Source organism: Ictidomys tridecemlineatus, chromosome 3, assembly GCF_052094955.1.
Source record: "Ictidomys tridecemlineatus isolate mIctTri1 chromosome 3, mIctTri1.hap1, whole genome shotgun sequence".
Taxonomy (NCBI): Eukaryota; Metazoa; Chordata; class Mammalia; order Rodentia; family Sciuridae; genus Ictidomys; species Ictidomys tridecemlineatus.
Genome location: NC_135479.1, coordinates 103,386,056 through 103,450,009, shown reverse-complemented (window position 1 = coordinate 103,450,009; position 63,954 = coordinate 103,386,056). Strand labels below are relative to the sequence as shown.

The window sequence follows — 63,954 nt, the reverse complement described above, 5'->3', positions numbered from 1 at the left end:
GGCTTCTACTGTCTAATAAGAAGTTAGCACTTCCAACAAGGGAAAAATCTCACCTCAAGCAAAGAGGTGTGAACTGGGAAAGGTGAGACAGGTGTTCTTGAATCCTTGAAGAGGGTGTGGATATACAACTGGAGAAGCAAGCAAGTGTCAGCTCCTGAAGAAGGCCTTTATCTCAGAACTAGCAAATAATTGTGGACAGATAAGTGACATGATGAGGGCTGCATTTTAGAATAATTTAGCAGGTGAAACATTGCCATGGATGGTAACATTGGACCACATGCTTAATGGGGTCAATGCCTGAATTCTTGGGACAGACCAATGTAACAGCAGTTTCTTAAGAGAAGAAAAGCAATGATTCCTGACTGATTTGTTTTTATCTATGTCCTGACTTTTTAGAACAGAGCCTGGTACATAATAGTTTTTACTTTAAAAAAAAAGAATGTATTTTCCACATGTAAATATTCATCATAACACGTCCAGACATTCTATTTTTAAACTGTCTTAGAGAATCACAAAGCTGGGGCTTGGCTTCCCACCAGCTTGAGAGAAAGGCCTAACTCTTTTTCCTATGGTACAGATACAGTGAGTCTCCAAAGGTCACCCCTGGCAAAGGTCAATGCCACATCCATTATCTATGCTTCTCTCACTGCCCAGGCACCAGGAAGACCCTACTTGTGACAGAGGTGGATTGTGGATCTGAACCAGGCTTCAGAAAGTGACAGCTGTGTCACACGTTAACCCTCTCTGAACCTTTAGGCTACACCATCTACACAGCAGGCACCAGGATAAGTCTCTGTAAACATGCCAGAACAATGGCCACTCCTAGAAAATAAAAATCTCTAAGCCATCATTCCACAGAACCTCTCCAAGAAATCCCATGGAATCCTAAACTAACTAATACACATAAATTTCACAGCATGCTGTGAGACAGAGAGACTGAGGAAGGCTGGGACACCCTCCATTGCCTCATCTGTAACTGGGGAAACTGAAGCCCCAATGAAACAGCCTCATGTCACATCTTGGGGCTATGGGCACCCAAGGGCCTGGTTCCTTGCTGGGCCCACACTGAAGGCATTTCCAGAGCATATGCATCTCTCTGGCTCCATTCTCCTGCTGCAGATGCACCCACCATGACCTCCACTCCCAAGTTTGGCTCCTGGTTCTCACACTGAACTTACCTGAAGAGCCCTGGGTGGAGCCAGCCCCCCACATGCTTCTACTAGCCCTCCTCTGCCAACAGCTGCTATGGGTTGCACTTGACTAGCTCCACTGGGTTCCTACCAGATAGCTCTGCCCCTTAACTGGGCTCCACTCAGCCCAGCTTGGCTCTGGACTACCAACTCTGCTAATTCCCTCTTATCCACTCAGCTCCTCTTGGCTCCACCCTGCCAACTATGCCCATTTGTGGGTTCTGCTGGAGTCACTCTGCTTATCCCTTTGGCTCCACTTGCTATCATAAGCTTTGTCCTACAATTGGACTCCCCTTTTTGTCCTCTGCAGTACCATACCCATGTCACCCACTTGCTCGATGGAATTCTGCCCACTTGTCTTGTCCTCTTCTGTCATATTTAACATATTTGCATGGCATGTTTTCCCCTCTAAACCTGGAACATTTTGAGGTCCACCTTGTCTGAATTCCATTGACATCAGCAACATCCCAAATAGCTCTCTTCTTCTTGACCAGCCTTGCTCTTCAGTCAAGGTCACTCCTAGACCTGCCACCCCCAAACCCACTTGAAAGCTCCACTGCTTCTTCAGAGCATCCTCAGAAATTAATAAAGGGGTTTATTGCAGAGTTGCCCATGGTACCTGACACCCTATCCCTCAGGCTGTGGGACAATTGGACTTGGAGGTCTGTTCTCCTTGGGCCCAACATCACCAATTGATGTCCTTGGACTACACTTCTCAACTCTGAGTCACAATGTTTCTGTTTACAGTTCAGCTGGTGATTATACTTTATTATCATACATAAGAGCATGTTTTGAATGCCTTATGTGTGTCAGATACAGTATAGAAGAAGAGGAGACACTTGTGATCAAAGATAGCAAGGTCTATGATCTGCTTGTGGAGGAACTCAGCCAGGATTAAAGAAGAGCTTGTGTGCACAGGAGCTGACCCTCTGGTTTTCTCCAGCTTTGTGGCCTTCAAAACCTTCTCTTAGCCTTCAAGCACAGAATGGGCACAGCTTCTGTGCAAAGAAGAGGCATCTGTTCTCTCCTCACCAACCAGCCCTGGACTGCTCAGAATGAGGCAGCACCAGTGTCTGACCATGCTCCATCTTTCTAAAGTTTGGGTCTTAGGAGGAGAGACTCTTCATCATAACCTCTGTGTAACTATCCTTCATTCTGAAAGTCTGAATCAATGCTGGCAAGACAGGGCAGCAGCTGGGAACCTGGGTTGCAAGCTGCATAATATGAACTGGGTGATTTAAATAAAAACAATTTGTTAGAGGACATTGGCGATATCAAGGGAACCTGATAGCAAAGTTCAGTAAATGAGGAGCTGATCTGTGCCAGTTGTTGTCAGTGCCCCATCTCCTGCACAGTCTTCCATGAACATTTCTCTGTGCTGCTATGTGAGCACACTGTAAGACTTTCTGCTATCTCTTCATCACTGCTCAGATTTTATATCTCCAAAGAAAAGTTCTAATTGGCTGGGTGTAGGTATTGGGAATTCTTCACATTCAAGTAGGCATTGAAGGATGAGTAGAAATTTGCTAAAGGGCAAGGAAAGGACATTCCAGGTAAGAACAACCTGTATGGCCCCACAAAGAAATTGGAGGTCTCTTAGAATCATGTGGCCATACTATGTCAGGTGCATTCCTCATTTCAAAGCCCCCATATCTTTCAAAACTAGTGCTAATTTTTTGGAAAACTCATGATGTTGTCTTATAAAAATGCTAAAGACTCTTATATAAAATTCAAAGTATATAGCAGAATACTAAAACACTAGGCAGAGGGTGGGCATTATGAAAACCTACTGTCACAAACACCAGAATCAGCTTTAGGCCACATTATCCCAGATGCCTTTCTACTCATATAAGTGAGAAGAAGTGAGGGGGAATGGGAGAGGAAGGACAGGTAGAAAGAAGTAAAAAAAAATGATTAAAATGAAATCAAATGTATATGACAATTTTAAAATAAAACATTTTCACTTTAATTTAAGAATAGAAACCCAAATTCAGGAGAAAAAGAAGCATTTGCTAACTTTTAAGGTAGAGGGAAGTGATGGGAAGGGAGGGGAGGGAATGTAGGGATAGGGCATAGGAAAGATAGTAAAATAAAACAGACATTATTACTGTATTACTGTATGTATATATGTGACTACATGACTGATATGATTCTGTAACATGTACATTTTTTTTTTTTGGTGAGGAAAATACCTATTGATATGAGATCACAGCAGGGCAGTGATTAAAAAAATTCTCTCTCTAATTTTAAAAGAAAATATTTTTTTAAAAGGGAGTGATGTGTCTCAGTAGTTAAGCCCTGCTAGTTTCAATCCCTGATGCAGAATATAAACTAGGTGATTTAAATATATATTTGTATATATATTTGTGGATCTTTTTCATAAATTACATATTTCAATTTTAGTACTTACATTTCTCTGTTGTGACAAATGAGAAAAATAAGTATTTCATATATTCTTTCATGCCCACACCCAATAATTTGCTGCCAGGATATTGTTTTATGTGAAGTTTTCTAATTTATCTGCTACCTTCCTTCCCTTCAATTCTGGGACCCTGAATTTTTCCTTTCTGTGTTCATTTAAATTCATGTTTTAGGTGGAACAAACTCACTATAAGATGGGAGAAACAAGGCTTTATTTTTTATGTCACTTTCTCCATGGCTAATCAGAGAAGGAATTGGGATTCAGACCTTTGTTTGCCAATTGTGGAGAGCCACAGGGGTCCTGAGATTTTGGACTTGAGTGTTCACATCAAGAGTAAAGTGACTTACTCTCTGAGCATTCTAGGAAGAGTGAAGTATCCTGAGCAGGACTCACAGCTAACTCTGTCCAAAGGGCTCACATTAGGGACTGGACAGATTTACTGTGGTGTTTCCATTCCATTCCCACCTCCAGAGATCTGAGAAAGGAATTGGCAACAAAGGTTGCTCGTCCTCTTGGACTAGATTTTTCTCAAATCTGAGGACTATGAACAGAAAGTAGAATGAGGAGGAAATGCAATACATCTGTTTTTTTCTCTACTAGAAAAATACACCTGAAAAATACTGATTTTTTTTTCCTTTCACTTGAATAGAAGAAAGCCCAGAAGGGGGTAGTTTGGGCTTCTATGGCTACCTAATCATGCCATAAGGTTCCAGGACCCTTCATGTTTTTCATTCTACCACTTTTCTCAGGACCAATATCAGGGGAATGGGGAAAAACAAAGGAAAAACCAAGAGCTAGAGGCCCAGTGCTTTCCATCGACACCTCATTGGCCAGCGTATAATCATAGCTATTCCTATATTCAAAGGATGTTGGGGAATTAACTTGTTTTTGGCTTTTGGTCATTGGTTCTGTTTGGCTTTTGGTTCTGGGGAAATTATCCGGGAAAGACTAAACACTGAGTCACGTCCCCAGCCCTTTTTATCTTTTAGAGATGATCTCTCTAAGTTGCTTTGGGCCTCAATAAGTTGTTGAGGCTGTTGTTAAACTTGTGATCCTCCTGCCTCAGCTTTCAGAGCCTGTGGAATTACAGGAATGTGCCACCATGCCTGGCTATTTTATTTATTTATTTTATTTATTTAGATGCTAGTATGGGAACTGAAAGTCATGCACATGTTAAACACTTGTTCTACCACTGAGCAACACTGAACAACACTTACATGATCCTAAACCTGTTATTTTGTAGTGCTAGCAATATAATTATTAAAAAAGAGTCAAATAGAACAAATGAGGATTGTCTTGAGTTACCCCTGTGGTAATCATTGTTTACTACAACTTAGCTGCTGTTATTAACTTTCCATTTTTATGCTTTTGCTTGTTATTTCTAGAATTACATGGCAGTGGAATATATTTTTATTTATTGTATATTCATTGAATATAACTTTGGATTATTGTTGCTGTACATATTGTGAAGTTTCAGTGGTTGTATATTCATATATGAACATAGGAAAGTGGTGTCCCATTCATTTTATTGTCTTTTATATTCCCATTCCATCTCTCTTCCCATCATCTCCCAATCTCTAATCCAATGGACATCTCCTCACCCCTGTTATTGACTTTAAAAATTGTTGCTATTGCTATACACTTGTCAATTTCAACAAGCCTAGAGGTGAAGTATCTCTTCATAGCATCAAGTAAGCTGTGAAGCTTCAAAAGCCAAAGAGATCAGGGAGTTCAAAGCACAAGAGTAGAGCTTCAGACCTAAGGAGAACCACCCTGGATGCCCAAGGCTCTGCAAGGAAGACAAAGGACCTCACCAAAGGGTGGGGAGTAGTGTTTTTTGTGTACTTTCAGGTGTCCATGGGTTGCTAAAAGCTTTCTTTAGGTCTCTTGCTGTGGCAGCCAGAACTCTGATAGTTCCTGTTAGTTATATTTTATTCACGGATCTTAAGGGCTTTAGAGAGAATTTTTGATTATCCTCAGCAAGTGATGTCACCAAGAAAGGAAGCAGACATGGATCAGGCATCATTATAGTTTAACTTAATGAAATTTTTCTGTTAAATGTAAATCAATATTTTAAGACAAAGTAGGGTGGGTTTGCATGTGTGTGTGTTTCAAATATAGTTTTGGTAAGTTTTCCTGGGCTCAGTGATTCTTCCACCTCAGCCTCCTGAGAAACTGGGACTACAGCTGTGTGCCATTATACCTGCCTAACCAAAAGCATAATTAACAAGTGAATAAAGACTAAATAAGTCCTATTAGTTTCAAGTCACTATAACAAATAGGTTTCTTTTGGTTCACAAGTTTAGAAGTTTCAATTCATCATTGGTTGATCATGTTGTCTTGAGTTTATAGAGAGGGAGCACATTATGATAGGGGCTATAGTGGAAGATTTCAAAGAATTATAGAGAGGAGGGGCCTGGGGTTCCATGATCTCACTAGGTTATGCTCCCAATAACCTACTGTGTTCCATTTACCTATCTCTTTATCTATCTCTCCTTCAATTGAGATGAAAACCAAGGCCTTGCACATACTAGAGAATAACACCAAAGAGGGAACACAAACACCCAAAATCCAGACCACTCACACAGGAAAGCCAATGAGGGCTCTGCCACATGTTGAGGAATTTCATGAAATAAATTGGGTAATACCTGCAAACATAGGAGAATATTTGGTGGTTTCCAGTAGAATGTCTATGCAACAGAACCATGCAAGAGAGGAAAAACAGAGTATAAATATACAAATAATATGAAATTATGGAATTTACAGAGCTGCTTTGAAAATTAAAAATATAAATTCCAAAGACATTTTTTTTTCAACAAGAAGAAAAGTTTATCACAAACATCTTTTTAGTTTTATGTAAGTTAAAAAGAGACAAAGAAACAAACACTTGGCTGTAGTGCAGAATTAGCTTGTCAGTGGCAGGGCAAACGGCCACATATGGCCTTTAGGTGATGTCATCATTTGGGACTAGGTATCTGAAGAGCTGACATCATGTTTCTCTTTGCTGTTTATTATGGTAATAGACTGGCAGAATTAACTTGGACATATATTCTCCATGGAAGTATGGCAGCTGCCATTCTTTGTGATCTTTGTGTCCCTGTCAGCTCCATACTACAGCTTCAGACTGCTTGACAACAGCTAATAGATAATGTAAGATAATTATGAATATAATCATGTGGTGATGCAATTTATAGTGGCAATTTCAAGCATCTTGATTGTGACTTATTAATATGTCAAATACTTTTCCATTCCCATTGGTAATCAGATAAAAATGACTTTCCATTATATAACAGGGTCTGTAATTACTTTGACCATCTTGCCCTAGTGCTATAACCATTCTCTTCCTCTCTATAATGATAATGTCTTCAATATACTGGCAATCTTGGTATAGCATTTGACATCTGACAGAACCTGTCCTGCAGTAGGCAGAGAGGGAGTCTCAAGTGGAAAAGAGAAAAAAAATTCATTTCATTCTCAGACAATAACAAACAAGCACCATCTGAATCAAAACTTTTTGATTATACCTCTCATTGTCCAAGAAAAGTGACTCTGAGTTTTCAAATAGGTATCAATCTTAAAAAGCCAATTGATGGTCTCATGTACATGTATTGCAAATGGTAGGACTTATCATAAAATAAAGTGTAATAAGAAAGATATTTAATGTTTTTGAATATATATATATATATATATACATTTAGAAGATATATGTCTGAGGTCTGTCTACTGAAATTAGGTCAAATTAATGCCAAACATCATCAATTCATGTAGCTCACAGTGAGCTTTGAGTTCTAAATGCCTTGATTGTGAGAAGAAAATATGGACACCAAACTGGAAAATATAGGCCTGGTATAATAGGAAGGAAGGGACTGCATAAGATTAGGAGAAAATACAGATGGAGGAAAAAAAAATAAGAAGGAAAGGAGAAGTTTATGACTAATGGTATTACTGTAATTGGACATTGACCCAAGATTAAAGAGGCCTCCTTCTTGAGTAAGCCAGTTTTCTCTGCATTGAGGTGATTGTAACTTCCCTCAGTAACTATGGGTCCTCAGTTAAACTCCCATTTTAGTCAATTTCTTCACTTCTCTCATTCAAGTCATGCTTCAATTTGCAGATCTGTTCTCATTATTGAATACCAACTCCCAAGGAAGGTACATGGGCCATGGCTCTTCTTGGAGGTAATTTCTGAGGCTTCTGTAGATTGTATCTTAGCCAAAAGCAGGTGCTGTAAGAACCATGGATGTCAATACCTAAATACTCTCTTCTTCCCACTTTAGTATCTGCAGAACAGAACATCTTTGCTGTAAACTTTGGCTAAGCAATGTAGGCTATGCTCATGACTAGCCATTATAGTGTCTTCCTATTATGAGGATACAGAGGAACTGAGCTGGCTAGAATTGATTCACAGGTCCTGATCCCTGCTTCTGGTTGGTAGTGTCAGTCTCCACCAAAGTCTAGAAAAAAATCACTCACAAGAGAAAGATTATGTTATTAGAAATATAGAAAAACAATATGGGGCTTCCTCAAATGGCAAATATGATTATTCTCTAATCAACAATTCTGTGTTTTTAATAACATCAGCCACAATTTAATTGTTTTTTAAATGTGCATCAGCACACCTCTTTATGTAAATTATCTCACTGAATTTTCATGTAAGCTCTTTCAGGTGTACAAAAGTATAGTATTCTTATTTTATATGTTACATGGTAGTAGTGAGAAGGACTTTAAAAAATAAAAACATTCCATGTAATTTTCTCTTTAGCATGAGTGTAATAAAGTGATTTTTTAAAAAAATCTACCTCAGTAAGGAAGGACTATCAGTATTACAGGGAGCTAACTCACTACTCATGTTTGAGTAAAATTTGACTTTGAGTATGTAAGTTACTGGTTTTCTCCATAGAGTCATTTGTTTACTCTTCTGAATAAAGTGAGTGAAAATTTTAAACATAGACTTGATTGGCCTTGTGTGTATTCCAAATGAGTTAGGAATATATTACCAAAAATTCAAAGAGAAGACAGGGTTGTTGTGCATCATTAATTCTCAGCACAAAAGCATATATGTTCAGTAGGTAAGGCTAGCAAACCTCTGAGAATGTTCTGTCTGTTCTAATTAACTCACTTTTTAATTAGGGCAGTTTTATATTTATGGAAAAATTGAGCATATAGTCTAAGCTCTCATATGCATTTCACTGCCCCCTTTCCCTCTTTTTTTTATTAGTACTTAGACACAATACCTTTTTAAATTATTTTTATGTGGTGCTGAGGATTAAATCCAGGTCCTTGCATGTGCCAGGAATGTGCTCTACTGATAAGCCACAAACCCAATCCTCCCTTGTTTATGTTTTGCATTACTGTGATACAGATGTCACTCTTCCCAAACTAATATGTTATAAATATTGAAATATCAGTTATAGTTACTTGCTGTGCAGTCATATATGTATAAAGAAATTCAGAGTTGTGAGTATTCACATTAGAGTAGCTGACAGAATAGACTGGGAATCTGAAGGACCCATAATCAAACTCTTTACCCTCTCCCATATTCCCTGAATCACTGACAGCAATTAATTATTTTTGTTGTATCTTGTTTTGCCTTTTTCAGAAGGTCATATTGTTGTCTCACAAAAATTTTGCAGTTCAGACCAGTTGTTACCCTAGCAACATAAGTTTATGTCTTTTCATGTTCCCCTATTTTTTTTTTTTTTTGTATTTCTGAGTGACACTCCACTGTTTGGATTTGTCACAGGCTTTTAAATTTAATAATACATGATAGCTTCTGGAGGATATCTTGGTTTCTTTTTGTTCTTAGCAATCATAAATAAAGCAATTTAAACATTTGGGTGCAGGTTTTTAAAATTTCAACTCCAGTGGATTATTAGCTAGGAATGTGATGGCAGAATCATATGGAAGACTAATTTTCACTTTGTAACAATCTGCCAAACTCTCTTCAGGGTGGCTGTGAAATTTTGTGATCCCATCACAAGTGTAGGAGACATTGAATTTCTCCTCATACTGGTCAGCCATTGTGGTGAGCCGTTCCTGCAGACTGTGGTCGCCATTACATGATGGCGCTGGCTCCGTTGTGGTCTGTGAAGGACAACTCCATATCAAAGAGAGTTGGCGTGTTCCCAGCTCCTTATCAGAGAAAGTTGGCGTGTCATTTTCTAGCACCCTGTGAGAAGGGTACACGTGGCAGCTTCGCATTGTGGTTCGCGGTGCTTTATTAAGGCTGGGAGGGGCATCCGAGGTTTAGTAGAAGTAGAAGTAGTAGTAGAAGAATTATTAGAAGAATATCAAGGGCCTGAATAAACTGCTGAAAGAAGATTCCTGAGTCGCGTCTTCCTTGCGGGCAAGGGGGGTCGCGACAAGCCATTGGTGATTTCAGGTTTGGGACTTTGTCCATTATTATAGTTGTGTTTAATTTACTATTTTGTAATGATGTATGAAGTTCAGCATCTTATGCTTATTTGCCATCCAAATGTATTCTTAGTAGAAGTGTGTTCAGTCTTTCTTATAAAAAGAACTTTATTCAGGTAAAAAATGATTTGCAATGAACTACATATATTTACTGAACCATTTGCTGTTTTGTGATATATACACATACATACACACACACACACACACACACACACACACACACACACACACACACACTGGTAAAACTATCACCATAATCACGATAGCAAACATTGATATGACAACCAAAAGTTTTATGATGTCCCTCACTTCTCATTCTTACTTTCAATTCAATCCAGGAATCACCATTGACTGGATTTTTATCTTTGTAGACTAAACTGTAGTTCATACTTCAGATAAATCTATACTCAGAGCCCTAGGCTGCATGGTAGGTGATCTTGGGACAGTATGTCACCCAGCCCTAGTTCTTCAACTATACAATGAGCATTTCTCCAATCAAATCTGAAGACCATGGGGAAGATTACCAATAAAGTAAATAATAACCTGGAACAGCTGCAGATACATAGTAGGCTCTCAGTTTCTGGAGTGTTACCAGTTACACTTTGGGTAGGTGGTCCGGGAGTTTGGGGGATTCTGTAGCTACACAGTGCATTCCAACCACCCTTAGCTTCTATCCCTTCAGTAGAGTATAGTTCATTGTTTTCATTGTTTAAAAGATATTTTGAGGCTAAATTTTCATAAAAGTGACCATTTCAAATGTGTAATTTAGATACATTTACAATGTGGTGTTGAAATTAACACATTTTCCTGTTTCTGATCTTATTGTTATTATTTTTTAATTTGTTCTACCTAGTTGTTACATGAAACATAATGCTTTTCAATTCATCATAAACAAAATGGAGTGCAACATTTCAATTCTCTGGTTGTACATGATATAGAGACACACTATTCATGCAATCATACATGTACTTAGGCTAATGATGTCCATCTCATTCCACCATATTTCCTACCCCTATAAAACCTCCACTTTGCCTAATCCAGAGTTTATCCATTCTTTCCATGTCCCTCTATCATAGATCAGTATCCACTTATCAGAGAAAACATTTGGCCTTTAGGTCTCTTTTTTTTTCCAAAAAAAAATTATGATTGCTTTTTCTAGATTTATGAATAATGTCATTAATATTTTAATAGGAATTGCATTAAGTCTGTATGAAAGTTTTGGTAGTATGGCCATTTTGGCAATATTAAATTTGCCTATTCAAGAGCAGAGGAGATCTTTCCATCTTCTAAGGTATCCTTCAATTTTCTTCTTTATTGTTCTTTACTTTTTATGGTAGAAGATTTTCACCTCTTTTGTTAGATTGATTAGCAAGTATTTTATGTTCTTTGAGGCTAATTTGAGTGGAATAGTTTTCTAATTTCTCTTGCAGTGGGTTCATAACTGATGTAGAGAAATGAATTCTTATTTATGGGTATTGATTTTGTATTCTTCTACTTTGCTGGATTCATTTATTAGTACTAGAAGTTTTCTTGTGGAATTATTTGGATCACTAAGGGAATAATCATGTCATCAGCAAATAGTGATAGTTTGAATTCTTATTTTCCTATGTATATCCCTTTAATTTCTGCTGTCCCACTGTTTGCTCTGGCTAGACTTTCCAGGACTATGTTGAATAGAAGTGTTGAAAAGGGGCATCTTTGTTCTATTCAGATTTGTAGAGGGAATACTTTCCATTTTTCTGCATTTAGAATGGTGTTGGCCTTGGGGTTAACATAGATAGATTTTATAATGTTGAGTTATGATCCTACTATTCCTAGTTTGTCTAGTGTTTTGAATATGAAGAGGTGCTGTATTTTATTGAATGCTTTTCAGCATCTATTGAGATAATCATTTGATGCTTTTCTTTAAGTCTATTGTTGTGATTATTATATTTATTGATTTTCATATGTTGAACAAACCTTACATCATGTCTTCTTCCCAAACTTATAATCACCACAAAAAATTCTTGTGATAATTACAAAGTCACTCACTCACATGCCCTCCCAGGTGCTGGTAGCCACCTTTCCACTTTCGGACACTAGGATTTTCAAATTATGGATATTTTATATGGATAAGGCATATAACCTGTGTTTTTTTCATGTCTGATTTTGTTTGCTTAGCTTAATAGATTTGAGATATATTCCTTTGATTATTCTATGGCAGAATAATATTCTAGAATAGATATAAATTATCTGTATTCTTACATATTTATACATGCATGTAAATACATGTGCTTATTCATACATTTATATATATGTGTGTATACATACACACACACATACACACACACAAACATGCCATGTTCATTATTTTGTTGATGTGCATTTGTGTTTTCACTTTTTAGCTTGCATGAATGGTACTGCTATGGGCATTCATGTACAAGTGATTGAGTATCTGATTTTAATTCCTATTTTTATACAGCTAGGCAAGAAATTTGTGAGTAATAAGACAATTTCCTGATTATTGTCTTAGAAAATATCAAAATCCTTTATACACTTATTCTCTCATTTATTCCCATAAATACACAGGGCCACTTTCTCTACAACATACTAATACCTGTTATTTAAATTTTCAAAAAATAATACCTTCCTAGTTTGTGTAGAGTGCTTTATATGTTTGGGTTTTTTTGCCCTAGCTATTTGTTAAAGGGAAACAAGTCAATACAAGGTCTACAATGAGCTGCAACCCCAGCCTTGATTAATATTTTTTTGTTGTTGTTGTTTCTTTTCTTTTCTTTTTTCTTTTTTTTCTTTTCTTTTCTTTTCTTTTTTCTTTTCTTTTCTTTTCTTTTCTTTTCTTTTCTTTTCTTTTGTTTTTGAGTCAGTTTCTCTGTTGCCAAGTGTGGCCTCACAGGAAAAATCCCCCTGTTTCAACCTACTAAATAGCTTTAATTACAGGTATGTGCCATAATGCCTGCTTGCTAGAATATTCCTTTAAAAAGAGTGCAGCATAGCTATTTTGGAGAAGTTCATAGACTTCTAATAGAATTTCAGTAAAATAATTTTTAAGAAATTAAAAAAATGAATAAACATTTAAGATACAAATTAAAAAGAAGCTAAAAATTTCTTCATTAATATATAGGGTAAAATTATACATAAAGTTCTTGCTTAACCATATGTATGATATTTTTCGCAGAAAAATTTGACATATTACATTACTTAATTTTTTTTGAAGAAAAATTTCTGTATCATAGAGAAATATTTTTAACAAGAGTAATAAAGTTGCCTTAGATCAGTTTTTCAGCAGCTGGCCTTTATCTCCCCATACCTTTTCAATAACTTTTATTATTTGAGTATTGGCACTGATCAGCACCAAAGAACACACTGTGCCATAGCCATTGGCCACAAGCATGTGAACACAGGTCAGGATAAGATCCATGGTCTGTGTTATGCCTATTGAAAAGGAAATGATGAAGTCTGCACAGTATAAGCTGGTACAGAAGCTAATGAGCACCAGAAAGTTCGGAGTGGCCCTTTGTTATGGGGAGTTGATTGGAAAGAACTGGGAAATGTGAAAATGCTGGAACAATTGTGTGTTTCTGTAGAAGTACTATGTACCCACTGAAAAAATCATAAGCCCTACAAAGAAGACATCATTATATGTTATCTGACTTATAAAGAAGTCCTTGTGGATATAGCTCATGGGCAGAAAGGAATAGTGGCCTGTGACTAATAGAAATCCAGTTTGTGTATTATTAGGCATGACCACAAGGCCAATAAGTTGGTACCTAGAGATGAACATAGATAAGATCCATAAGAAGAGAAATAGCCACAGAATGGGATTCATGAATTTAAATTTGAAGTTGGCCACGCAGGAGCCTCTGGCGCTAATGATGATGGCCTGAAGCACACTGCAGGTACCGCTGGTAAAGTTGGATAATCCCCTCATGACCTTGTGCAGAAAGACAAGCACTTTGCACTTGGAATGTCCTGTGCTTCCCAAATGTCTGTAGATACCAAAAGCCCCATGGTGAGAAGCATGAGGATGTAGATTAGAGCCCAGTAGATGATGGGGATGTTGGTGTGTCTGGACTTGGGACCCACAAGGACAGAAACAGTGTGGAGGCAAAACAGAAATGTATTTTCTGAGATCCTAATGCCAGCCTGAATATAGAAAACATTGATATGGAAATATAACTTAACTGTTCATCTTCATGTAATGTTGGATAAATAATGTGTTTCTGGAAAGAAAAACAGAAGTGTTTGACAGAAGCAGCATTTTCATTCAGGTCATTCAATTTCCTTTTTTAAAAACTTACCCTTTATAATATCTGGAATTATTGTCTAATTAAACGAATTATTTATAAGTAGAATAGTTTCTTATGCCATATGTAAATTTCAAGCCATGAGTGGACGTGTGTCTTAGTGGCAGAACATTTGCCTAGCATCATGAAGCTCTGATCCATCTCAGTACTGATAAAAACATCCCAGCAGCTCAGGAGGCTGAATTGGGAGGATTGTGGGTTTAAACCCAGCCTCAGCAAAAGCAAGGCACTAAGAAACATACTGAGAACCTGTCTATAAATAAAATATAAAATAGGGTTATGAATGTGGCTCCATGGTCAAGTGCCCCTGATTTTATCCCCAGTACACACACACACATGCACACAAATGAATAAAAATTTCAATTGAAGAATATCTCATTCTTCCAAGGAATAATTTTGTATATCTTCTGTTTAACTCATGGTGATTCTCATGTCTTACCCTTGTTTGTGAGCCTGTAATGCATAGGTTATTTTTCTGTATAGAATAATTCATATTATATTGTAATCATTTGCTTGTTTTTCTTTTGTCCAGATTTTTTAAGGGTAACAATCCAGTTTTATTTGGCTTTGGAATCATAGTATTCAAAATACTGCTATATACATAGAAATTGCTCACACACACAAAATAACTGTCAGTTTAAAGTTTGGGTAAGTGCAAATGAATCTTCCAGGGAGATATTCCCCTCATGCTCATTCTAACAGTTTCTTTATAGATGTGAAAAATTCTGAATGGCTTAGTAATATATGTCTGCACCCATATAGATTTATTTAATTTAGGTCACATTACCTACTATCTGGATGAGCAATGTTATATCATGTAACTACTTTTGTCTCGGTTTATATGATGACTAAAAAAGGGACATGGATAGCACTCTTCAAGCATTGTTGGAGTATCAAGTAAAGATATGCTTAAGATATATGATGCACTAGAGAATTGTTACCATTGATTAGTCATCTCAATCTAACATCCTTAGGAGAATCAATGCGGCAGATTAAGGATTTTCTGGCTTAGAGAAGAAATGCCTACCATGAGACTGATCTTCTTTGGCAACCTTCTAACCTCAAATGTTGGTACTATTCTAGCTTCTCCCCCACCCAATTTATAATTTCTCCAGGAAAATATTCAGATGTTTACACACTCACAACACATTAAAAGGAAAAAGAAAGATAATTTGTAGTGTTCCTTCTCCTTTTTTTATCTGTAGTAAGGAATACCAATGTTTATGCTTTCATTCTGTGCCAGATATTTATTGGAGAAAATAGTCCCACCATTATCATGGTGCTGGGGGACTTTCTTACATCAAATGTCTCATACTAGTTGTTCAGTCACATCTTGAAAGATGTCTAGTTGTTCTGCAGTACACATTGACATCAAATGTCCTTCAATTGGTCTTTCATTGGATCTAGAGTTCTGCATGTACATGGTAAATATTGAGTAGGAAGTCCATGGTTCCAATTTAGGACCTTTACTCCAAGTTTTAAAACCAAGTCCTTAAAATGTTTTCTTCTGACCAACACTATGAATTGGTTGTAACTTTTTCCTGAGTCTTCTATGAATAATGTTGAAGAGGCATATAATATTTAATTTTCACTTCACTCTTATAAAACTTCTCCTCTAATGGAAGTTGGTATTGTTGAGATTCCATGTCCTTGGTATAATGCTTATGAAATAAAGAACAAATCATAGAAATTGGTACAGAGAATCACAGGGGGCTCAGTGAAGCCACAGAGACTCTGTGTAGAATGTCCAAGTCCCACATGAGCAGAAGGACACTCAGTAGGCACTTTTGCATTAAAAGGGTTGATTACATGAAAGGAAAGGTGGTGCAAGCAGATTTTTTTATTTTTATTTTTTGGTATTTAGAGTTTTGAGTTCTTTATATGCCCTAGATATTAGTGTTCTATCTGATGTATGAGGAGTAAAGACTTGCTCCCAAGATATAGGCTCTCTATTCACCTCAAAGACCATCACATTTTATAAGTACTATATCATTATATATATATCTCAGGAACATCAGAAGAGTTGAGAACAGCAGAAGGCCTTTCAGACGCTGAGGAGTGAACAAGACCACAACTCCAGAGGGTTGGATGGTGCAGGTGCAGCTGTCACTCTCTGTAGCAGTAGCTGAGTCCCATGAATATTGAAAACTATAACACTTTGCACTTGGGAGAAATGACTGGCTACTGCATCTAAATTGAGCAGAGTAGAAACACTGGGATAAAAGAATAAAAAAGTCAAGATTTTAAAAAAAGAGGAAAGGGACAGAGCAACAAGGATATATTCTCCATCACTGTGAAATGAAAAATGATCTTGAGAATGTGCAACTAGTAATGCTGTTCTGGCTCACAGCTCTCCCCTGGGGGAAAAAAAAAAAACAGGAAAACCTGTTTCTTTTAATAATGGGAAACAACAACAACAACAAAAGCCAGTCAATTTCTGTTTTAATAAGAAATTAAAACAGAGATTAAGGAATAGAAAAATGTTCTTATAGAGAATGAAAACACATCAAGAAGACACACAAATTGTTTTGCAATTGTTTATTTTATTTATTTTTTTGAAATGCTGAGGATTGAACCCAGAGCTTTGCTCATGCTGGGAAAGTGCTCTACCACTGAACTATACCTAGTAACATTTTTAAATGAAGGTTATAATAGCAATGGATAAAAAACAAGTTAGAATCATGAAAATTCACAAATTAGGTGATTAGTACATGACTTAGGAGAAGAAAAACTTCCACAAAGGAGAAATGAAAGGAAAATTTATCTTGGAAATAAAGAGTCAACTAGAAGGAACACAAGAATGCATAAACATAATGGCTTCTCTTTAAATAAATCGAAGATGTGAAAACTGCAAAGTAATGAGAAAAGAATTCACATGATATTCAAGAGAACAAATAGGCCAAGAAGATCTAACACACACGTGTTTAGAGTCCCCAAAAAGGAAAACAAAATGAAGAGGATTTTTCAAACTATAATTCAAGATAACTCTCTCTTGAAAGAAATATTGAGAGTATATTCCAAAGTCACCTTTGGTACCTGGGAAATTTTACTTGGAATGGGGTAATTCTAACACTTTTGATGAAGTAGAGTCAGTGGTTTTAAAACTTAATAACATTGTGAAGAAGGGGCTTTTCTTGTCATAGCAGGTATTTTTAATATAGTAATTAGGAATATAATCATGAAGATTATTAAAACAATGATCAACCTAAGGCTTGAATGATATTACTAAATAAAAAAGTGAAGTTTTAGAAATTTGAATATATTAACTACAAATAGAGGTGCATCTTTTTACATATATCAAATTAACAATAGAATTTAAAGTTTCTAAGGTAATTCATGTGTTTTTAAATGATTTACAAAAAATACATGAGTATTTTTTATTTGTTGAAAAATAAAAAAGCTTTGTAAATCAGGTTAAAGTTCCCTTTCATGGCCACATTCTTCCAACTTTCAAGGGATCACCATGTTGCCATTTATTCCTGCAAATGATTAGCATATCTATGTGCAAACACATATATGCACATAACAAATTTATGATTTGCACAGATGTCTTAAAACACCACAGAATATTTTGATTGTTTGTTGAGTTTAAATATGGCTTTCCACTATATGTTTTGGTTTTTTTTCTACTTTTTCAGTATTACCAATAGTAGCTGACATTTTTTGAGTAAGTACCATGTGCGAGGCAGGATACTTAGTATTTTTCTTGTAATTTAGTCTCATAATCTTCATAATGACCTTCAGAGTATGTTAAATGTTGGTTTTATATGAATAAAACCCCACTTTTTATACCCTACATTTACATTAAATTACTTAATTAGTAATTTGGCATTCACACTTCATTTAGAATGATTGTTTTAATTTGGTAAGAATATAACTCTGAGTTCTGTTAATTTTGTTATTATTGTGTAGCTGGCTTTTACCAATTGCCTGGAGGCAGGTATTTTCTTGTTGTGCAGAAGGTGGGAGTGTGAGTCTGACTCCTGCTCACCTTTTAAGAAAGATAAGGTGTAGTATGTGTCATATTGACCCATTCTAAATGAGTAACAAACAACCTCAGACATTTCTTCACTTGTCAATGGTTTTAAAAGCCCATCTCTGTGTTGATCTCCTTATTTTGAGGACAGTAATATGATATAAGAACTAGTTTTAAGAAGCTTTGACTTTGAAAGATGCCTTTTGCTGTGCCTTTAGTCACAATGGTATGAGAAGATTTAGGCTTCTGAAATGGAAACACTTGAGAATTTTCATGAGAATTGGTATGAAAGGGATTCATATTGGCTGTGTTGAAAGAAAAACTGTGCCTATTATGTATAATAATCTTTGGAGTTTGGATGAGAATAATTTCAACATTACCTGACAAAGTAAAGAACTTCTAGTGAATGGAGTATCTCTCAAAAAAACTTAAGTCTCAGCTTAGCTGCTTAAGTAGTAGCAGACCTTGAAAAAGCCTCTTTATACTGTTTTAATCAAATCATGATAATAATATCTATTTATATAGTCCTGGGATTTAAATTACATAAAGTATTTTATACATTGCTAAGTACTGTACAGATGTGCCAATATTAGGCAGTATTCTTATGATTTTCAATGTCAAAAGGGTTGTTAAGGCTTATTACAATTTGCTTCTATTATTGATGCCTCTTTACCAAAGACTTAACCTGCTTGTTTCTGTCCTTTATTAACTTGAAAGACGTGAAATCTTATTAGAGTTCTGTTATTTTCAGAATAAAGAGACCCTGTTTCTGAGTAATTTAACAGATGTATATCAATCAGCATTTCTTATGGCTGAATGCCAGAAGAGATCAGTTAGAGTAACTCTCAAGGAGAGGAGAAAGTATATGTTAAAGTTTCCAATCAATAACATCTCACTATTAGCAATACATTTGTGTTCCTAGGTCCTTTTGATCTTAAATATTTTAACAAATATTAACGTATATCCACTTACTAAAAAACGTGTCAGTAAATTTTGTTTTAGATTTTGTTTGCTAAGCAGAACACTTAAAATTATCAAATTATCTTGTTTTGGTTTCTTTTTGGTTCTAATTCTTACTTTACTTTGAAATCTTGAATAGTGTTCAAGGAGGAAATGAGGTTTTTATGTTTAACAAAAGAGCACAAGTTAAAAATAGTTAAGTTTTTATTTCCAGAATATGCACTCATTTCCAGATGAAGAGACTAAGCTCCAGAAAGTTTGCATTTGTTGTACATTTTGGTCCAATTATAATGGGGAAATGGAAGCCCAATCAGAAGTCTGGCATATTTGGGTTTGGTTACTGTTTTCCTCTCTCTCATTCTGCTAATATTTTCCCAGTACAAGTGTTATAACCATTCAGAATATGTGAATGACTACCTTTAGCTTGTTATAGTCCAGAGATGATGTTCTCTTTGTCAGTACTAGAGAAATTAAACTCCAGTTAAGCCAATTGACATGCCAACAATTTAAATCTCATTTGCTGTTTTGAGGAATGTGCCATTTATTGTACATAGGGTATTCCTTGAAGAAGACTGTGTGCTTCAGAGGAAGTACATAGCTGAGAAAGTACTTGTTGTTGTTGTTGTTCCTTCTATGGATAATTTTGAAAGGTCAACCCTTTTGATATTTATTGGTGATTTGCATTGCCATTTCTGTATTAATTTTCTTCTTTTTTTATACCTACTCTTTATGGCAAATTGTCCTAAAGTTATAGTAATAGAAGAAGTTAAATCTTCTTTCAGAGTGATCTATGAAAGTCCATTCCTTATCTTAAAATTAGTCCATTTGGAAATATCACTGTATTTCTCCATTTTATCTGGTTTCCTCACCTATGAGGACTGTGTGTGTATGTGGGGGAAGGGGAGCATGCATTTTAGTTAATATATCTTAAATTCACCTGCTTATGGAAACTGAGCATTTCTCCTCTTTCTTAGACACAGGTGTGGTAACAATGTCTTTTTTTGTTTGTTTTCTTAGGATCCCAATCAGGGGTCTCTAAAGGTATCTAAGATCTGCAGTTACATCAGCATTTCCAAGTTAACAACTAGAAATATTTTAACTTGACTATAGCTAAGCTACTCTTTAAAATACTGATCATTTGAATTGTCTTAAGTTTCTGACTTAGAATATTGAAGAAAATTTACATTGATTAGATAATGGATATAATAAGAATTTCTGATTCTATTGCCTGTTATTTACTGTGGAGAGAATACTTTCCCTACAGAATGACTAGGAATAAGATAATAAAAAATGTAAGCTAGGAAGAAAAGCCATTTTTTGGTCAGCTTTATAGAAGACGTGCTTCCCTACTTATGAATCTTCCAGTTATTCCATATACCCATCCCTGTATGATTCTTCAAGTTTCTTTGAAGTGTATACTTAGTGCTCTGTTGAGTAAGGTAGTAATGCAGTGCATGTGTGGCGATGTCAAAAGCTGAAGGTTGTTTCCTAGAGCAGCCGTATTTTATATTATGAACTTTTACTTTGCACTGTGTGTGTGTGTGTGTGTGTGTGTGTGTGTGTGTGTGGTGTATGTGTGTAAGAAATGTCTTTTTTCCTTTTTGTCCAATCATTCTCTGCTCTTGTATGTTAACAAAATAAGAAGGCAGCAGGACTGCATTTGTCAGAGGCAGTAGGAGGAAGTACAAAATTATGAAAGGGTTACTGTTCACATTTCCCTCTAATCTTACTGAGATGTAATTCCTTTCTCTTCTTTTTGGATAGATACTGCTCCAAGTCCCTTTGTCATTAAACAGTTAATCACTTCATAATATTTTGTGCCCAAGCCCTAACGTAGTCTATACCTCAGTGGCTTAGCCATAACTTTGCTCTCTCATAGAAAAAAAAATGATGTGTAGTCTTCAGTTATTTAGAGATAATACATCAACATTCTTAAAACTGATAAACAAATTCATTATTTTCATAGTAGAAAAACACTTCAAAATAAGAGAGCTCTTGTATAATGGCATAATTTGGCCTAAACATTCTTTATAAACAGAGTTACAAACAATTGTGCTGTGAGTGGATAATTATGAATGTAACACATTCCACTATTGTCATGTATGTAAAAAATAAAAAAAAGAACTAAAAAAAAAGAAAAACACTTTTCCCAAAGTTTAACTGTTATTAGGTGAAACTAAAGAGTAGTGTCAGTCAACAAATATTTACAGAATATAATATAAGCAGCATTGTTCTTGGAATTGTGGGCTCTCCAGGTATGTATACTATCTTATTTGTGTCATTCTAAATTCCCCATACTTCTCAGGAATCAGGACATGTATACTAGTCAAACCAAACACTAAATTAAATTACACTAAATATGGTTGGATGCTAATTGAGAGGCATGAACCAGAAGCAGATAGTTTAGGGAAGGGAGAAATGATTTTGGATTGAATTAGAGAGTGGAGTGTAATTTATAGAGAAAAAACAAATAGGATGTTTGTATTTGTATATAAGGAGTGAGTAGGCGGACATTTATAAATAAGGGGAACAGTTCTCATACTTCTTGTTCCCAGCAGCAATATAGAAAAAATGGCAAAACCTTAAATGGGTGGTGGAGACAATACACTTGTATTCTCTTGAAGTCGACTTTTAGCTTCCACTTAGAACCCAAAACAGCTATTTTAGCTACCATAAGATCACTTCCACAGGAGATGCTTCTGAATTTCAGTAGAAAGATAGAAATAGGAAAGATATATTGAAAAGCTGTCATTCATGACTACACAAAGGTTCATCCAATCTCAATGAAAAGTTGAATGGTATTCATTGCTGAGTGATATCTTGACTTGAATTCTAACATGTAAGAAGGTATTTCCAATTTCACTATTATTTGATCATATCTAGGTTTCTGTAGGTACTATAGATAAATTTCACAGCATGTTTTTGTTAACCTCTTAAAAAAAATTTTAGAGTAAAGTAATTATTCTACTAATATCACAGATTATTTTAATCCCAGTCCTTACTTTTGTGGAAAAAATTATAGAATTTACAGATATCTTTTAGATGTATTTAATTTTAAAAGGCAAATACACTAGCATATTTAGGGTCAATTTTTTTCTTTCATTGCACAGCCAAAGAGAAAATCAAAAAGTTGTACAGAAATGAAGCCAGTTTTATTAACATAGTAAAGACAGAATTTTAAGGCAATCTGCTGATTTTATTCTTTTAGATTTGAACAGTGGCAAATTTATGTGGCCCTGTGCATGTTTCTGAATCTCCACATATGTTCAACTGAATGAACTGCTTTCAGCATGAAAATGGAGGAGAAACTATAACTAACTGGTTTCTCATACAATATTTTTGTAAAGTTCTATAGTTTTTAAAAATATTACTGGTTAGTCAATGATTAAAGGGCTTAGTAGTCAGTTACTTTTAGAAACGGTGGGAACAATCACAGTATATATGGATATTTTATTTAACCCAGAATTTTACAAATTTATTTGAACTTGGAAATACTCCATCTTTCTTCAAACTTCCATTGTTTCTTTCTTTTAAAAGCATGCTTATTAAAATCTCCCACAGGACAAATCAGGAATTGTCACTAAGAAGTTTCCTACACACAGGCGTGTGCACACATATTATTTTTGGTTCTTTTACTTTAGATTGCTCTGAATAATCAGGAGTTAACCAAGCATGGTAGAAGTTAAAGTTATTTCTGGAGGAAAGAAAAGGATAGGTTAGAGATAAAAATGAAACGTTCCCTTTGTACCCTGAATACTTGCTGTATATGCTCTTTCCCATTCCTCTAAATTCCTTTTGTAAAGTCAAGAACAACAATAACAAAAAACAAGTGAAAAGATGCTTGTCCAATAGCAAGTCCTCCAGGCCAGCTGCCACTGCCAACAGACCACAGAAAAGGAGGAGCCACAGGAGCCACAACTGCCTCCCAGAAGTAGTGGCCAAAGCGCAAGAGACAAAGCTGCAGCTGGAGCACAAGAGCTGCTGGAGCCAAAGGTACCCCTAGCTGGAGGAGCCACCGCTGCCTTGAATTTGCTGGAGTGCAGGAGGCAATCCTGCTGCCAGAGTGAGGGAGCCAATGAGGCTGCCACCAGAGTGCGGAACCCAACATCACCTTGTTGGTAGCATCAAGAATTCAGAATCCCTCAAGGCTGCCAACAGAGTAGTGGAGATGTTGGGGTGCAGGACCCAATGCTGTTGCAGCTGGAATGCAGGAGCTGCTGCCACCAGAGCTCAGAGATGCCTTCTATGGGACACAAGCTGAAGGAGGTGGCAGCATCGCCTCTGTGAAGACAGATGATGAACGCAGATGTGGCACCAAGCAGGGACTACAGAACCTAAGGATAGTGGCTACATGAACATGACCAAGAGATGGTGGACCACACGACCCCAGCGTTTTGACGAGGCACAAAAGACCTGTGTGCGAATGCCACCTTGAGCTCAGCTGCCAGGTAAGGACTGCACTCATTACCTGATGCTCAGTCAAGCGAGTGGCAGTAGTGGTTTCTTGGTTTAGCTCCTTGCTAAAGGAGGAAAATATTTTATGCACTACTAGGAAATAGGAAATGTTTTTGCTGGAGAAGTTGAAAGAAGAAACTTCAGAGAGAACAAATAAGATTGTTCTGTAAATTTGGGGCTGGGTTGGGGTTGAACCTGACAAGGCAGTCTGCCTACAAAATTAGAAAATCCTCATGCTTGCTAACATTGGAAGAGATTGGCATGCCCGCATTTTACCATTGATTTCCTTTCCTATAGTTTATGTTTACTTAAAGTGCTTAATTCGAATATAATTACTATATATATATATATATATATATATATATATATATATAATTACTATATACCTTGTGAGAAAGCATAAAGTATAGATAAGAGATTAGAAAACTTTAATGTTTAACATGGGATTTTTTCAAATCCTGATTTATTTTGTGTAATGGCTTCAAATCTGATGATTGATGTTGGTGGTGTATTATATATGGAATTGTCTTCTATAGTATTTTTGAAAAATTTGAAATATTCAGAGTTAACATATTGGTCAGAAAATGAGTCTTTCAATCAAGAATTTTATACTGTAGTTAGTTGTATGTCAATATTAATAAGTTTGATATTGCATCTTTTAACCAAATTCAAATTCTTGCAGATTATACTTTGAGCACTTATTTATCTGCAGAGGATGGAAAATATTCTATATGTTACTGTTTTAGAAATGTATGTTAAATAAAAATATACTAAAATGTATTGAGAAGACTATCTGAGATTTTAAAAAATTTTCCAAAATCTTGATAAGTTCATAAAGTGTAGCTTTAAAAACAAATTTTATAAGATATAACAAAACATTCTTTTAAAGTAGTAGTCAGAATTCTTTTATTTTGGTGGAGGAAAGAGTGAAGGAAAGCCCCAACTTTTTAAAAAACAAAATTGGTGTAAGAAAATCTTTTGAGTAATATATATAAAACTGCACTGTTCAGTTTATTATCCATTTTACAGAAGGAAAGATGCAGGAATTTTTTACTGCTTTAGGTAAATTTTAAGTCTGGTGAGTTGCCATTTTTAACTTGGTTTTGTTTTATGTGAGATTCAGATACACAGTGATATCTATCTGGTTCTTTGAAAGGCTTTCAGCTGCTGAGGAAGTGTATTTATGTTTTCAGTTCAAAAGAATTGATTCCCTGGAAAGCACTGAAAAAGTGAGGATATTTCAGAATTATTTTCGGATTATTTTTTATATTCCTATTTATGCTAAATGTTATTATATCTGTTATAGGTGAAAAGCACATTTTTAGAATCTTTATTTTTTTAGGTATGGATGGACACAACACAACGCGTTTATTTATTTTTTATGTGGTGCTGAGGATCGAATCTGTTCCCCCGTGCTAGGCGCTCTACCACTGAGCCGCAATGACAGCCCTTAAGCACTTTTTATGAAGTAAAAATTTAGACTATATTTAGAAAAAAAAATAACTAGCTATATCTGATTTTTAAAAGATGTTTTGTCAAAAGCATAAATTAACAGAGGTGACAAGTTAATGGAGATGGACAAGAAAATAGCATATGCTTGCTGATATCAGAGCACATACAAGATTCCCTGGAGCCCTTAGTTTGGGCAATGATTTAGCAGATAAAACTACACATGACATATATTTTTTCTCTACACTAGAAGAATCTACAAATTTTCATGAAAGGTTCCATGTCAATGCTAATACTTTACAAAAGCATTTTAAAATAACTAAGGAACAAGCTAGACCAATAATAACACAATGTCAAAATGTGTGACCTACTGCATTCATTTTAGGTTTAAATGTATACTTTAAACACATGCACACACACATTTAGAGAGCATATTTAACATTTGAATAAAGCTTTAACTATAGTTAGGGTATTTCTAATACATGTTAGTTCTTGGTCTCTATTGGGGAAAACTTATTAAAAGTGTTCTCTGTGTATTGGTGCAGGTTGGCCAATTGTCACTTGTTGGCAATGATATAGAAGTTGAAAGTGAGCAGTTCAAAAAACTTAAAGTAGTTTATCAGAGTCATTTTATGAGTATCAAATCTAAGAATACCAAAAGCTGAGAATTATGTGTCTGATTCTTATTTCAGTGTCCCAATAATACATGTGTATTTTACAAATATCTCCCCAAAACCAAAGACTAGGTAAACCTTTATCAGTGAACCACAGCAGAAAGCAATTCTAAATTTCATGCAAATGGGCATAAAATATAAAAGACAGGAATTGGGGTTGTGGGTCAGTGGAACAGCACTCACTTAGCACATGCAAAGTACTGAGTAAGATCCTCAGAACCACATAAAAATTAATTGATTGATTGAGTGATTAATTAATTAAAGATAGAAAAAGAACTCAAAGATGAAGAAAACAAAGAAAAATAGAAAGAAGAAGAAGAAGAAGAAGAAGAGGAAGAAGAAGAAGAAGAAGAAGAAGAAGAAGAAGAAGAAGAAGAAGAAGAAGAAGAAGAAGAAGAAGAAGAAGAAGAAGAAAGGGAGGATGTGGAGGAGGAGGAGGAGGTGGAGGAGGAGGAGGAGGGAGGAAGAAGAAGAAGAAGTCATCAAGATGACTCAGGGAAAATGGGAACAGAGTGAGTTTAAATTGTGGTTTCCAATTCCAAAATGTTTCCTGAGAACTGCAACTTTCTTTGTATTTGAGATCTTCTACTTCCATGACATGTTTAGTAGTGTTTTCTGGTTTACTCTTAGTATGCTCTAGTTATTGTTTTATGGGAAAACTAGTTGACATGCCCCACAAGACTGAAAATCAATGAAAATCTTTCATTAAGCATAAAGTTCCTTTCACATTTGCTACAATCATAGTAAATACACTTCTTTGTATAAAGGGACTGACTTTGTTGGGCATTTCAAATATCCCCAGAGGCTGGATGACATACCTGAAACTCCCATTGTTGTTTATAGAATAGTGGATTAATCAAATTCAATGCTGTAATCATTAGAGTAAAATAGAATAAAAAGAATTTACTCATAGTATCATATTTAAACCATCTTTATTTCCAAAATACTATCCTAAGAAATATAGTTTAATTTAGCTTCAATCAGAGCAAAAGTATAATCACTTACTTAAGTAAAAGCAATTACTTAAAAACTAAAAATGAGAGGTAAGTCAAATTACTTTTGAAGAGAGATCAGAAACATCAGGTTTCTTGTTGATGTTCAGTAGCAGACTCACTTGAAGGTGTAAAGAAGCCTGAAGGGCACTCACTTCTACTTTCAGAATGCGGGGGTGGGGGGAGGAAATCCAGCTCTTGGGGGAAGGTCATGAGGAAAATACCTCCATTCATAGACATCTGGCATTGGAAAAAATGGAGGGGGTGGTGGGCCCGGTGGAAAATAATCTCCAGGTGCCCCATACCTGTTTCCTGGAGGAGGCAGAGGGAAAAATGGTCCTCTTCTTATGAACTGACTCCTTGGGTCCACAGGAAATAATTCACCTCTGACTGGAGGGAAAGGTGCCAACAATGAGCCGGAGCCAGTTGCTTGGTTTTCAGCAGGGAGAGGCGAATCGAGCACATTGGAATCATCAAGATTGATTTTGGTCTCCTTTCTACTGGACTGAATTTCTGAAGACATAGGCCCATCCTCTTTATGCAAAGAAGGCAGATTAGAACATCTGAGTTCTGCTGGTCGCCATGGTCTAGCATACTTTGAATAACATCCACCTTGCCAAGGAGGACCCAATGGTGAGGGACCATTGGGGGAATGCTTTCTGCCCAATGCTGCATTTGAAACACCAAGTGCACAGGGATCTTCCTCTACGAGTTCCAATTGAAGCTCCCTTTCAGTTAACTTTTGTCTATTGCGAGCGTTTTGTTTCATGAAATAATGGAGGTTTCTTTCAGCAATCCAAGCCGCCAACTCACTCTCATGTGCTTTTTTCTCAGAGTAAATAATCTTCCCCTGACAGGACTGAATGGTTCTCTCCAATTCTTCTTTAAGATATTTGGCTCGCTTTCTGTAGGTCTCCAGCTCTTCTCTTGTATAGCCCATCTCTTCTTTGACCTTGGAAAGTTTCTCCTCTTGCTCCACCCGGTAATTTTCCTCTACTCTGAGTTTCCCATGGAGTTTCATCATATTTTCTTGATAGCATTCCATCATGTCTTTAAATTTCTGCTGAAGGTTCTCATTCTCACCTTCAAGCCATGTATTTTCTGACAGCAAGGTGGCCTGTTCAGTCTTCAGACTTCTAATCTGTTCTCTAAGGTCTTCCTTTGTTTTCTCTACTTCAGATAAGAAAGCACAAGTTTGAACTCTTTCTCCTTCTAAGGTTTCTAAGGAGGACTTTAGCTTAGCACCATCAACCAGTTTCTTCAAAGCTCCTTTGGGCTCATCATCCAAGTGAGCACCAATTCCTGATTCACTCGTCACTCCACATTCCAAGTTCCCAATGTCTGTTTGGGCTCCCTTGGTTGGAGAAGACCTATCTTTCATCTTCAGCAAGCCTTCAGTCAGAGACTCCACGTGATTGTCTTTATCAGTTTGAACTTGTTTTGAATGGAATTGAGAGTCTTCCAATGTGGTGCTCTCTTCACATTGGACACGTCCTTGTTCCCTCCATGCTTCAGCATCTCCTTGTAAGATCGGTTTCTGACTTTGCTGAAGCTGGGAACATTCATCCAAGGCTTCCTTCATTGCCAGCTGAAGTCCTTCCTCACTTATTTGAAGCAGTCTCAAGTTTGTTTTAGTTTCAGCTATTTCTGATCTGATTGATTCAGATTCACCTTCAAGGGATTTTATCCTTCTCGATATATCTGCCATGATTTCATCCTGTTTACAATGTCTAGCCTTTTGTTCTTCTAGCTCTTTGTCTAGAAAAAGTCTTTCATCCCCATGGCTAGGTTTGGACCTATGCAGCTTTTCATGGGTTGCCTCCAAATTGGGGACGTCTCTTGGACCCTTCTCAGAACTGCTGCCCTTTAAAGTTGACTCTAAGCCTTCAAGCTCTTTTTGAACAAGGCTAACTTTTTCAAGTAGTTCACATTTCTCTTCAATTAGTCTAGAAAGTTTTAAAGCCAGCTGTTTTTCTCTTCCCACATACAGCCTGCTTCTAACACACTGAAAACTTCTCCACAAAAACAAGAGAAGAGCAAAACATCCAATAGCTCTACACATCACCAACTCCCAAGGAACACCATAAGGACTTGGGCCTGGCTTCATGTCTTCAGACAATGCTGCCACAACCCTGCCTACTTCTTCCAGGACCACCCGCTAATGTGGCTGTAGGGCAGTCCTTGGTGCCTCCATCAAGCTAAGTTGGCTTTGGCTCTTGCCACCACAACCACAGCCTGCCCAGGCAGGCCAATATAGGCTGTGAACACTCCGGTGTTTGGTGAGGAACTCAAACCTGCACCAGGCAACGGAACAGACCACTGAAAACCCCTGCAAGGGGGGGTTGTGATGGTGGGGAGCTGGAGTGAAGGACTCCCAGGAGACTTGTGGTGCTCAAGTGCCCATCAGGGTAGTCTTGGCCCTTTCCTTCCCTAACCAGTGCATCCTGAAGTGCCCGGGGTTCAGGTCCCTTCTACTCCAGCCAGACAGGAGTCCTCTCTATGCCTCCCACCCCTGAGTTTGGTTTAGGCCAGGCCAAGGTGGAGCTTCTTAAGTTTCTATACATCATAATACCACTCAGTTTGATGTCATGCAAATTCTAAAGCTTTCTAAACTGTCTCAACAGATTTTATGTCATGTATTTATATTTGTACTGCTTTCCCTTTTGCTGTAATAACCCATTGCTTTCCCTGCTTTTGTTCTCTCCCTTTTTTCTTCCTTTCTTCCTTTCTTCCTCCCTTTCTTCCTTTTTTCCTTTTTTCTTTCTTCTTTACTTCCTCCCTTCCTCCCTCTTTACCTTCTTTTTTCTCTCTTCCCTACCTTTTCTTTTCTTGCAGTATTGGGCTTTACAGTCCAAGGCCTTCTGCATGCTAGGCCAGCCCACTACCACTCAGCTATATCCCCAGACCTGCTGACTCTTTTTAGGAAGGTCATTTGAATTATTTCTAAAGGAGAAAACTCTCATGATACACTACTTTCTTTCTTTCTTCCATTCTTTTTTTCTTTCTTTTTTTCTTTCTTTTTTTAAAGCTGTGTTAATGACTTATTTTTCTTTTTTTTTCAGTTTACCCATAACATTGTTTATATTAAATTTTATTTTTTTATAGAGCAAGCAACCATAAAAATTAAACAACTGGTAAAATAATAACTGTTATTTTTGTTCATTGTACTGTCTTTTTTTTACTTTATTTTTAATTTTTTTTAGTCACACATGACAGCAGAATGTATTTTTACATATAATACATACATGGATTGTACATACATCAATCATATTGTCTATTCTATTCTGCTGCCCTTCCTATCCTCCTTACTCCTCCCCTCCTCTCCCATCCTTTCTGTCTCTAATCTAATGTGACACACTTTTTTTCTTTTTCTCATTAGAACATCATATATGTATTCTGTATAACAATGTACTTCTCCTTCCATCTTCTGTGTAGCTTTACTTCTCCCTCTTTTTTCCTCCCAACTTTCTTCCCTATTTAGTGGTAGTCTTCTTCTCATGCTCTTTCTCCCTATCCCATTTTGAGTCACCCCCCTTTTATCAGAGAAGACATTTGGCATTTTTTTTAGGGATTGGCTCACTTCACTTAGCATAGTCTGCTCTAATGCCATCCATTTGCCTGCAAATGCCATGATCTTGTTATTTTTTAGTGCTGAGTAATATTCCATTGTGTATAAATGCCATATTTTTTAATCCATTCGTCTGTTGAAGGGAATCTAGGTTGGTTCCACATTCTAGCTATTGTGAATTGTGCTGCTATAAACATTGATGTGGCTGTGTCCTGTAGTATGCTCTTTTTAGGTCTTTTTGCTCTAGCCCGAGAAGGGGAATAGCTGGGTCAAATGGTGGTTCCATTCCCAGCTTTCTAAGGAATCTCCATACTGCTTTCCAAATTGGCTGCACCAATTTTCAGTCCCACCAGCAAATTATGAGTGTACTTTTTTCCCTGCAACCTCGCCAGCACTTATTGTTGTTTGACTTCATAATGGCTGCCATTCTTATTGGATTGAGATGGTATCTTAGAATAGTTTTAATTGGAATTTCTCTGATTGCTAGAGATGGTGAGCATTTTTTCATATATTTGTTGATTGATTGTATATCCTCTTCTGAGAAGTTCTGTTCAAGTCCTTGGCCCATTTGTTGATTGGGTTATTTTGTTGTTGTTGTTTAACTTTTTGAGTTCTTTGTGTACTCTAGAGATTGTGCTCTATCTGATGTTTGAGGGGTAAAAATTTGTTTCCAGGATGTAGGCTCCCTATTCACCTCAGATATTGTTTCTCTTGCTGAGAAAAAAATCCTTTTTAGTTTGAATTTGTCCCATTTGTTGATTCTTGGTTTTAATTCTTGTGCTATAGGTGTCTTATTAAGAAATTTGGGGCCTGCCCCCACGTGATGAAGATTAGGGCCAACTTTATCTTCTTTTACATGCAGAGTCTCTGGTCTGATTCCTAGCACCTTGATCCATTTTGAGTTGACTTTTGTGCATGGTGAGAGAAAGGGATTCAATTTCATTTTGTTGCATATGGATTTCCAGTTCTCCCAGCACCATTGTTGAAGATGCTATTCTTTCTCCATTGCATGGTTTTAGCACCTTTGTCTAATATAAGGTAGTTGTAATTTTGTGGATTTGTCTCTGTGTCCTCTATTTTGTACCCTTGGTCTACCAGCCTGTTTTGGTTCCAGTACCATGCAGTTTTTGTTACTATTGCTCTATAGTATAGTTTAAAATCTGGAATCGTGATACCATCAATTTCACTCTTCCTGCTTAGAATTACTTTAGCTATTCTGGGTCTCTTGTTCTTCCAGATGAATTTCATGATTGCTTTTTCCATTTCTGCAAGGATGTCATTGGGATTTTGATGGGAATTGCATTGAATCTGTAAAGTGCTTTTGGTAATATGGCCATCTTAATAATATTAATTCTACCAATCCATGAGCAAGGTAAATCCTTCCATCTTCTAAGGTCTTCTTCTGTTTCTTTCTTCAGGGTGGTATTGTTTTCAGTTTATAGCTCTTTCACCTCTTTTGTTAAGTTGATTCTCAGGTTTTTTTTTTTTTTTGAGGATATTGTGAATGGAGTAGTTGTCCTCATTTCCATTTCAGAGAATTTGTCACTGATATACAGGAATGCCTTTGATTTATTGGTGTTGATTTTATATCCTGCACATTCCTGAATTTATTTACTAGTTCTAGAAGTTTCTTGGTTGAATTTTTTGGGTCTGCTAGGTATAGGATCATGTCATCGGCAAATAGTGCTAATTTAAGTTCTTCTTTTCCTATATTTATGCCTTTAATGTCTTTCATCTGTCTAATTGCTCTGGCTAGTGTTTCAAGAACTATGTTGAATAGAAGTGGTGAGAGAGGGCATCTCTGTCTTGTTCCAGATTGTAAAGGGAATGTCTTCAATTTTTCTCCATTGAGAAAGATGCTGGCCTGAGGCTTAGTGTATATAGCTTTTCATTTTGAGGTAATTTCCTGTTATCTCTAATTTTTCTAGTGTTTTGAACATAAAGGGATGGTGTATTTTGTCAAATGATTTTTCAGCATCTATTGTTTTTTTTTTTAAGAAAGAGTGAGAGAGAGTGAGAAAGAGGGAGAGAGAGAGAGAACTTTAATATTTATTTTTCAGTATTTGGCAGACACATCATCTTTGTCTGTATGTGGTGCTAAGGATGGAACCCGGGCCGCACGCATGCCAGGCGAGCACGCTACCACTTGAGCCACATCCCCAGCCCCAGCATCTATTGTTGATCATATGGTTCTTATCTTTAAGTCTATTGATGTGGTGAATTACATTTATTGATTTTCGTATACTGAACCAGTCTTGTATCCCAGTGATGAATCCCACTTGGTCATGGTGCACGATCTTTTTGATATGTTTTTGTATCCAATTTGCCAGAAGTTTATTGAGGATTTTTGGATCTAAATTCATTAGGGATATTGGTCTGAAATTTTCTTTCTTTGAGGTGTCTTTATCTGGTTTGGGAATCAGGGTGATGTTGGCCTCATAGAGTGAATTGGGAAGTACTCCCTCTTTTTCTATCTCTTGAAATAGATTGTAGAGTATTGGTATTAGTTCTTCTTTAAAGTTCTTTTAAAACTCTGCCGTGTATCCATCTGGTCCTGGGCTTTTCTTGGTTGGTATTCTTTTGATGGCTTCTATTTCCTCACTTGATATTTGTCTGTTTAGGTTGTTTATATCATCCTGACTCAATTTGGGCAGTTCATATGCTTCAAATAATTTATCAATGCCTTCACTATCTTCTATTTTATTAGAGTATAGGGTTTCAAAATAATTCCTAAGTATCTTCTGTATTTCTGAAGTGTCTGTTGTGATATTGCCTTTTTCATCCCATAAGCTAGTAATTTGGGTTCTCCCTCTTCTTCTCTTTGTTAGCATTTCTAGTGGTCTATTAATCTTTTAAACTTTCTGTAATATTTTATCTTCTCCTGATATAGTTTTCTTTTGTAAATGCTGTGTTGAACATAAATAAATGAAAATTATTTAATTATTTTGTCTTTTGTCTGACTATTTGCTTTAAATTACTTAATTTGTACAATATTGATTTTATATTTTTCCTATATGAGGGTTAATTGCTCTTGACAAATATTATACATTTCTAATTAAAAACAGAATAACATATGCTTGAAGGCTGGCTGCAATATTATACACATAGCATTGATTTCAGTGCCTGGCAAATGCTTCTCAGAGTGAATGACTGAAGCAACAATGGCTATTATTATCACCATTTCTATTGTTATTATGTTACACCTGCAAATAGCTTTTTTATTTCTTGACCTTTAGCTGACTGTGAGTTACAATATATTACATAACCCTAGGAAGAAAATGGATCTTTATTCATTGAAATCTTTGCCAACTCCAAATGAATTACGTCATCATAGTTATTATTCATTGAAGGATTTTAAGTTTGTAACTCTGCTTTGGGGACAAGTGATTTCTTTCTTCATTTGTTTATTTTTCTTTTAGACTTCCAAATGATTTACAAAGATAAAGATTTGATCTTACAAGATGTATATGTCCGTTAGTGTATGTAAAGCTAGATATCACATTGGTAAAATGTAATACAATGGCTTTTTAAACTAAATTTATTAAAATGCCTAAGTTTGAAGTTATCTCTCTTATTTTAGAGCAGCCCTCATGTTTGCTGTGGAACACAAATCAACACAAATAGTTGAGCTGCTTCTTCAATGTGGTGTTAATGTGTCTGCTTCAGATAACTGTGGAGATAAGAAGATGAAGAAGAAGAAGAAGAAGAAGAAGAAGAAGAAGAAGAAGAAGAAGAAGAAGAAGAAGAAATAATACAATTCCCAGACTAGTAGAGGTAAAATACCTAGCCACAACCCATCTTCAGTGTGCTGTATCTTAAGCTCCAGGTAGCTCTCCATTTTCCATCCATACCCTTGTTCTATTGTGTGTGGATGCAAACCCCTAAAAGACACCAGCCTGCAGGGATCCTGATGTTGTATCATCAAACACTGATCCCAGTTTCCCAGAACATGTGTTGGCAAATGTGTTACTTATTTTTTCACACAACACCCCACTCTTCAAAGGGAATTGTAGTAGCAGGAAGGGGTGAATCCTAGGTTGATCTGCAGATTGTGGTCCACGTGTCTGTTCAGATTGCGGGTTTGGGGCTGGTGTCTGGAATCTTACTGGCAAGCAAAGCCTCTGGGTTCTGCGTTGTGCTTCCCACTCTGGTAGAATCTGTGAAAGGTTCACTGTATGGTGTCCTGTCACACACTCTGAAATGTAGTTTTTCCATCATGGCAGGACCTGGCGGAGAAGCATTTTGACTGTTTTCTCAGGTCCATGTGCAGAGCCCCCAGACACAGTAGCTCCTCTGTTCTGACATCTTAGTTCTCTGCCTGAAAATCTCATCTGATTTACACTTTCTAAGAGGAATACCATTGATTGTCATTCATTTTGATCGTAACTGCATTTGGTCTGTTTAGTGTTTTTGGTAGTATGGTCAATTTGATAAAATTAATTCTGCCTAGCAAAGAGCAAGGTAGACATTTCTACCTTCTAAGGTCTTCTTCTATGACTATTATTAGGGTTTTGTAGTTTTTGTTTTATAGATCTGTCACCTCTTTTGTTAAATTCATTTCCAAGTGTCTTATTTTTTTCAGGTTATTGTGAACTGGGCAGTTTCCCACATTTTGGTCTCAGAGGCTTATATGCAGAAATTCCTTTTATATATTGGTGTTGATTTTATATCCTGCTACTTTGCTGAACTCATTTACTAGTTTTAGAAGTTTTCTGGTGGACTTTTTGGTTCTTCTAGATATAGAATTGTATGATCAGCAAATAGTACTAATTTACATTCTTCTTTTCCTATACACAGCCCTTTGATTTACTTTGTCTCTCTAATTGTTCTGGCCAGTGTTTCAAAAACTATGTTTAATAGAAGTGGAGAAACAGGGCATTCCTGTCTTGTTGCAATTTTTCGATGGAATGCCTTCCTTTTTTCTGTATTTAGAATAATCTTGGCCTGAGGCTTCGCAGAGATAGCCTTTATGATGTTGACATGAGTTCCTGTTATCCCTAGTTTTTCCAGTGTTTTGAACATAAAGCAGTGCTGTATTTTGTCAAATGCTTTTTCTGCATCTATTGAGATGGTCATATGGTTCTTATCTTGAAGCCTATTGATGTGATGAATTATATTGACTGATTTTCATATGTTGAACAAACCTTGCATACCTGGGATGAATCCCACCTGATTATGGTGCATGATATTTTTTATATGTTTTTGTATTAAATTTGCCAGAATTTAATTGAGGATTTTTGCATATATATTCATTAGAGATACTGGTCTGAGGTATTCTTTCTTTGAGGTTTCTTTTTCTGGTTTGGGAATCAGGGTGATATTGGCCTCATAGAATGAAGTTGGAAGTACTCCTTCTTTTTCTGTTTCCTGAAATAGATTGAAGATTATTGGTATTAGTTCTTCCTGAGAAGTCTTTTAAAACTTGGCTCTATATCCATTTGGTCCTGGGCTTTTCTTGGTTGCTGATCTTTTGATGACTTCTTCTAGGTCCTCACTTGATATTGGTCTCTTTAAGTGATGTATGTTGGGGATGAAAATCAAGTCAAGATGGCGCCTGGCAGTTTGCCAGGAGGAGTGGTTTGTTAAGCAATGCCAGCGAGCCATTAAGATGATGAGGATTCCTTATTGGCTAACTGCTGTATCTAGATGATGTTAATTGAGTCAAGCTGTGTGTAATTATTTAGGTATATATACCTCTGTTGTTCTGCAGAGAAGCGGTTCTGCTACCTTAGGAGCCCACTACTTTGAGTTCTCGCTCAGATCCGCTGAGTTCACTTGCAATAAAGTAGTTCCAGCTTCAACCTTCAAGTTGCTTGTCACCTCCCGGTTATTTGCCCAGCTGGACTGCAGCAAATGTACATCTTCCTGGCTCAATCTGGGCAGGGCATATGACTTTAGGAATTTACTGATGCCTTCACTATCATCTATTTTATTAGAGTTATGGTTTCAATATACTTTCTAATTATCTTCTGTTTTTCTGTAGTGTCTGTTTTTATATTTATTTTATTCAAAATGTATGCTAGTAATTTGGGTTCTCACTCTTCTTCTCTTTGTCAGCATGACTAAGGGCCTGTGATTCTTTTTTTTTTTTTTAAAGAGAGAGTGAGAGAGAGAGGGGGACAGAAAAGCACGCTACGGCTTGAGCCACATCCCCAGCCCGGGTCTGTGATTCTTATGTATTTTTTCAAAGAACCAATTCTGAGTTTTGTCAATTTTTCCAAATGTTTCTTTTGTTTTTATTTCACTGATTTCAGCTCTGATTTTAATTATTGCATGCTTTTGAAGATGGTTTGTTCTTCTTTTTCTAGGGCTTTGAAGTGTAGTGTAAAGTCATTTACTTCTTGGCTCTTTCTTATTTCAAGAAATAAACTCCAAGCAATGAATTTTCTTCTTAGTACTGCTTTTATAATGTCCTAGGGATTTTGATATGTTGTGTCTGAGTTCTCATTTACCTCTAAGAATTTTTTAATTTCCTCCTTGATATCTTCTGTAACCCATTGTTCATTTAGGAGCATATTGTTCATTCTCCATATGAAGAAGGAATTTTTCTTCCTTATTTTATCATTGATTTCCAATTTTATTTCATTACAATGGGATAAAATGCATGGTAGTAACTCTACTCCTTTGTATTTGTTAAGAGTAGCCCTGGGCATAATATAGCGTCTATTTTTTAGAAGGATCCATGTGCTGCTGAGATATTGTGCTGCTTGATATTGGTTGATATTTTATATATGTCAACTAAGTCTAACTTATTAATTGTGGTTTTGAGTTCTATGGTTTCATTATTCAAATTTGATTGGACGGACTTCCCAGTGGTGAGAGAGGTGTGCTAAAATCACCCATGATTATTATGCTTTGGTCTATTTGACTCTTGAACTTGAGAAGAATTTTTTATATGAACATAGCTGCACCATGGTTTGGGGCATATATATTCAAGATTGTTATGTCTTGTTGCTGTATGGTTCCCTTGATCAATATGTAGGGTCCTTCTTTATCCCTTTTGATAAACTTTGGCTAATAGTCTACTTTATTTGATATGAGTAAGGACACCCCTGCTTGCTTCTGAGGTCTGTGTGAGTGTATGATTTTTCCCAACCTTTTACCTTCAGTCTGTGTATCTCTTTTCCTATCAAATGATTTTATTGTACACAGCATATTGTAGGATCTTTTTAAAAATAATCTAGTCTACTAGCCTGTATCTTTTGAATGGTGAGTTTATGCCATTAATATTTAGGGTTACTATTGAGATATGGTTTGTATTTCAAGTCATATTTGTTTATCTTTGTTATTTAATTTGACTTGCTTTTCCACTTTGATTTGTTTTTTCCCATTGTGTACTCCATTCCACTGTTGTTTTCATTGTTCTTTTCCATTTCCTCTTGATGATATATTTTGCCAAGGATATGTTGACCACTGGTTTTCTGCCTGCAGATTCTCTTAACTTTTGTTCATCATGGAAGAATTTTATTTAAACATCAAATCTGACCCTTAGTCTTGCTGCATACAAGAGTCTTAGTTAGAATACAGTATATTTTAGCATTGGAAATATATTGTTCCAGGATCTTCTAGCTTTCAGGGACTGTGTTGAAAGATCAGCCTTTAAACTAATTGGTATACCCCTATATGTGATCTGCTGCTTTTTTCTTGTGGCTTTTAAAATTTGCTTCTTGAAAAATTCAATGGAGAACAATCTAAAAAATACCTGACAAGTCCTCCTAAATACTGTCATGGTTATCAGAACAAGGGAGTTCATAGAAACTGTCATCCCAAGAGAAGTTCATGGAGACATTATGACTGGATGTCATGTTGGATCCTAGATGGAATCCTAGAACAGGAAGACACAGTACCAAGAATCCAAAAGATATGTGACTTCAGTTAATTTTAACATACCAGTACTTCTTCTTCATGATGAATGGTCTAAGATGTTAACACTTTAGAAACAGCTTACCTAAGTCATAATAAGGGTATAAACCAGGCTGAGGCTACCTGTAAATCTCTGCACTTTCTTTTCAATTTCTGTATAAAGCTAAATCTAAGCCTGGCATGGTAGCACATCCTTGTAATCCCAGTGTCTTGAGGGGCTGAAGCAAGAGGATTTCAAGTTCAAAGCCAGCCTCAGCAACTTAGTGAAGCCCTAAGTAACTCTGTGAGACCCTACCTCTAAATTAAATACAACAAAGGGCTGGGGATGTGGCTCAGTGATTAAGCACACCTGGATTCAATCCCCAGTAACTCCCCCCCCCAAAAAAAAAGATTAAACTAATGTAAAACCTTAGGATATGGTTATATTTTCTCAAACACCTACTTGTTTAATTATTCATACATTTAATTACTGGTAACTGACACTCTTAGCTAGTTCTGTATTTTATTATGAACATTTATAACACAAAAATCAAATAGTTCAAACTAATATAAAATTCAAAGTATGTGGGCTGAGGTTGTAGCTCAGCAGTAGAGCACTCACCTAGCATATGTGAGGCACTAGGTTTGAGCCTCAGCACCACAGAAAAATGGATAAAAAAAATAAAGGCATTTTGTCTAACTACAACTAAAAAATTTTAAAAATTCAAAGTATGTGCCACTTTTACATATTTCAAGTTGAAGTAAAACATATGTGAACTTGTTATATTTTTATTCTGTCACTATGTTTTAGGTTTGCCTTCTTAAAACTTGATCACTAGAGGGAAAAAATGACATTTTAAAGATTTTATTTCAAATCATGGTTTAACTTTTTCAAGTGAGTGACTGTATAAAAAAAAGTTCTAATGGCAAATTGACTCACTGTGACTGAATCACTTATCCCAAATAATTTTTGTATCTATTTTATTTCTATGCATACCTTTTAGCAGCAATATAATCAAATATTTGTCACTGAACAAACAGTCAAAGAATGTCCAACTCCTTCTAGACCTCTACAGGAAGTGGTAAGCCAAGAGAAGCAGAGGTGTCAACTCAGTCCAGGAATGATATTAGATGCTGCTGTGTTGTGGGGAAACACTCTTTCTTTTAGAAATCACAAGGAGCTCTGGATGCCCAAACTCTTGCATGAGTCTAAATCTAGTTGAACTTCTAAGTAATTTTATTGTCACTAGCTCATCATGAAGCTAATGACAAGTAAAGGATCTATGGGGCTGGGGATGTAGCTCGGTGGTAGAAAGGTTTCCTAGCATGCAGGAGGCCCTATAACAAACCCCCAGAACCACAATAAGAAAATATAGAATTTGTGTCTTATTTGTGTAATCAAATAAAAAATGAATAATCACTCCTCTTAAGAAAACATGTTGGGTCTAAAACACTTGAGACTTTCAGAATCAAAATACTCTCCTTATAGTGTAATGCATAGCTAGACCACCATGAAGAGTGGTGTCCCATCATAAAACATGTTCACATGAAGCATACCATCAAATAACAAAAAGGCTTTATTGACAGTTGATAAGAAAAATGAACATAACCTATCTTAGGAAATTATTAACACATTGGAAACATGTGTTAATAAGTAGACATCAAAATCCTCCAGGACAAGCCAGGCACTTTGACACATGCCTGTCATCTCAGCTATTTGGGAGAATAAAGCAGAAGGACCACAAATTCGAGGCCAACATTAGCAATTCAGCTAGACCCTGTCTCAAAATGAAATTGTAACGAGGACTGAAGACATATGCAGCTCAGGGCTTTCATAGTACATGCAAGGTCCAGGGTTTAATCCCCAGTGCCAAAAAAAAATGTCTCTAGGTGAGACATCTGATAAAAGACAACTATGGCAGGTACAGAACAGGGCAGAAGCCATTATGTCAACTTCCTCAAAATGATTAAAGTAAACCTGTACTTTGTTCAGCTCACAATACTAACATGTCTGATTTCTGCTTCTTATAATTCAACTGTAACCATTTAAATATGACCAAAAGTTTGTGTACTTTTCTAATGAATCCAACAAATTTGAGAGAGAGACTCAACTGTGTTCTGAAAGCCACCTGATAAACACATAGGAACACCAACATTAGGATAAAAAGTAATCATTGTATTTCCCACATGAAATAACCCTAAATGCTAATGAATACATAATTTAAAAGAAAGACAAATTTCTGAAATCAAAAGCAAATTGATACACTTTTAAATAATATTTTGAACAGAGGCAAAACACTTAAAGAGTTCTCCCACAAGAATTCCTGACAACACAAAGTATCATGCTCATTAGAAGGCCAGTTTCTTTGTATGCAAGGAATAAGAAAACTTTCTGATAAATGTAGAACTTTAACAGGACATATTGACATGCTTTCTAAATTTTAAAAGAAAACATCTGTTTTTATAAAAGCTTATTTGTAGTAAATGTATCTGAATTACAAAAAAGCAGCTACTGACTTGTCTCTTACATTTTGTAATGATTTGCACCTCAGGAAATTTCATCTATAGTGGTTTTAAATATCATGAAATATCAATAGTTGATATTAAAAATATTATCATCCCTCTTCTCTTTCAAAACTGATTTGAAATTTTCTTATAATAATTTCATATGGATTTGGAAGAGACACTGTTTTGTATGTGAGTATGTGTAAATACATGATCTTTTTTAAAAAAATATTTATTTTTAGTTGTAGTTGGACACAATACCTTTGTTTTATTCACTTATTTTTATGTGGTGCTGAGGATCGAATCCAGGGCTTTGCATGTGCTAGGCAAGTTCTCTACTGCTGAGCACCCCAGCCCCAATACATAATCTTTTTAAACCATATCTCTCATGCTTGAGTCCTGTCAAGACATCTCTCTGTGTGGTGCTGGGATGGACTCTAAGGACCCTCACATGCCAGTCAAGTGCTCTGCCACTGAGCTGCACATCTAATCTCCAAAGATACCTTAATAAGTGGAAATTAATTAAAATCATTTGATTATGAGCATTTCCAAACAAGACAATTCTCTCAAACAAGCCAATTCTCTCAATCAAAAACAAAGTAAGCTAAAAGTAATTTTTAAAATATTCCTTATAAAAAATAGAAGTTCACAGAATTAAAAATTCTATAGAGGTCTAGAGTTGTGGTGCAAAGGCAGAGCATTTGCCTGGCATGTGTTAGGCCCTGGGTTCAGTCCTCAGCACCACATATGAATAAACAAAATTAATAAATAAAATAAAAAGATCCACTGACAACAAAAAATTTTAAAAATTCCGTAGAAAACTGAAAGAATATTAATCAAAAATTGAATAGGAAAAACCTACTGCACAGAACTGGAGACCTGGAGGCCATGGGGAATTACATTGCAAAATAACTCCAAATAAGAAAAATAAATGAATCAATTAGCATACAAAACATGAACTGGTACTTAGACTTCTCCTACTGGATGGGACCCTGGGATCATCAGGGCTCAAGGCTGACTGTCATCTGCCCTTTAAGAAGTTCTGATTTTATTTCAAATGTTTATGATCTATAGAGAAAAAAAGAGAGAGAGAGAAAGGTGACTTTTCTAAGTTTATTTTAAGGTATATCAAATTCTGATATAGTCAAGATAATTCATCCAATACAGGATGTTAGTGTTTATAAAACAGATGTTATTTGTGCACCATTACAAATATGCTGCCAATTAGCACAGCAGCCAGGGAGCTGCTCATCCTAGATTAGCAGGGGAAGAGTATGGAGGAGCAGAAGAGAAGGTCAGGAGGAGGATGGGGGCCTGGAAGATGGGTGGGGTCTGGAGAAGAGGCAGGGTCTTAAGGAGGAGGAGGGTTGGGCTGGGGTTATGGCTCCATGGTAGAGCACTTGCCTAGCATGTTGAGGCACTAGGTTCAAACCTCAATACCACATCAGAATAAATAAACAAAATAAAGGCATTGTGTCCATGTGCAACAACAACAACAACAAATTTTAAAAAAAGGAGGAGTGTGAGGTCTGGAGGAGGGGCAGGACAGAAAGAAGGGAAAGGTCTGGAGGAGAGGCAGGGTCTGAAGAAGGGGGAGAATGGGTCACAAGGGGGTAGGGCCTGGCATATGGGTGGGACCTGAGGGAGGGGCAGGCCCTGGAACATGAGTAAGATCTAGAGGAGAGGCAGGGTAGGAAGGAGGAGCAAGGGTGGTTCAGGAAGATGTGCAAGGCCATAGAATATGGGTGGGATCTGGAGGAGAGGCAGAGTCTGGAGGGGGAGGCCTTAGGGGGAGGGTCCTGGAGGTGTGGCTTCTTGCTAATTAAACTCTCCACCAAAAAAAAAAAAATGTGTGGCTGTGGTAGCTCAGTGGTAGAATGCTTGCCTAGCATGTGTGAGGCAATGTATTTGATCCTCAGCACCACCTTTAAATAAATAAATAAAATAAATGCATTTTGCCCTTCTGCAACTAAAAAAAAAATTTAAAATCTAAGCAGAGATTAAAGAAAAAAAATAATGTGGTACATGAGTTCGGTTCCACAAAAAACGTGGGATGTATTTTCAATAAATTCTGGCTTTGTTAGAAGTAATATATTTAAACTTAAGCATCTCAGAAGCTATTAGAAGAATTTCAAGTTCAAAACCAGCCTTAGCAAAAGCAAGGCATGAAGCAACTCAGTGAGATCCTGTCTGTATAATACAAAATAGGGCTGGAGATATGGCTCAGGGGTCACATACTCCTGAGTTCAATGCCCAGTACCCAAAAATAAAAATAAAAAACAATTTAAAAAATGACACAGTGGGCTATTAAAATATGCACTTTTTAATGTTTTCTACTATTTTAACACTGCAAGAATAGAGCCACCCAGAAAGCCTCATTAAATTTAATAATCACTGAAAAAACCCTGTCTCCAAATATGAGAATATTATGAGCTACTAGGTTAGGATTTCAAAGTAAGAATTGTGAGGGGCTAGGAATCAGCCCTTTACAGACGGGGCTCATTCCACTTCAAACAAAAGGCTACTGCAAAAAGTTATGTGATCCTCACCCTGTGAAGACAGCTTCATCAATACCAATGTAGTAAGGACATTTTGATCTATACAATCCTTTGAGGAAAGTTTAATCAATATGAATCCTGTAAGGCCACATTAATCTATACCAATCCTATAAAGATGCTTTTTCTTTACAAATTCAATAAGGATATGTTAATCTATGCCAATCCAGTAAGGCCACTTTAATTCCTCCCAATCCTGTGAGGACATTTTAATCAACACCAGTCTTATGAGGACAGTTCCATCTACATGAATCCCTTCACCAAGGCAAAGAGGGGAAGCCTTTGACCCTGTACATGTTGGTTGAACTCTTCTGCTCTAACATCTCAGGATAACACCAACATATGTCCAATTACTATGACAATTAGTAATAAAAATGCTTTTATAAATTAAATTTTAAGACATTAAGAAAAAGAAAGACATGAGAGAAAAAAAATCCTCGCAGGATAGGAAAGAAAATCTCAGGTAGTAGCAGTGGCCTTGACTGCTGATACTCTCTGAAAACATGGAGTTGAGGTCATGGGCCTGTTAAGCTGCCCAGTAGCTCCTCAGATGGTCCCTAAATGAAGGATCCAGATCTAGCACTACACCCTGGCTGTCTCATGGCTGGTGGAGGATGCTGTGCCTGGCTAGGCCTGGTCATTCTGCTTTGTTTCCCTGGTCCTAAGGGCAGGCAGAATGGGGCTGCTTCCACAGGGAGCACTCAGGAACCTCACATTCTTATTCAGTAGTGGTGCCTTGCAGCTGTCAGGTCTCCCTAACTTGCTGTCATCCACAATGTTCTCTTTTGTTAAAAGATAAATTCTCAAAATAATTCTCTTTTATTAAAAGAAAAATATGATTTGAGGGAAAAATACATTTTGAGGGAACTGGGTCATACAAGGCAGCTGAAATGTCACCATGGTGCTGGAGGTCTGTGTGGAAAATCACTCCTACCTTCTCCTCTACCTCTTTACACTATTCTGTTTGAGAAGAATGAGGAAGCTGCTTTCACCAGTTTCTGCCTGTGGGAGGCCCTGGGGTTCATCACTGTCTTTGGTTACAGCTCCTTTCTCTGTGTCATCACCAAGCTGTACATTCTGCTGGGAGTCCTGAGTCGCCTTGGTCACCTATACAGGAGTGTTAAATACCTGGTCAAGACCCTCACTGCCACACAGACCAGCCAAGCAGTGGAAGGAGAGACAGGGACAGATATGTGACAGCAATGGGTCATGGCAGGGGATGTCCAACACCCAAGTTAAAAAGGGGTACAGATGAGTCAGCCGAATACAGAAATAGCAGGCCTCCTGAGACCCACAGGGGAGTCTCAACATGCATTCAGTGATTTTAGGACTTGCTTCCTGTCCTGATACTTATCTCTGACAGGATCTCAGGTCATCAAGGAATTCCTGGGAATACAACAGACCATCAGAGTCATCAAGAATTCTTCTGAAAGGAGCAGTGACAGAGGATCTCACCATGACAGAGCTGGACATACATGTGCATGTCATCATTGCCTGGGTACCCCATCCCTTCTGCCTCTCCTCCTTCCCAACACTGGCAATGCTATCCACAACTCCTTCTCCACACCATCCTTCTTCATCCAGTCTTCTTCCTCATCTTAAGTCTTTTTACATCTGCCCAGGCAACGTCTCTCTCCCCTCTTGAGTTTGTACTTTTTGTACTTGTTGGCATGAACATGTCTTCCAGTGGAATTTGGCTTCCCAGTATCTAGTGTGTCATCCAGCAGATGCTATACAGTTGCAAGTGCAGAAAAGGCAAGCTCCAGACCCCAACATCCATGGTTCACTCTCTCACTAATCCCAGAGCCCTGTGACAGATGTTTGTCTCTGTCTGCAGATGAAACAGTACCAGATGCTGATGTGGAGCTTCTTTCTTCCAGTCAGCATTAGCCAAGTGGGCACAGCAAATAAATAAAACCTTGCACCTGCCACAAGCTAATGTTTCATGGTTTTTTAAGTGTCACTTTGCCTCAAGCTGAGCATCTTTCCAACCTGCAGAATTTTCCAGAGTTTCTACTGTGCATGATGCCCGTGCCTGTCCTGCTATTTTCCACTCTCAGCCTGGATGTGCTTGTCTGTCCAGGTGTGCTGTGGTAACATTCTCCTCCTACCTGTGTGATCAGGAGCAGATATAAAGTCATCTCCTGCTTTTTGCTTTATCAACACAGCTCTCTGCTTACTTCCTATCCTCCTTACATCTCAGCAGTATCCAGACTCACTCTCCTTCCTGCAGAGCTCCTCCTTCACCTCCATCGTGGGCTATTAAATGAGAGGATTGTTCTACATCCCAGGGATGACACTCCAACACTGCAGCCTAAGCCCACTGAAACTTTCATGTCTATAGCTCACCATCTGAACTCCTGCCCAGGATGCACCAAGTCTTGTGTAATTGAACTCAGATGCCCCTTTAGGGCAAATTCAGCCAACCCTCACTCTCAGTATTTCTCTTACACATTGCTTCCTTCTGTTCTAGGTCCTTAGCTCAGCTGCTCCTGTCTCTGTCTAAATTATGTCAGCCTCCCAAACCCAAATGCCAACCAAGCTTCTGCCATCTTCAGTAACTCTTTCATAGTGCAGGATCTTCCTACTGCCTGGTACCAGTGCCCTTTGCTTTTCCATTTTAGCCAGGCTTCCCAGGCCTCCTTACCATACCCTTATTTGTAAGGTCCACAACTGACTGCAGCTTCCACAACATGGAGCTTTCATCGTTGCAAAAGAGTCAAAGCTGGCAGAGGGAGTGCAAGTGGCCCTGATGTTTTTTAATTTACTTTTTAAGGAAGGCTTGAAGGAGCCCACATAGACATGCCACATGCTTTTGGCAGCCTGTCTTGAGACAGCTGAGTGAGCCACATGGGTGGACTGATCTGGCTCAGAGGCTAAAGGTAAGAGTGGTTAGTCCTGATGCTAGAGACCAGCTTTACTCTCCCTAAGACTGGGGTGGTGCTGGGCAGTGTTCCAGCCTACAGACATCACTTAATGACCCATGATGGACTCTGGAAAATGAGGAGGAATGTCTGTGGAGAGGCCCAGTCTTCAACTGCAGGTCCAGAGATCCGTGTCCCCAGTAACAAGAAGCAGGCCAGTTGTCATGAGCCATCCATGGGCTATGTGTGTGAACTATTGCACATAGTAGCCAAATGAGGGGATAGGCCTAGCACTGCAAGCTCCCTGTCAAGGATTGATCACATGATACAGGTGCACCTCACCCTCTATCTCTGCCTCAGATTCCACACAGCACCTGAGACGGGTGTGACTCACCAAGATGTCAACCTATCTGCTGACAAGACATCATGAAGCAAGACTCTGTCCTTGAAACCTTATCCCTCTCTGAGGTTCCTGATATAAAATAAAGGAAACAGGGTTCATGCTCTCTTTCCAGCATGTAAACTGAACATTAAGCTCACAGAGAAGTCCTGCTCTCAGTTTAAAAACTACCCTCTGTGTTGTGTGATTTTTCACCACTTTCTTAGCTGAATGTTGCAGCCAGCTCTTTGAAACCCAGTTTGTCTCATCTGTGCATATTAAGCAAGATCCAGGGTCTCTCCAACATGCCTTACCAGGTGTTCCTGAGGCAGAGGTGCCAACTGACAGATCTCAAGTAGGATTGAAGGACATCAGAGGTGTGTTGAGACCTTGATCTCCTTGTCCTGTGTTACTGCTACTAACATGGTGAAGAAACATGCAGCTGTTTTGGTGAAAGCCCACCCCACCTGGGAACCCTGACTCTAGGCACAAGCTACCTGGCTGCTCTGAAGAATGTCTGCAGAGAGCTTCTGGATGGCTACACAGAGGCTCCAGACACTGTGCTCCTTTCTACTGGGCACCAATCACCCTCGGGTGGGCTCTAGCTCACCTGTCTGGGATACCAGGACCTTGTCTGCTTGCTTCATCCTTTTTAACCTTTTGAACAAATGTCTTTCTGGCTGTGCCAAGCACCCTGGTGAGAGCCTGGAGGAAGAACATTACTAGCCTCAGTGGAAAAAGATGGATGCTGGGTCTCAGGCCACCCAGAGCTACCAGCCTAGCTGAGCTTAGGGAGTGTTGAATTGTGATAAACTTTCAAGGTAAACCATTAATTCTTGCTCTGGTTTTCATGTAAAATGGAATTATTCCTACTTATATGGAATAATTAAAGCCATGTGTCACTGCAAAGCAACATGAAAATCTAAGCCCCAAAACCATCCCCTAGAGCAAGGTCAGTGTACAATACTTTTTTGTGAACCCCTCAATGCAATGGAGTTCTTACAAGCTTTGATTAGGTTTGAGGTATCCATCTTAAACCCCCATAGCCCAATTCCCAGGACTCAACAACAAATTCATAAATACGTATCGTTGGTACTTGCTCAGAGTAAAGAGTGAAGGCAAAATTTAAAAAAAATATAGTGTGTAAGGAGCACTCTAAAGGAGCAAGCACCCACACAATGCAAGTTGAACTTGGACATGTGACAACCATCTGCTGTCTTATCCTTCTGACCTTTTGTGAAGTGCAAAAGATAGAGACTATAAGGATGACAACAAGGCCCTGCAAACTGCAAGGTGACCTACATAAGCTCTCACAGAAGCTCAGCTCCTCAGAGAGAGGCACACAGGGAGGCAAATGCTCAGAGACTTTTTGCTCTGCTACCATCAGCCACCAGAAGGGGACATTCAAGGAAGTGAACATTCAGAGACTCCCTAACCCTGCCATGTATGCACTCTCACTTTCCCCACAGCGCCACTAGTGTTGCCCTGCTGTCACCATGAACTGTTGCCTCTCAGGTTCCCAGTTGAGCTACTGGCATCTGACAGTCAAGAGACCACTTCTGTGGCCCAGAGACATCACACAATGGATGGAACATGGTCTATTACATCTGAGGGACTTGCTGGCTGGGTGAAATGGGAATAGTACCATTCTCTGTGTTTTAAGAGTACATTCAATATAAATGCATTTCAAATGCATTTAGCTCTAGTGTGGTTCCTCCAACACTGCTCACAACAGTGTGCCCCATGATATTACAAAATTTTCTAAAAACTGAATGTGTATCTAAAAGGAAATAAATCTAGAAATAATGAAATTAAGAGCACACAGAAAGAGAAAAGAATATGTTAACAATATGGGCCATGGCTATGGCTAATCTGAAGTCATGGCCATGTGCTGAGGTTGGCTTGAATGTCACCTGCCTCGCAGGCCAAGACAGAAGCCTGGGTCACATATGCACCATCATCTGACAAATGGCAACATACCAAAATTTTTAAATAAATTGAATTTCTAGGTACTACGGTGTAAAGGAGATTTTTATTGAGCCTATCCAGAGAAGATGAACCAAACAAAGTGGGCCCTGTCTGGGATGGATGACTTTATTTATGGCAGTGTGATAAAAGCTGAGGGCCCTCTGTGAGGATGTGACTGTAAACATGTTTGAGCAAAACAAGCTTGAGAGGCCTGAGCAGAGCTTTTATGTGGGTTGGGCTTGGTCATTCCTAATGCCTCCCCCAGAAGACTGAAGCCTTCTACTCTTGACCTGTGCACCTCAGCCTTCATGAAGCTATTCCAACCAGCATTATTTACACTGTGAGGTAAATTGCTCAAGAGAGATGCCAGGGAAATAGAGATGACAAGGAAATTTTTAATATGAAATAAGTCTTGAAGAAGAAAATGGCATTCAACAAGGTCCTCTAGTTTCATGTCTAAACCAAGAACAAGAGATGACTTTTCTTCCATATCCACTTCCAGGTCTAAATGGTTCCCTTATTACTGAGCCCAGACTCCAGCCACACTTAAGAACATCTCTTGGGCTGGGGATGTGGCTCAAGAGGTAGCGTGCTCGCCTGGCATGCTTGCGGCCCAGGTTCGATGCTGAGCACCACATACAAACAAAGATGTTGTGTCCGCCGATAACTAAAAAAGAAATATTAAAATTCTCTGTATCTCTCTCTCTCTCTCTCTAAAAAAAAGAGATTAGAAATAAAAGAACATCTCTTACAGATCCCTGAGCACCTTCTCCCTGGCCTGTGGGAATAACACAGCACCAAACCACTCTTAAGCCTGAGGCCTATTGGGGGACTCAGTTAAGTCAGCTCCTGAGAACCAAGGGGAGTCCCCTGGTGTTCAGGGCTAAACAGATGTGTTCAGAGCACCCCATATTTTAGGTTCTACCTAATGTTTTTTTTTTTTTTTATTTGGTGTGGGGAGCAGGGCAGATTGGAGGATTAAACCCAGGGACACTAAACCCTAAACCCCAGAGCTACATTCCCAGCCATTTTTGTTTATTTTTTTAAATTTTGAGACAGGTCTTGCTAAGTTTCCTTATTTCAAGTTCAAATTCAAGTTCAAGTTCACTAAGTTCAGAAGGCTGGCTTTGTACTTGTCATCCTCCTGCTTCAACTTCCTGAGCTGTTGAGATGACACCTTGCCAGATACAGCCCGGTATTTTGAGAAAATATCTCCTTCTCTGATTGTGAATGTTCCCATGCCATAGGTCCTTCATTTTGCATCCTATGAATCATCTCTCTCACTAGGGAAGTCTCCCAACACAATGTTCCCTCACTTCTGCTCCCTGACTTCATCCCCTTTCTTTGGTCATTCTGTTTGCAAAAAAATAAAGTAAAACAAAAACCTTCCAGGCCTTCCCCAGCAATTGCTTTGCAAAGTAAGAGTTTTAACTTGGGAATTCAAAAGCTGACTCTTCATTCACTCTGTTGTGTCAACATCTGCCCACCTGGAGCTTTATGCAGAATGAGCCCTCCTTTGGGAATGATCCATTCCTTCCAACTCTCAGCAGTGCTGGGTTTTCCTTCTCTTCAGGTCTGGCCCTGAAAGGTCATCAATGACAGGAGTGGAGACTTCAAAATTGTGACATCCAATCTATAAAGACTCACCTGCACAACCTGGGAGTATGCTCATGGGCCCACATGTTCATGTGCACACACATGAAGCCAGAGTCCACAATGCAACTCCAAGGACAGCATGACATCTGAGAAGAAACTCCAGAACATGTCCATAGGATAACAAGCCAGGGCTTCATCCACAGTCCCATGGTGAGCAATCTGATTGGCCTTGACCATCCTCCCTTCAAAGCTTTTCCTTCACCCTACCCTCCTGTGCCCACCCTCCTCTGGCTCCACTTTGAAACCTGGGTTTTTAGTGAAGATCTTGATTTCTGCTTCTCAGCAATCTTTCCTGAGACTCAGTCCTGTTGGTTTAACTTCCCACTTTAACCCAACAAACAGCAAGCCAGCTTAATTTACTCCAGATGATTCTTGTCACACAAACATACACACAAATCTAATAAACACATTAAGATAAACAAGTATTTACTGTGAAATCCAAGTATTCTTTTAGATACAGCTGATAAAACAGGACACAGAACAGTAGAACTTTGCTCTTTGGAAGTTTGTATTCTGTATTATACTGTGCAATGAGTTCATGGTGATCAACTGGGGTCAGGGAATCAAGATAGAATCATGTATGATTGTGTGTGAGGTGGAAACACCCAACTTCCCAAGCAAGATGACCAGAGACACACAAGAGAAGTCCAGCAACTTAGACAAACAGAGTCCACAATCAGAGAGGCAGTCTGGAATCCACATGTCCACAGTGGAGCATGTGAGGCCTAGGGAAGATCACACAGACCTAGATATCAATATCAGGATGGTGGGCTTTATTCTGAGCAATGGCTACCTGCATTAGTTTCATAGGTGGCAATTTGAAGGAAAGTACCACAATTGTGTGTGGCTGAAAAGGAGTAAATTGCATCCAAAAGAAGGATTGGCATCTCCACTCCTGAAATCCTCTGTACTCCTTCTCCAATACCTTTAGCAATAGTGATGACATGATTATGAGTGGGGAGGCTGCATGGCAGATGCAAAAGCATCCACCATTGTTGCAGGCATGCCCATCCCTGCCCACTGGCTCACCTCTTCCTTCCCTGCACACATTATTATGAAAATGATGTCATAGAACACTGAGAACACCCATGCCTTCTCAGAAGTGATTTCTCCAACCATTGCTACTCACCCTGTCCACAACCCTCAGGGAGGGATTCCTCTGGGCCAAGGTCACCAGCTAAAAGTCATGTCTACACTGGCTCAAGGGGAGAAACTCCATCCATATCAGATCCATACAGCAAGTCTGTCTGTACTAGGTCAAAACAAGTAATGCTCTATGCTGGCTCAAGGTGAGTGACCAACTACACAGATTCAAGATGAGTGAGTCTCACTACTCTAACTAAAGGCCAGTGATTATCCACACTGCAGAGGGAGGCACAGTGGTCCAGGCCTTACAGAAGATGGCTGGTGGGCCCCTGCCCTCACTCAGAGGCCCCACCTTTCTTTTAATCAGCCTACATTTAAATCTAAATATTATTGGAACAATAATTTTATGACAAAATTTGTCTACAACAAGTTTATTAAGAAACATCTCAGGAGAATGGGGGAAAGGACAGAGGAGCAGGGCAGGATGAAGTGTCCCAGGCAGAACAGTCTCTGACATCTAACACAGGTGGAGACAGAGAAAATCAGGCTGTCCACTGCCATTGTCTGGCTCAGCTCTCCACTCCCCTGAAGCCACATTGTTTATGGATGTGGCATGTTTCTTCTCTATTATTAAAGCCACTTTATTGCTGACATTCCTAAAGAACTTTGGTACTTGCTTCATAATCCTTATTCATAGGGTTTCAGGTTTTATAATCAATATTTTTAAAAATATATGTGTTTATTTTTGAGGTGCTGGAAATCAAACCCAAAGACCCGTTCATACTAGGAAAATGTGCCTCCAGCTTCTATAATTAATACTATTTTCTTTAACAGTGTATTGCTAATTGAGCAATCAGGAATTTTAAAAAGAGACATGAAGCTTTCCGAGGTATAATCTGTTCACCATTCTCTTATACAATAATCCAATGAAGATTTTAGAAATTATCCATGTAGGGAAAAAGTACACTTAGTAAAACCAACCAACAATTCCATATCAATCCATTTAATATTTGCTAGTGTTGACAGACTTTAATTAAATGAGAACAAGCTTTGTTCCTATCCTGCTTATCACTGATAATCAATACTTACTACATTTCTACCATCCATAGTAGGCACTTATTAAATATTTTATATAGGTAGATGAATGAGAGAATGAATGATTGATTCATGAAATAATTTTCAAGCATAGTATCCATGAATTTAGGCCAGTATTTGAAATTGTTTCATAATAATGTTTGGTCAGAATATTGTGAGCCAGCAAAATGATAACCTCTGTTCTTTTGAATAGACAAATCTGGAATTGTCCAAAAATACTGTTTTGTTTTAATGTACTTGTTTAGAATGTGAACTAGAGTACTATTGAGGTGTTTAGCCATCTAAACATTCTGAATTTTAATGAAACTTTAAAAATACATAATCCAAAACTAAGAAAAAAACCACAATTGATGAGATTAAAAATATATTATTTTATGAATTTGTGATTATCTTTCCTTTGGATATAGAAAATGTAAGAGACTCTTATTTGTAATAATTCTTTGTCAATATTGAATTTACACCATAGTGGATAGTTATTGTATTTTTAAAATCGTCTTTTAAAAATGTATTTACACTTTTTAGAATTTGGCTAACAAGTAACATTGCTTTCCTGCCAAACCCGGGAGACAGATCTGCCACAATAAAGTTGAGATTGCTGCACCTCTATGGTTGACTCAACTACCGACTCGGTGTGGTTTTTGGCCAGGCTGGGTGGCAGGCCAGGTCGTGACACTTACCTTCTCGCTCAGCCCCTCAGAGACTACAGGCTGGTCCTGCCTGTCTCCCATGTGTCTTTGTTGAAGGGAGCAATACCAGCCTGCCTGCCATTTCTCTCCACTTCCTGCCTGCAGGGATCCCCACTCTCAGCAGTGCCCCCAGTCTGAATCTGGGTTCCATCCCTCCACAATCTTTGGTAGATGACCCAGAACAAATAACACCCCACCCCTTGACCTTTCTGATGCTTCAGTATCAGGTGTGTAGCCATCTTTGCATCGAACTTTCTCTTGGACAGAGACACCCAGGTTTGGCATGGATCAAAACCCATGTCAAACAGGATTATAATGATTGTGGGGCCTGGTTTGTAAGTGCCTCATTACAGTCACACGGTATATACTGCTCACCTTGCCTCAGACATGACTGCTGTAAGATTTACTTGACTGTGGGCCTCTTCTTGGGGTTCACAGTATTTTCTGGATGAGCCTTCATGTTTTGATGGGAACAGAGTGAAGAATGTGGTATCTTGCATGAACACTCCTCTTCAGCACTTCCTGAGTGATGTTCACCATAAATGGGCAGCTCCCTCTCAACATAAAATACAGAAGGACACCCAGGCTCCAGATATCCACTGGGGGCTCTCATACTCTTGCCACAGGAAAAGTTCAGGGGCAAGGTATGTAAGAGTACCACAGAAATTGCCCAGCTTCTGCCCAGCCATGAACCTGGTGCTGAGACCAAAGTTGATGAGTTTGATATTGTCTCTGGCATTCACCATGATGTTCTCTGGCTTCAGATCTTGGTGTATGACACCCTTCTCATGGAAGTAGACCATGGCACACACAATTTTCCTGAAGATTCTCCAAGCCTCCTGTTCCTGCATGCCACCACATGTGATATACTGAAGTAGCTGTTCCCCACCTTCATGATCCATCATGATATAGATATTTTTGAGGGTCTTAAAAACCTGAAATATCTGAATCACATTGGGGTGCTCCAGGGTCTTTGACATACATGGTTCAGAGAGGACTGGGATATTCTGCACTACCATCTTCAGGACCTCTGCCTTGGTGAGGCAATGGTGGGCTAGGTTAACCTGGTCAAAATCACCATGCCCAACGCATGTGCACCCAAAGGACACAGAGTATCCAAACACCACCCACCCAGGCCCATGGTGGGAATAGCCCATGGAGTTCCTAGCCCTGAAATAGTTAAGTGTGTGACTCAAGATACCAATCTCAAAGTACTTTCCAATTCACAGAACTTAAGTCCTAGATGGGAGTTATCATCGTGGTCCCCAGCACACCATGGAACTGAGGCAGTTTTGAGGAGGCTGCAGAGACAAGATCAAGGCTGGACTGGCCAGCCTATGTCCCCCTGGCCTACTTTCAGAGGTGTACCTGCCCCATTCACATCATCCCTTCCTCCCAGCAGAACTGCCAACCCAATAACATATAAGGCATCCATCCATCAAATCTGAATTTCAGATAAACCAAGAATCTTTCAGGGACAAGTGTGCCCACATGCAGTTTGGGTGACATGGGTTTCATATGGCAAGCCTACTCTTAAGGCAGTCTGAGGGAGAATCTTGGAAGTTCAAAAAGGCCAACAGGACAACCAAAAGTTCACTTGGCATTTTGGATATCCACAAACCTATCAGAACTCTCATGTGGCTCCAACCATGACTCCAACCAACAGTCTAGATGGGGGAAGCCTCAAGTCTAGGGCCCTCTTCTGGGTATTGATTCTGCCTAGGGAAGAAAGTGTGCTGCTGAGGGTGCCCGGTGACTTATTGTGACTAAAAGAGTAGCTTCCCAATTCCTAGCCTCTACTTCTGATCCCTTTATCTTTGATCCATTTTCGTTTGTCTTTAGACCTAGTAGGAAGTGATAGGGTTGGTGGAAGATAGTCCCTACTAATGCTGTGAAACAATGCATAAATGATTAACACAGTACAGAATTTACAGATAACTCTAGGCAGAAGTCTGTTCAAAATATTTCTTTTCAGAACTGACCCCAAAAGGGGATTTTCCTACAAATACTAGTGTTTTTCTCCTGTGGTAGATCTAGGGAAATGTTTCATGCCAAACAGGTGTGCCTGCTATCCCAGGGCCACTCATTCTAAGCAGCACAGGGCAGTTTCAGGCTTTAGCCCCAGAGGATTGCAGATACCACTGATAGTGGTAGCTCATGGCAGTCCTTAACCTCCTGCCTCCTGGGCATCCTGATTGTTGGATACATGATGATCTGCTTTTTTGCCACCACTGAAGTCTGCTCCCTGATGTATGGGAAAATCTCCCAATACACAAGCAGGATAGCCATCTACATGCTTGCAGTGAAAAGAGGGTGTGAGATTACAGTCTGTGTGAGGACTGACTACACAGGTGCCAAGAAGCCCTGTAGGAACACTTTACCAGAGGCCTTAAGCTTACCCTAATGAGAAGTTCTTCTCCAGTTACTGACTGGGTCCCCTCAGTGCAGAAGCCTCCTGGGGTCCAGACAAGATGGCCCACAGCCCTCCAGGCTGAGGAAGCTGAGCACCAGGGTAGCAGGTTCACCCAGGCAGGTGATGTGCCCAGAGTGTTAACTTAGAGTAGGGCACACACCACAACAGCTTACAGAGTAGAACAGCAATCTGTTGGCATTGTATAAAATGGCTAGGCAAGAAGCAGAGAAGTAAATGCGTCTCCTCTACTGGGGGTTCTGAGTGCCCCTGGCCACTTTCTGACATAGCTTCCTTTCTCTGACCAAGGTGCAGCAACCCACCTCTCCTGCATCATGGCCCTACAACCTTGGAACTCATGCTCCTCCCAGATTGCAGTGCTCTTCCTGCTCTCTGGCCTGTGGGGCATGGGGTATGCTCTCTGGCAGATGCAGAACAATGGTGAGTGTCCAGAGTTTAAACTTTTGTCTCCCTGGCTAGCCAACTAGGCAAATGAGCAGGCTGGTGTAGTTCAGACTCCAGCCAGACACAGCCTTCATCAGAAACCAGGTGCTTGGGTAGGGAAAGTGAGAGGGAGATCAAGCTGTGCTGTGAGGGCTTCACACCATGCTCTGGATCTGAAGTATGTTCTCTGAGCATCTGTTTCAGGTTCATGATGCAAAAGAAGGACCAGTGGAAGGCAAGTCCACTTGCATACCTTGGTAGTCCCTGGGGTGAGCAGCAGATGCACACAGAGTAGGGGGAGGAGGAGAGATTTCTGCAGGGTTCACAGAGTAAGCCAGATACAGGCAACAGACCAGAGCATGAGTGATCCATGTCCTGTAGGACATGAGGCTATTGGAAATGGTGAGACAGACACCAGGGGGCCCCCACATGGTACAGTGGTGGGTCATTACCAGAATACTAAGGAGAGGCAACAGGGTCCAGGTGTAGTCCTTGACAAAGCCACCCACAGGGAGCCTTGAGCCACTTGAGGACTGGTAGCTGGGAGGAAGTAGAATACCCCATAAAGATAGCAGGCCACAGGCCAAAGTCCTCATCCAATAAAGTGGCAGGACCAAGGATGGGGTATCCCATCAGCAGTGAGAGGTAGGCATCTAAGCAAGCTATCATCCCCATAACTGTGGAGAGGGGTCCTGGCCCAGGCATTGGTGCCAGCAAGGCTCCAAGGGAATCAGTAGTGAGAGACAGTAGAGGAGGTCTCTACCCTGTTTTGTTGGCTGTGCTTTTGGCAAGAGAGAGGCTAATAGGTTTTAAGGGAGGGCACTAGGGAGAGCAGGCAGCAGGGTGTTGTGTGGTGGCTTGGGTAGGAGCATGGTTGTGCTTCTGGATCTTGGTGGAAAAGGGCAGGGAAGCTTCTGCCCCTCACAGGCACAACTCTGACCATAATTCGTACCCTAACCCTAATGCTTACCATATCATTTTAGTTTCCCCATCTTGATCTTGAAGAGTTCTAGGCTTCAGTATGGCTAACATTGAGAAGTGTGGATGACATTTGAAGGCAGGCCTCTTTCCTCCATCCAGAGATTGCTGGCCACATCTGCTGAATTCTTAACTGCACTCTTTTGGACCAGGTTGGAGAGATCCAAGACCAAGATCCTGACCGAAATCTATTAAGGCACCTTTTCCACAGAAATTGTGAATATCATACCTGAGTGTCATATCAGCCTTGTCCTGAGACATTTGTATCCCCTACTGATGGGATTAAAATGGGCTACATGCTGGTATGCATCAAACCTGGAGTCCTGAGCACAAACCTAGCCCCAACTCCCAGCTATTCCTCCACACTTCACCATCTCCAAGACAAAGAAGGAGGGATCTCAGTCCTTCACAGGGACAGTGTTTTGTGGGGCAGATATTGCTTCTGGTGATAGGATGCTGTCCCAAGAGCAGCTGAAGGGTAAGAACCAGGGTGAGGGGCATTCACCCAGCTATACTTAATCCTCATCTTTGCTTGGACCAATACCTGTCTCACTCCCTCTGAGCTCCAATCATAAGAAATCTAACCTGGGATGGATTTGACACCTGGCTGCACACTCCCCAGACAATGGAGTCTGGGTTGTTACCCAAGAGCATTTGTTAACTTCAAACTTACTTTGCAACCTCCTATGTGCCAGAATTGGCTTTGGTCAGATCCCTCAAGTGTGTCCTGGATCATTCCAGATTACAATATAGCTTCTGCTCTGCCCACAGTGTCTGATGTCCAATTTGACTGGTCATCCATGCAGGCCAGACCAGGAGTCGCCCTTTCCAAGCCAGGCAATGTGGTGGGTAGAAGCTGTTGGCATCATTCAGCCTTCCCAATCTCCCAAGAAAAGAGGACATGGAGGCCAGCTCTACTGGTTAACTGAAGCTATAGGATCCCAGTTGGACAAATGGGCACATGGTGCTCTTTCAGAAAGTTTCCTTATACCTTCAGACCTGGTCCAAATCTGCACAGAGCACAACAGTGAAACCAGAAATTGGCAACGGACTCTGAACATGGTAGGTGTTTTGTAAGGTCCAGATATACTCTTGAGACACTTGAAGGTTTACTTATGCAGCTGGAAGTCAGTCTTCACTCTCTTTATTTCTCTCATTTGTGCTGCTGCTATTCATGAAAAAAAAAATAGAAACTCAGCTTTTCTTTCTCTACTTCTTCTATGTATTTCCATTCCTTTCAGCCTTCTTTTCCTCCTCAGGATCTCGACTGTGTTCAACCAGGTAGGCCAGAACATGTGCTCACTGGACCCACCAACCTCAGTGTCAGGAATCATTGGTACCCCAGGCACCCACACCTACCTCTTCCTAATTTTAGAAGGTCTAAATCATCTTCTACTTTGTTCATCCTGATACCACGCAAAATTTCTCTTCACAGGTTTGATTTGTAGCCTCTTGAACATGATTTGATGTTTTTTCTGCCACCAACAGTGGCTAACTTCTCACCTGAAGACACATGCAAAACCCTGGGAGGAGATCAGTTCGAGAATTGGAAGAATCCCGCTGGGCATGGTAGTGCACACCTATAATCCCAGTGGCTCAGGAGGCTGAGAAAGGAGAAACTCGAGTTCAAAGCCAGCCTCAGCAAAAAAGGGAGGCACTAAATAATTCAGTGAGTCTTGTCTCTAAATAAAATAGAAAATATGGCTGGGGATGTGACTCAGTGGTTAAGCACCTCTGGATTCAATCCCTGGTACCACCAAAAAAAAAAAAAGAAAAAAGAATTGGAAGAATCCTTTTCTTTCAACACCACTAAAACCAAGAGATACAGACTGAGGCACAAAAATTTATTTAACTAGCATCAAGAGGAAGCCCATACATCTTGTGGTATCTGTGTAAGCTGAGGCTAGTAAATGCGAGGATGGCAGGTTCCAAATGATCCTTGGAAGCCTCACAGGACTCTGTTTCATAAAGGGCTCAATCTGATTGAGGCCCCTTGGTGGATGGTGCAGTGTGGTGACCCTTTGTAAACTTGTGCACAGCACACAGTGCTGTAAGTGGTATAGAGCATGCAAGCCTCAGCCCTGGTAGCTATGTACAGGACCACTCTGATTTCGATGTGTAAAGTCACAGAGAAACATGACTCGATAATAGAAAATGGCTTTGGAGTAGCAGAAATCAGCAGTTTTGCACAGGTAGCTCTGGGAGATGTTATTTACTATAGTTTATGTGCAGCTGAGACAAAATCGAAAAAACAAGATGAGTTTGGTGCTTTGGAAAGTATGAAAGCTGCCAGTGAACATGGTTTCTCTCTATCTGGAGAAGTAACTGAAATTAGTGACATACTTGAAGAAAACCCAGGGCTTGTGAACAAACCTTGTTATGGAGATGGCTGGCCAAAGAAGATGACAAGTGACCTTTTGGAACTGATGACTTAATGAGTGAAGAAGCATTTGAGAAATATGTGAAATATATTAATGAATAGAAATAGCACCCTAAATAAACTCATGTGAAATAGCTTCAGTACAGTTGTCATAAGTTAGTGGGAGAGAGAATATTTAAAAAGAAACAACTCTCAACACTGCTACTGAGGGAAGATACTTCCTTAACTTCCCAAGAATTGCAGATAAATACAACAATATGCATCTTTTTACAATTCCTTATGATTTTATAGTAGGCTTTAGTCTCTGGTATTCAGAATTCATGACATTGATCTATAGTTAAAACTACTTATAAAATTATGGAATCCAAGGACAATCTTGCTATAAGCCTTTATAGTATTGTAACTTGTTTACAACCATGCCTGGATTGGGGTCAAGATACTTAATAATCTTCCCTTTGAAAAAAATTTGGGAGTGAAAAAAATTGTTTGTCACACAGTGTCAAAAGAACAATATTGTCCTAATTTTGAAAGAGGCTGCATTGGCTGGTATTATTTTTATATAATGAAGCAACAGATTTGCAGCAAATTAAGAACAAATAAAATATTAAATTTCAAAAAACAAAAGCAAAAAGAGACTGGGGCTGAGAGGCAGCAAGCTCCTTGTTTTCACCCTTCCTTCCTTCCTTCCTTCTTTGCTTCCTTCCTTCCTTCCTTCCTTCCTTTCTTCCTTTCATTCTTTCTTTTTGTTTCTTTCTTTTTTGGGTGGGGGGTGAAACCAGGGATTAAACTCAGAGGCACTCAACCACTGAGCCACAACCCCAGCCCTTTTTTGTATTTTATTTACAGACAGGGTCTCATTGAGTTGCTTAGGGCCTCTCTGTTGCTGGGGCTGATTTTGAACTCACAATCCTCCTACCTCAGCTTCCAAAGACATTGGGATTACAGGCATGCACCACTGTGTCCAGCACATTCTTTCCTTTCTTGAAAGGCAGAACGAGATAAACTTGACTTTTCCTTTACTTTCCTTTTCTTTCTCTTCCTTCTTCCATGACTTTTAATTCCTCTCAGCCCTTCCTTTTCTCCCCATCATCCCAGCTGTGTTCCCCAAGGATGAGCCAGAACATCTGCACTTAGGTCAAACCCCAGCCTCTGCTTCTGGAATCATGGATACCACAGACTGTCACACCTACCTCTTTCTGATTTGGGAGGTCTAAATTATCTTCCAAATTCTTCCTCCAGATCCCATAAGAACCTTCTCTTTGAATATTTCACTGTCTACTTGAACATGTTTTGATGTTTTTTCAACACCAACCAGAGTAAACATCTCAGCTAGAAAACAATTTTGTTTTACTACCATCCCATACATGTTTTTGTTCTGACTGATTTTGTTTCTTTGGCTGCCACTCACTCCTTTGTTCATTCACTTATTTATATCACAGTCCTGGGAATACAATCTCAGACTTCAACACTTCAAGGAAAGCCTCTAGCTCCAGGAGGTGAGCAGTTTGAGCTACAGAGGCTTTGTGTTTCTACAAATATAGCCCCAGGGAATACAGCCTGGGGCACAAAGAATTTGGTTTTCTTCCTTGAACAGGATGCAAACTTCTTTGATACCCATTTTAAAGAAACTTTCCAATGACTAAGGTAACTGAGATGGAAGAAAATTTTCCTGGGCAGCCCAATGAAACCCTGTATCAAAATAAAATATAAAAGATTCTGGAGCTACAGGTACTGTGCACCTGAGTTCATTCCTCAGCTTCACAAATCATAAATTTATTTTGTGCTTTCTTTCCTTTCCTCTACTACTCTCTCTTTTCTACTTTCTCTCTTTAATGCTGCCTTTACTCCAGGAAGAAAAATCCCTTTCTGTTTGTCCATAACTTTCTGTTCCTCTCTCCCTTTCTTTTTCTCCTCAGTTTCTCTGCTGTGTTAGCTGAAAAAAGGCCTGTAATTCCTGCACTTACATGATCCCCAGCCTCAGCTTATGAAAAAGCTGCTACTACAGGCTGCCACTCCTGTTGCTGACACCCCAACCTACCACACATATATTTTTTTCTGGCATCGTCAGTAGCTAAATTCTCAACAGAAAAAAAAAATAACAGATTACTAGCATCCCATAAAATTTTTTTGCCTTATATTGTTTTCTGGTTGTCATTCATTCATTCACTAATTTATACTGCAGTCCTTTGACTTCATTCCTAGGCATCACACATTCCAGGGAATGACTCTACCACTGAGCTCCATCCCCAGCCATGAGAGTTTAATACCTCAAGATAGAGGAAACTCAAAGTTCTCCAAAAGCATGAAGCTTCCAGGAAAAAAAGGCAGCATGAAAGAGACATTCAACTTTTCCTTCATGGTTTCTTCCATGACTTTCTATTCTTCTCAGCATTTTTTTTTTCCTTAGACTCCTGGTTGTGTTTCTCAAGCTAGACTTCTACACCTGCATTCATATGCTCCCCCCAAACCAAGCTTCTGGAATTGTTGGTAACACAGGCTACCACCCATACCTGATTCTCATTATGGAAAGTTCAAATAATCTTCCAATTTACTTATCCTGATCATGTCCAAACTTTCTCTTCACAGATTTGACTTATGTCCTTTTGAATACACTGTGATACTTCTTCTGACACCAACCACAGTTAACCTGTTAGAATAAAATATTTCAGATTACATGTATTCCACAAATATTTTTAATTTGCTTTATTTTTTGGTTGCCATCCATTCATTTATTTATGTAGAATCTGGAGAATCTAAACCCAGGAATAACACATTCCACAGACAGGTCCTACCCCTGACCCCACTTCCCAATCCCTGGGAGGTTAGCACTTCAAGATACACAAGATCCAGCATTTCCCTACAATGCTAAGTTCATGATAGAAAACTAGAGGCATGCTGAATTTGTTTATTCCACTTAAAGGTGAAGTCCAGATACGCATCTTTGTACTTAAATAAATGTCCCAGTGACTAGGGAGTCTGAGGCTGAAGAATATGGGGATGGCATATTGAAAATACCCTGGGCAGAACCTGTCTCAAAATAAAAAATCAAAGAGACTGGGACTGCAAAGGATCATGAACCCCTATTAATCCTCAAATTTGAAAAAAAAATTATTGTCTTTTTTTATTCCCTCTTCCACCCACTCTTTCCTTAGTTCTCTCTTTTGTGCTACTTTTCTTTTCTGGAAGAATGATAACAGAGAGAAATAGAGATAGAGATACAGAGATACAGAGAGAGAGAGAGAGAGAGAGAGAGAGAGAGAGAGAGAGAGAGAGAAACACCAAGATTAAAATTTCACATTTGTACATGGTTGTGGCAAAACAGTGAAACACCTGCCATGCCATGCTTGTGCAAGATCTTGGGTTTGATATCAATTAGTGTACACACACACACACACACACACACACACACACTCACAAAAAAATGCATGTATTTCAATATAATATTTTATCACCACACCTGTGGAATGCATTGTAGTATTTTCATATTTCTCACATGGTAAGAAATTAAAAATGTACTATTGATTATTAGTTTTTTCTAAACTGAGACATCAGCCATTACTTAAAATTATTTTAAGTCCTTTCTAAAACCTTCAGAAGAACTCTCTTGAGTATATTGTTCCCCCTTGTGATGTACACAATATGGACACAGATCCTGGTTTTTTGGTATGTCTCTATCTAAAACCTCAGAGAGGGCTGGGATTGTGGCTCAGTGGTAGATTGCATGTCTAGCATGTGTGAGGGCCTGGGTTCCATCCTCAGCACCACATAAAAATAAATAAACAAAATAAACATATTGTGTTCAACCACTTCTAAAAAAAGAAATATTTAAAAACCCCTCAGAGTAAGAAAATTTGCATGTAATATGTGATATAGTGAAAAAATTTGGGATTTGCAGTCATGCATAGTTGATTCTGAATTCTTTCTGGTCTGCTTAATAACTGTGGATATTCAAACACATCTCTTTTCTTCAAATCGTTATATAAGCTTCATGTATAAAATAGGGTAGAATGATATAGAGTGCATGATATCAGCAATTATTCCTTCTTTCCTATACTTATAAACTAGATTTTTCATCTTCATTAGTTAAAATGCAGAATCTGTTTCCAAGTCCTTAGATCTAATATTTTTTCTTTCCTTTTTATGGAGGGGGTTGGAGTACCAGTGATTGAACTCAGCAGCACTTGGCTAAGGAAGCCACATCCCCAGCCCTATTATATATATTTATTATAGACAGGGTCTCACTAAGTTTCTTAGTTCCTCAGCATTGCTGAAGCTCATTTTTAACATTTATAACAACCCTCCTGCCTCAGTCTTCTGAACCTCTTTGATTACAGTCATGCACCACTGTGCCTGACATTTTTTTATTTATTGTGGCCCATAGGAACCTGTAAAGATGAAAGTGAATAGTATGGTACCTACACTCAAAAAGTCTTGATTTCTTTTGATTTTACTTTTCAAACCCTGCTATGTCCAAAATAGCAAGCCTACATTAGAGGAGGAGTTATCAAAGTAGTGAATCAAGTTGCCCCTCTGAAGTTCAGCAGCCATCAGCTAACTGTTTCTACCAGAAAAACCCAGATAAGACCAGCATGAATTAATAAACCAGCCCAATCATGATCTAATAAGCTCTAGAGTGACTCACCCACCAATTATAATTGGAAACCTAAATTCTGTCACATAGTTTTAGAAAATTCTGTGGAAA

At 38.6% G+C, this 63,954-nt stretch overlaps 1 protein-coding gene across 1 annotated transcript; it reads right to left on the bottom strand.

Moving 5' to 3' along the window:
* Positions 1-23,408: 23,408 nt before the first annotated feature.
* Positions 23,409-46,001, bottom strand: LOC144375700 (melanoma inhibitory activity protein 2-like). Its single transcript, XM_078041146.1, has 4 exons — positions 45,954-46,001; positions 44,253-44,413; positions 27,142-28,848; positions 23,409-23,547 (listed from the first exon to the last, which is right to left on the bottom strand). The coding sequence occupies exons 1-4, from the start codon at positions 45,999-46,001 to the stop codon at positions 23,409-23,411; spliced, it is 2,055 nt and encodes a 684-aa protein (XP_077897272.1).
* Positions 46,002-63,954: the final 17,953 nt, after the last annotated feature.

What these genes read in the sequence shown, in the direction of transcription:
- LOC144375700 (XM_078041146.1), bottom strand. Translation starts at nt 46,001, where the DNA reads ATGTTGTGGAAGCTGCAGTCAGTTGTGGACCTTACAAATAAGGGTATG. An exon ending in ACCTTACAAATAAGGGTATG is followed by an intron (nt 44,414 to 45,953) that starts GTAAGGAGGCCT and finishes ACTCCTGTATAG; the next exon opens with GTGACCAAGGCGACTCAGGA. An exon ending in CTGCCTCCTCCAGGAAACAG is followed by an intron (nt 23,548 to 27,141) that starts GTATGGGGCACC and finishes CTGTCTTCACAG; the next exon opens with AGGCGATGCTGCCACCTCCT.